We start from the raw sequence: 72,089 nt of genomic DNA on the forward strand, positions 1-72,089 counted from the left end.
CCTACGGAGACGACTCTTGTGCGCTTACCATTCAAATGGAATAACTCGCGTATTTCCGCTGTCTTGGTGACGTCATCAACTTCTCGTACAAACTTCGGCTTTTGTTCACGACGATCTTCCTGCATTTGTTCGTATGCTTGACGCTTTCTGCTGATTGATTTCGAATAGTGTTGTATAAACGGTTTCTTCATACCTGTGCAACAGCGCGCATAATGTCTCATTTTATTGCATCGGTTACAATGCGATCCACGAGCTGGACATTTTGAATCAGTAGGCAGGTGATTCCCCAAACAACGACTGCAGGACAGCCTGGGTTTCGCTTGTTTTATGGAATCGTCTATCACGTTTATCTCGGAATTGTCGGTTGGATTGATGCGAAATTCTTGAACCTTATAATTTTTTTTCTTAAAATCTGTGAAAAATAACAAAAGTATTAATATACCGTTGTGCGGGGTGATATTGGTCCATAAGGGTGACTTTGGGCCAAGATTTCTACAGCAAACTAAAACCAGAATAATGAAAACAATGTGGCAAGCTTCAAGAATACGTGATAAATAGCCACTGGATGGTTATGGATTAGTTTCTTGCCTCCCGTGCTAATCAAGAGATGCATCGAAAAGGGCGGTCAAAGTCATCCCCTAGGACCAATGTCACCCCGCACGGCGGTACCTGCTTATTGACGGTTTCATGCGTGCGACCAATTTTCAACATTTCGTCTAAAATGGATTTATTATTTATTATATTGGCCTTAAAGTTCACGCCACAGAGGCCTTAGACCACTTTCGACACCAATGATGGCCAATTGTTCTTAATATTTTCACGAAAATGATTTATCGTATTTCACATATAATATGGTTCATCTACCAAATTATCTTCAGGAATATAGTATTCCGTTTTGCAAACTGGATGACGTAAGCTATTTCTAACAATTAATAATTGTCAAAAACGTTGAAATATATCACTCAAAAACACAGCCGAAATTTTACACTAATATATGTGTCTTGCCTTGCTTGATCACAGGAATAATCAGAGCCAAGCATGTTAACGAGACAATAGGAAAATATATTCCAGTCTTACAAGACTTTTGTTCCATGTACTCGTTGTTGGATAAAATTGAAAAGACGTTGAGCTCAAAATTTGGTAGAAATATATGAGCCTGTAACGGATATATAAATGAGAATTAATGTTGTTTTTGTTTCGTTTGAGATTAGTATGATTCTGACAAATTAAGAAAAAAAAAATCATGCGGTTGTGAGATTTGCATAGTTTTTAATGCGTTTTTTTTTAATTTAATGCTTTTAAATATTGGATGTATATTGAAAAACCTGTGTTAAGTGTGAAAACCGCATTCGATGATGATTATTGTGCTACGCAGAATTATTTCAAACCAAGCTTTCTTCATTTATTGTGTGATTTTGACAAGGGTACATAGCCATGTCGTTAAGTTCTATTGATATACGAAACCATTCAGAGGATGTCGATTTAAATTTCCAATAGAATCATTCAAGTTTTTTGAGGAAACAGTTTTTAACTCGGCGTTTAGACATATGAACGTATCTGGTGAGTTTGTTCCGATAAGACCACATATATTAATGAAATCTGGGCTCTTTCTGTATCATGGGGGCGGGCCAATTTATTTTCTCGTTTCAGAGAGCGAGGAATGGCGCTCAAAACAAAGCTTTTTAGCTAAGGCACTAAGTGGAAATACCTGTGTCCCATCCCTGGAAGACGAACGCGCATGGAATGACATTAACTTTCTTAGCTGCGTCACTCCCAACGATGATGAAACCATTTCATTCACACTTACACCCAATTACAAATATATACTAAACTACACCTACACTAAACTTCAATCCGGTCGCATCACTCGCTTGTAGTGAATCCTAGACCACCACCATTCCCTTAATCCAACTCCTTGACATCTATGAGGGCGTCGATGAGTCGCTGGCCTCTCTTCAAGTAGGTGTCATATCACCATTTTCCTTTCCTTTCCTAGTAAAGCTAAGTATGCTGTTTCGCTTAAGAAAAGTAAAAAAATTCCTTGACTGAATGGGTCAAGAAATTCCCTACAGAGAGCCCCCTTTGAAGTGACATTTCTTCTCAACTGCGTACTGCGATCAGAAAAATGTGATTTTCTTGGAAGAAATTTTCCACGCATCGAAATAGGCGATTCCTTTTCTTGTCAGTAGCAAACCAGCCTTAACGGAGAAGATGGGCGTGGCCGGCAATGGACATTGTCATGTCTTTTCATTTCTGACTTCCGATTGGATACCTATTCCATCCAAAATAGTTCTCCATGAGCAATTGGAATAAGAGTGGTAAAGTAACTAACATGACAGTTTTCAGTATGCAATCTACGAAATACTCCGTTACCACGCAACGCAACGCAACGCTAAATGAAATAAATGTTGTTCACAAGGCTACGGGAGATCAATGGATACGTTGTAAATCTGTAACCATATACTTAGTTATTGGATAATCTCAAAAACACGTTGAATTCAAAACATGATAGAACATGACTATATGAGCCTGGGTGAGTATTATTCTTACCGCTTTGTTATAAAAGGTCACTAAACTTGTAGATCTGATAACTCCAAGTAGTTCGAGGATAACCTTCAAACAGTCAACGTACCAATTTCCTGGTAGAATATAATCAAATGAACCCGTATGGGTCAAATTCTTCTTTTTCTTGGCGTTATGTTCCAACTGGGACAGAGACTACTTCTCAGCTAAATGTTCTTATTCTTTCACACTTATTAACTGAGAGCTTTCTTTGCCGAGGTTGCCATTTTCATGTTCTTGTTTTAAAAGACAAAAGACACGGACACCTTCTTCAGCCATTCAGCTGCACAGACTGTAACTAAACACTAGACAGCGGTCAAGCATACTCCAGTGGCACAGCCGAGAAATGGCTGAAGCGGGAATCGTACCCGCACCCCATGACTCGATGTGCCTGACGACACTAACCACACGGCCACGAGGCCCACGTACGTGTTGTATGAACAATTTTAGTTATGCCAGGCTTGACAGAAACTCTTTTGCGATATAAAAATGAGGCGATTCAAGAGTTTTCTGAGCAGTAATATTTGAACCAGTGTCGTAAAAATTCAGCCGAATGATACCCGATCAATGCGAAAACGAACAAAAACAAACTCCGCTAGCAAGAAGCCAATCTGACTTCGAGTGCGAATGCGACGAGAAAGAGAGTGGGTGCGACACACGCACACATTCAGTTTCACCCACTGTTGGTGTCATTTCAAAATTCAGTTTCACCTAGAGGCACTGAAATTGAAAATTGAATATAAAAAATTACAAACGAATTTTATATTACTGGTGTAAGAAAACGACAATGTGATGCCCCCAGTTGATGAATCATGATTGTCTTTTAATAAAAAAAATACAACTTTTGCAAATTGCGGATGTTTTATGGGGTATTCTGACGGAAATGATTTTTTTCACTAGTGAAATTGAATTTGAATGTCAGTAGTGGATGAGAATTAGTGTAGCAAAAGTAATTGAAAAACTGAATGCACGTTCTACCAGATTCGTGCATGTATTGTCAAACAAACATTCACACAAAGAAGAATTCAACGATGACGCAGCCTACTGAGGATCGGCGTTGTTGACTGTATATTGAAATATGCAGACACTGATTTGAACATAAAATTCACAACACAAACCCTTAAACGATTCGAGCGAGAGTGCAACAAAATACGAGTATTATGTTTGGTAATCTTTCTCTCTCGTTCTGATATGCTCAGCTTCACTCACACTTAAAAATAAATCGTAAAGCTTATACTCAAACGTATTGAAGTTGTATAGTATTAACGGTCATTGGACTCAAAACTTAACAGAATATATTTTCATGGGCCTAAATTATTAAGCAATCTTCGAGAGATAAATAATTACGGTGGTAATTCAGAAGGCATGTTCCACAAGAAATTCGTAGCTGATCCAGAACAGCAAAGCAAATTAACATATACACTGATCCCGTGCATAAGTTTGAGTTCACCCCCTTAAAACAGACAATAGTGTTCAGTCCATATCTCAGTGATTACACGTTCAATTGAAACTCTCTAAGCCGCATTCGAAAGGCAAAGAGTTATTCTTACGTCGTATGTTTTTTCCCGAAAACATTTTTTGAATTTTGTATAGTTAATTTTTACCCAAAATTGTGACTTTTTTTCAAAAAACACACTGAAAAATCATACAGTCATCCCTCCATGAGTCGATGTTCCATTGCTCGATATCGACTCATGGAACCATACTAAAAACATAAAATCATGGTTACTATGATGGTCCCTTCAAACAGCTTTCCAAAGAATAGCTGTTCCATGACTCGATATTTCCGTGAGTCGATGGTCCCTTCAATATCGACTCATGGAGGTTTGACTGTATCTAATTTCCTCAGCATTGGATCGCTGACTAAGTTTTTTATACGCTTTATTACCCAAGTGTTACTAATTTTAGGTAGCGCAAATTCTAATTAAATAACACCTTTTTGCGTAAATATGCCATCCACGTAAAATTTACATACCTGCGACCCATTACGATAATCGAGGTTTCAGTGTACCAAGGTACCCGCAGAGACACCCAGTATTCGATGCGTCTATGTCTGAGACGGTTTCGCACACGTTTCAGCGGACGCAACCCACCGCGCTGATCTCCGACTGTCGCACCAGTTGCGATTGGGAGTCTATCGGTGAGAGATCCGAGAAGACGGAAACAAAAAGTCGTTTGGAATAGAGGTAACAACAGTTTCTGGTGCGGTTGCTGCAGCTGTTAGCGGAAAATATTGTGCAACATAATATTAGCAATTTGGCATCATCATTAGCTACGCAGTCGCAGCTAACTGCTGAGCTTTTGCCCTGGCTGCTGGCGTGGCCACTGGACTAAGATGATGGGTGCACGCAGGAAAGACAGCTGCTTTAGATAACGCCCCTGCTGCTGGTGCTATGCTGGCCAAGGAACTGCATCCTAATCAGCCGGGGGTCGCCGGTTGGACTGCAATTTATTATCGTGTCTTACATTTAATTAAACTCAGTTAGGAAAAAAGCCAAAGAGCGATCGCAACAGGTCTCTTAGATGTGGTTATGGGTTTGCAACGGATTAGATACTTTGGACAACAAAACCGAAAATTATATTGTTTGAATTTTCCTGCTTAGTATTTCATCAGCCTCCTATTTTTTTTTACTTTTTTCATTATTCTTTTTCTGGATTAAAACGGTGTCTCACAATTTGTATTTGTCCCATATGATAGATAAGGTAATTACGAATATCCATATTTTCCTGTTTCATCATGTGTTTGGCAGTGATTTTTATTTCGTCACCGGAGAGTTTGTGACGAAATTGAAAGTGACTTGTAGCTGCCCTGTGGATGATGGATTGTCAATTGGTGAGCTCGATTCATGCTTCTGTTCCAAAAAAGTGAAATATCTTTATCGTGACAATGGTATGAATGTTGAGCTTAAGTATTTATTCAAAAAAAAAAAAACAATCACTGGTTTGACACTCCATTACTGACAAACTATAATTCATTATTTACATAATACGCATAACTCAACTTCGGATTTCTTATCTACTTGTTGAAAGAGTTGGAAATGTAAGAAAATTCTCATGGGTTATTCTAGGTACGATCGGTGTAGATTCTTTAACAAAATGAAAACGTGTTTTTTCGGAAAATTTTAATCGGAAATCATTTTGATGACGATACTAACATATTTATTATTCCTTGTATTTAACTGGAGTTTTGCCATGGATTCCTAAAATAATATCAGAAATAGAATTCCCTATTTCACCATACGAGACAGTTTATTTGTTTTCAAATTTTGCTTCATTCTGTGTGTTTCAGTAGTTTGATATCAAATAAATTTTGATGCTAAAACACTCAAAAGTATTCAAAATTTTGAGATTTTCGAGCATTAAAATGCCTAAACTCTTTTAGGGAACCCTTCGAGATTTATTTCAAGGACAATTTTAAGCACAGGGGGGTCTGTAGCCTTGAGGTTACGCTTTCGCTTCATAAGCGGAAGGTCATGGGTTCGATTCCCAACCCCTCCACAAAAAAAACCCGTACAGCCACCAGAAGACGCCTCACGGAGGACCGTGCTTTGGGGAGCACATCCATCCTCCGTCAGTATGAGATGGTGACTGAGACAAACTGACCCTCTTTGCAGGCAGCTAGCCTCACTAATAGCAGAGCTCTCTCCTACCTGCTCGATGTGAGAGTAAAAGAGTAGGTGAGAGTGAAACTAGATGTAAATATAGATAAGTTGTAAATAGATCTGTATCGATAAAGAAGCTACAGATCAACTGAGTTCCGGCACAGTAGTGGTCACGAGCACGGAGAACCTATAAAAAAAACATTAAGCAGCTTCTCCTTGATTTAAGTTTTTAAGAATTTATTCTCACATTCTCTATGTACATATTAGTTTTCAAATCTGTCTTAACTAAGTAACAGAGCTCCTTACGGATTTTCTCCAAAGATTTCTTTAAAAACTCCTAATTATAACAACCTAACAGTAAATTTGATAGAAATCCCGCTTTGAGGCTTTTTTTTAGAGAATTTCAAAGACCATACTTTGCATACTGGAAACCATTTGAAGTGCGGTAGTAATTGAAAAAAACCTTACATTTTCTGAATATACAGCGTTGTTTCGGGTGAATCCTTTTGAAAGCCGCAAAAAACCAACTCGGAAAGATCTTGGACCTAACGAATATTACATACAATAGCATAGTCTTGTTCTAAAGATTTGCGTTTACTGCTACGGGTACTGGAGTCCATCTATAGTACCTTTATCCAGAAAAAAAATATCATAAATTCATCGTGGGTTTTCTCCATATAATCATGCAGGAATCTTAAAAAATTCTTGAAAAATTGTCAGAGATTCAGAATTTCTTCAAGAATGACACCGAAATGTTGTTAAAAGATTTTTTCATGAATTTCTCCATTTTTTTCACAAATGGAAATTCACCAAAATTGCCTCGTTAAAATAAACTGGGGCGAAAGTTTCATTTTGAGATGACCAGCTCAATTTATTATATTAAAATTATCATAATTAAAATCGATTGACATTTGGGAAAGTTATGGTTGACTGTTATGTTTTAAATATAAATGAATCTTGTTCCATGTTTTATATGCAGGCGTTAATACACTTATCGTAAAGATTCTTCAAAGTTCATAAGTTGTTGCATAAATGTGAGGCGAAAGTTCAATCTAGCATAGCGAAAGAACGATCACAAAAAAATGGCAATTCCAATGAATTTTTATTTATCTTTAATATCAAAATTCAAATGCGTTTCAAGAATAGTTACAGGGTACGGTCACTTTTGAAACTTTGGGTTCTTATTCAATTTCTAATAAGCTGAGAACTGGATACCCCTTAACAACCCAATTAGACTTATTATCCAGTCGAGAAACTCAAGTGGGTCATGTTTCAAGCTGTGATTTGTTGTTTGAGCAACACACGGGAAGTTAGTCTCCCTGTATGCTTATTTTTGCATGAGAATTTATGAATGGAACTCTATGAACTCAAGAGTACTTCATTTATTTATTAATAATAATGTCTTCCTTCTATAAAGCTGTTTCCAATAAGATTCAAACAATCAATGAACAGGCCTATCAAAAATTAAACGTTCCCATAAGAAGAAAGTAAGTCCAATAAGATTTTTTTCAAACACAACATTACCATGCAATGTTGACATCACCCACACAACACATACGTTCCTATAGTACCGTTTTGACTCATATTCCGAACACTTAAGGCCAACAGTGACTTCAAATGCATTTGGTTGGCATGAATTGGCTGATATTCGTGTAAATTTCAATTTCTTCGCAAAGTCTAACTGTTAGTTGTTGGATGTACCAATAATAAGCCATTTTATGAGACGTTCGAATGACGTTTTCTGGCGGGCCGCTCATTGTTGTTGTTCAAAAAACTAGCATGATATCTGAATGGGGCTGGTCACATTTTTGTTGGCTATTACGTCCCCGGCTCTTTCAGCGCATGTTTGTATCTGGTTTACATGAATTGCAGGTAACGTAGATGAAAAATATCTTCCCTGCCTAATGATTTAAATTTTACATGCGAAAATCAAAAACTTTGTTTCATCGCCACCAGCGCCATTGATAAATGTGCTCCTTCCAAATGTAGCGCTAGAAGAAACGTAAATAAATAGGCCCACCAGAAACTTTCAAAGCTGGTAAACAAAAGGAAACCATATGATTCGAAACGTCTCATAAAATGGCTTATAATGTTGATTCAATTAGTTTTAGTATTGTTTTTACGTAAAAGTATGGAACAACATTTTGATTCAAATGCCGAACACTATGATCATTCTGTCTCACCGAACACCTTGATTCAAATTCCGAACAGTACGAATGAAATGTATTCAAATGAATAATTTCGCAAATAAATTAACCTGAGCTTGTTCTACTGGTCTCAAACTAGAGAATCATCCTTACTCCCGCGGTATAAATTATATTGGAGACGTTAAAATTGAATTGCAATTGACTGTCATTTCCTTGTAATTTGGTGACATATTTCAGCGAAACATTTCAACAATCGCCATACAAAAACCGAGTGTTCGGAATATGAGTCTGTTCGGAATTTGAGACAAAACGGTATACAATTTAATCAGCCGGTTCCGTAGCTGCGAATGCACGTATTTTGTTTTCAGTTTACTGGTGACCATCAACAGTACAGGATATAGTAAAATAGTTTTAGAATAATTATTCTTTTTATGCATTGAGTGTCGAATGAATCTTGTCCAGTGAAATTTTCGGTTCAAATAGAGGAACTGATATCCTAATAAATCATCACTAATAATGACAACGACAATGTCGCATCCCGTCGTTGATAACAGGTAATTAGATATGTAGTTGAGATCTCAAGAAGACAGCTTACTGAGTTGATACAAATTCGAGTGCAGAAACTATCGCAACTTAAGTTAACGTCGAGTAATGAATCTCTCGCTATTTTTATTTTTTAGCAACCCGCGCTACATCGTGTGGAATGGGGTTCGTTACAGACGCCTTTGGACACATCCGGTAACCGCCGAATCACTTCCGGGAGAAGTAAGTTCAAAACCGGTGAAGCTTCCGTTTTGGATTATGGGTTGGAACTGAGTCACTGATAACGAATTTGGTTAATGGCATAAACAAATCAAAATCGGATTAAGAGTGTTTATGTGTGTCGTATCTCTTCAGTTTCACCTGTGGATCAAATACAAACAATGACTCATTCGGAAAGAGTTGCACGGATGTTGCATCATTCAAGATAAGCACACTCTGTCTAATTGACGCAATGAATATCGCAGTTACAACACTTTTCGTCCATTAGTGGACAAAATTAAAACATTTACACACACTTGACCTTTTACGATGGATACAAAAACAAATATAGATGAGCAAGATTGTTGTTTTCTTGTTTGTAACGAATTATCATATTTTCGTTGGAATCAAACTGTTTGTTCCACAACAATGATAGCATCTTTTGATCAAAATCCATGCTTAGGACTTCGATTAACTTATTCAAATCCTTCAATTCATGTAAACATGGAAATTTTTATTAACAAATTAAACTGTAACATGGATTACTTTCAAAAACAAGTGTGAGTTCCATTTTTTGAAGAAATTTAAATTGTAATTTACAAAATTCCGTATTAATATGATGATTTTTCTATGTTCTGTAACTAAAGATTGCATCTGTTCTCTTACACAGCGTAACAAAAATAACATTTTTGCGTGTCTCAAGGATCAAATTATGTATCTATAGTAGATTTGGGGTTGCTCAATCTGATGCCGTTCTCAGAAATGTTCCTACACATCACATTTTTAGCTACAGGCAGAGATGCATTTTGAACGCTCATGAGCTGTGAGTGTTCACAAATGTTCCTTTGATTGCACTCGTGTTCATGTTCAGAATTTTGAACAAACACACGGCAACTAGATTGATCACAAAGCTGTGATCTCCAACATGACAATTGCGTATTCTTATGCGAGGTTTGACCTTAGAGTTTCAACACAATCTGCTAACATTTGAGTACAACACCACAACATAGATGATTAATTCACTATCGTAGCCCAATAAGCGCTAGGTAGGTCAAGTGACAGCTGGGACATATGCTCAAGCAGGCTTGGGAACTGTGACCACTATTTACAACAGTTCATTGATTCTGCCAGTCAACCACAACACAAATCTATTGTCTTCAAAGCAGCAGCAGCATCAATACCATCAGGCGTTGCGCTGCCAACGGTTCACACACTGCTTGACGGTTTTTGGCTACTATGTGCACGAGTCATTTCGCATTCGAGTTTGAAAAAACGTAGCGAAGAAGAAGATTACAGTTTTCAAGAGCCGTGACATTTTTTTGTTTTGAACGGTCATGGTTTGGTTTGGATTTTGATGGTCGTGTAGAAAAATATGAATGTCGTGGTGGTAAATGTTTGCTACAGTACATTTCCCATCCCTGTGTTCAAGCATCACACATCTGAAGAGAAAATTATGATGAAAAACGCAGTCTATATATACACAGAATTTGCGCCGTTTGACGAAACTGCTGCCGAAAATCGGATGGCTGCCACAAGGTATACCTAATCAGGAACTTTACTCAAAACTGGGATGAAGACAATAGATTACGGGGCAAGCCATCATGGATGTGAATCATTTATAAAGTAATAAAAGTATAATGTTTTGAAAACTTTAATAATTTTTATTCGGAAATATTTATTGTATTTTGTGTTCTGCTGCAATGCGTTAAGCAACAGCCGATTTCATCATGCAAATGGAAAATTCAGAATATGGGTGTCGAAGGTATGGTATCTCGAATCTCGTAATTTTTCAGTCATTTTTATTTCGTAGCAGCTATTTTGACTTTAGAGATGTATGATCCTGAAACGGATATGACAATTAACAGAAGCAATTCATTGATTAGTTACCAAAAATGTTAACTTACCTCGAATCCTTAAAATTTTGATTATACACCTTTTGGCGAAAACAATAAACGACTGAAGGGTTGCCACGAGATAAACAGCGTACTGTGATCAAACAAAGTAAATTGTTTGAACTTGAACACGGCTCTCGTGAGCTCTAGCTCTGAACAGAACATGAACAGAACGCGTTCAAATGCATCTCTGGCTACAGGTTGCCAAAGTTGTATAAAACACTGGTTTTATTGATGTTTGCATTAAATTGAAGGTATGATTTATCAATCCTTTTTGTGATATAATGCGCCAGGCATGCATAATAAAACTTTAACTTTAATTTTTGATACAATGTGGTTGAAATTTCACGTTTAAATTTAAATTTCTCTTCTTCGTTTCTCTTAGGGTGCCGGTACCGTTAGTTGTAATGTATCAGTAGATTGGACTATGGAATAAAACGTACATTTTTCGATAAAAACGACATGAGTTATTTTTGGTAGATAGATCGCCTCTAGTTTAATCGACTTGCCAAATTTCAGCTTTTTAGTTTATCAAAAAGTCATATAAATAATTAAGTTTATGAAAAAAAATTTGCTCTTTTGCACCAATAGTTGCCGTTGAGTTCCAGTAGTGGATCATATAAAAATGGATGGATGTATAAAAATGAAGAAAAGTCCCAGAGATAATCTTTATGCTTCATTCGAAAGATATTAGTTGCTGTTTCGAGGGAAAAATGTTAAACCTGTGTAAAAACTTACCATTTTGTTCAAAATTCCTTGTATCATTGCCGAACGTCTATTACTGGAGCACTAGCGCAACTACTGGAACACGTGTACCAATAGTGGCTCAAGCGATTTTGTGTTCAAAAAATAGTTTTATCACTCTTTTTATATTTTTCTCATATATTAGAGGTTGAAATCATTCTGTTGACGCCAAAAGATATCTGTTGAGGCTTTTCGTTATTTTGTTATGATTTTTTATAGCTTAGGTAGTCCACTAATGGCACCGGCCTTTGAGCTTCGCAAAAATTATGAACTTTGTTGATAAGTATTGTTATACACATGAAATTTGAATTCTGCGGAAAATTTAGCAAATAAATGGTCATACAAGCTGACAAACTTGCATGGCGGAAATAGTCATATTTGGCAACCAATATCTAAAAAACTATACGTGCTATAATATTTTCGAAAATGGCAATGGATTCATTAACAATTTAAATAGCGGTATTTTGGTGCTTGAGACAAAAACGTGTTCCGCAGTGTTATTTGCATGGGTGAAAAATTTCCTAAGCTCCTCCACGCTCTCTCCTCATCGAATTTTATTTATTCATATTGTTCGGATGTAGAAGAACCTTGACAGACTTTTTATCTTACGAGGCTTAAAGCTAAAACGATAATCTTTATTAGGCAACTATAGTTGATTGATAGTCATTAACTTACGATAGTCTTCTCGTATTATTCCAATTTATGGCCTATACTGAACAATTCCGTACAAAGATTGATTGTCCCTTTTAGAGAAAAGTACGTTAATTGAGGGCTAATTCAATAAGATTCTAGGTTAATGTTATCGAGGTTATTTTATCGAGCTCTATTATTTCAGAGGACTACAGCTAACCCGAATACAATTGCACAGTATAATTCACAGTTTCTGGGCAAATAAATCAATTTAATTAAATTCATATCAGTGATATTAACACGGAACTTACTTTTACAAAGTTTCTTCTCTCGATCAGCAAACTAATCTTCTTCTCAAATTAATAATTCAACGTTAACATTCAGTGTTTCAGAAAATCATCTCACCATGTTTCATACTTCGCTACCTATAGGGTAAATCATGTATTTTGGACAGGCTAAGGATATGTCTGGAAACGGCGATCGATTAACTGCATTAGATACTAATATTTCATTATGTAATGTTACTTATATGCTTAATGTCCCATTGTACTTTTAGTTTCTGGGGAGAAAAAGCTTACAAACAGTAGTATTTGCTTGCAAAATAGCGTTTTTTGGCGGCCTGTCTGTTAAACATTTCGGCCACCAAATATACATTTTGGACACCCTCTTTTAAATATAATTTGGACAGGGGCATTATCTCAATATCCATACAATGGTTTCTTATAAAGACGATCATATATTGAAATTTGAAATGTTTACATGTGACTTATGGATTTTTTCGTTTATTGGATGTGTATATTAGCGATAATCAATAACTTCATTTAATGCAAACAAATATCATCAGATCCACGAAAAACGCCTGCAAGTATGCATGCATGCGACATTCCAGTGTGTTTCATCAGATGGCTAAATTATATCAACTGAACAAAAACCATAATTTATTTTGGACATCACCTAATTTATACCTTATATACTCATGTTAAGGTTTTAGATGAACTAAGCTTAAGCTTTAGACATATTTTATAATGTTGCCACTTTTAAACATTTTATGAATGCCAATTCTGAGCGTTATTATTGCATTTAATGTATGTTCTAGAAGTGCACATCCTCTTGCATTCGTAGGTTTCACAGATGTTCTGTTGATGCAATTTACATTTTTGATATTTTCGAAGCCAATTTGTAATTGTTATGAAAATGGTCATCATTAATAAGTAGCACAGTGTATTAATAATGCAATACATGATTTCCTGTTAATGTATTCCTCACCATCTCATTGGAAATGAGCATTGAACGACTAGTCTGTCCAAATTATATGCATGTCCAAGTTATATACCGTAAAACGGGGTAACTTTGATAGTTTTTTCGAAAAAAACTTGAATATTTATGCATGCTGTTTCAAAGAATTATAATTTATATTTTTAAAACAAGTACTGGCATCCTACCTATCGATTGCTGTTGATAGATTGCCAAAAGATTTAATTTGAATGGATTTATAATTTTTCATATAATCGAAAGTCGGTTTTCTGTTTTGGGGTAACTTTGATTATGGAGTATGCATCGAACAAAATTGAATGAATTACGAACATTTGTAGGGCATTGCATACCTAATAGTCGTTTAACGTTATATGGAAATTTCTGACTTAGATTACAAAAATGGTCCCAGTTTGTGAAAATGCTTTTCGCTAAGAGATTTGAGACCGTATTCAAGTTCTATGATAACTAGGCTGCCAAATATAAGTGGCCAACTATTCAAAAGTACATCAAATAGTGATCGTACAACAGATTGTTTCTAAGCGTTTCAAAAATGCTAAAATTGTGTCAATTTTTAATATTCGTGTAAAAAGCCTCAAATGGTCTCGATTCAAATGAAAACAGCTCTTATATGGAGTGTCATACTAATATTCTTCAGTTTTGCATTCGTTTTGCTTAACCGATTTACAGAAATTTTGATATTTCGTTTAGTATGTGGTGGGTTACGCACTATCAAAGTTACCCGCATTATCAAAGATACCCCGTTTTACGGTACTTCACCCTACGCTATGTCATGGTGGCTTGACAGCCAGTTCGCATTTATCGGTGAGTTCACTGCCTGCTCGTAGTAAAGTGGTGCCAGAACACATATATTCATATGAGAAGAAAGGTTTAATTATTGACAAAATTCCATGTTTTTATGTAGTTACTGCATTATAGCTCTAAATCCAGTACAAAACATAATGAAATATGAGGTAAGTTGTGGCAAAAATCGACCTTAGAGGTATAATCAATATTTTCAGAAAAAATACTATATAAGTTGAAAAGTAATATAGTATGCCACACAGTGGACCTTCAAAATATTAGCTATAATTTTGCTAAACAAAGTTGTGACAAAATATTTACCCATTTTTAGTTATAACATTTTTAAAATTGATTGTTTTGATCAAACTTTTGCCCTAACGGTGGGGCAAGAGTTCGAATCTACAAACTAAAATTATTTTTTTCGAATTCCAATGAAATCTACTAGCGATTGGAAACTCGGTACGTGGACGTGGAACTGCAAATCTCTCAACTTCATCGGATGTACTCTCATACTCTCCGATGTACTGAAGACCCGCGGTTTCGGCATCGTAGCGCTGCAGGAGATGGTACACAAATTATCTAACGCTAAATTTCAGATTTACATAACCAACTTCAGAACCTATCGTGGTGCTAACATTGACTCTGACCGCTATCTGGTGATGGTGAAACTGCGCACAAAACTATCCGTCATAAACGATGTACGGTACCGACGCCCGCCTCGGTATAATCTAGTGCGACTAAAACAACCGGATGTCGCCAATGCGTACGCGCAGCATCTTGCGGCAGCGTTGCCGGATGATGACGAGCTCGATAGGGCCCCTCTTGAGAACTGCTGGAGGATAGTCAAAGCAGCCATTAACGACGCAGTTGAAAGCACTGTCGGATATGTGGAACGGAGATCAACAAACGATTGGTTCGATGAGGAGTGCCGGGAGGTTTTGGAAGAGAAGAATGCAACGCGGGCTGCAATGTTGCAGCATAGTACGCGGTAGAACGTGGAACGACACAAACTGAAGCCTATTCCGGGACAAAAAGCGCCACATGGAAGAGGCGCAATGCCAAGAGATGGAGTTGCTGTAACGTTCTTGAGAAACGCGGAAGTTCTATCAGAAGCTCAGCACATCCCACAAAGGCTTCGTGCCGCGAGTTAAAGTGGTATCGGCTGAGGATGGTATCGGAGCCGAACAGGTTGGCCACTTGTCCGCATTGGCTGATAGTCAGAATCTTGGGAACGGAACAGCTACCGGAGGAGTGAAAGCAAAGCGTCAATGCTCTATCTACAAAAAGGGCGACAAACTAGAGTGTAAAAATTAACGTTCATAACTATCCTAAAAGCCGCCTTCAAAGCGCTATCCTAGATTCTCTTCCGTCGTCTATCACCTACAGCAAACATTCATCTCCAAAAATGCCGTGAGTACCAAGTCCCTACGTTCATCGATTTCAAGGCGGCATACGACAGTATTGACCGTGTATAGCTATGGAAGAACATGGACGAGAACTGCTTTTCCGGGTACCTCACAAAATTGATTAGAGCAATAATGGACGGTGTGCAAAACTGCGTGAATATCTCGGGCGAACACTCCAATTTGTAGGAGTCTCGGCGGGGACTACGACAGGGCGATGGACTTTCGTGCAACAACACTCACGCTTGAAGGTGTCTTGCGGAGAGCCGGACTTAACAATCAAGGCACGATTTTCACAAGATCTAGACAATTTGTTTGCTTCACGGACGACATGGATATTATTGGTAGAAAACTTGGTTCGGTGGCAGATTTGTTCGCCCGCCTGAAACGCGAAGCAACAAGAGTCGGACTGGTGGTGAATGTGTCGAAAGCAAGAAACATGCTGGTTGGCGGAACTGAGCGCGACAGGGCCCGCCTAGGGAGCAGTGTCACGATAGACGGGGATACGATCGAGATAGTGGACGAGTTCGTCTACCGCGGATCCTTGCTGACGGCTGACAACAATGTTAGTCGGGAAATACGAAGGCGCATCATCAGTGGAAGTCGTGCCTACTATGGGCTCTAAAAGCAACAGCTGTCAAGAAAGATTCAGCCCCAAATGCACGATGTATAAGCCGCTCATAAGACCGGTAGTCCTCTACGGCCTATGCTCGAGGAGGGGTTTCCGAACGCCGAGTACTAAGGACCAAGGACTGGATAGCGTGGGTCGCAATCAAGGATGGAGAGAAGCGGCCAAGAACCGAGTGAATTGGCGAAATATTGTTGGCGAGGTTCTATCAAGCTAGTTGATGTAGAACCAAATAAACAAATAATAACACTGGCCAAGTCCTTAGTGGGCTCCGTAGCCTTGCGATTAGTGTCACCAGGCATTTAGCCGCATCGTGCTAAGGAGTGTGGGTTCGATATCCGCTTCAAGCTGAAAAACTTTTCGTCAGGAATGTTTTCCGACTGTGCCACTGGGCGTTGCATGCTAGTCCGTTGTCTAGTGTGTGGTACTTCCTTCTAAGGACAAATGCCCACTGGAAGTATTAACGTGTCCGTATCATCTTCTTTTTTTAAGTCCTTGCAGTACTCAGGTAACCATAAGCCGTATATCGGGCCCTTTCAGCCATATAAGGTTAATATAGTGCTATTTAACGGCTTATTGGCATTATATCAGCCGTAAATCAACATTTTGGCCCAATATACGGCTTATTGGTTACCTGGGTAAGTTGGGAAGGTAGTGTGTAGTGATTGTTGCTTCTAGAGGTCGATAATATCTCTGCATCTCCGCAATCACCACAGAAAGTGTTCATTAGTGAGGGGGCGTGAAATAGATCTCGGAGTGATGCTAAAAGATGTCGGTCATGTGATCTATGGGTAAGGAGGAAAAATACGACTCTTACTTTAAACTAGTTCGGAATTGATATCTTCTTTAGCATTCCGCTTCGCACTATAAAAGCAGACCAATTCCTGCTTCTTCGCTTATTCTTGTTTTTGCCGTCAGACTGTGCACACGGGCCGGCGAGTCATTATTGTTTTGCGTTTGAACACGCTTCTCAGTTCTGTTTGGGACCAAAGTAATTGGCTCTCCAACGCATCCGCGTTAGTAATGAAATATTTTTATTTAGTCCGATATTTCTGCAAAATTTGCTCAGTTCAAATATTCTTTACATGTAAAAAATGATAATCTTGCGTTTGGAACTGGTTTGAAGTAAAAACCACCTCACGTGAAATTTATTTCAAACTTATTTTTATCCAGTTTTATAGTGTGGACAACGAAGAGAAAAATGTTATACTATATAACTATGCTAAACTACTTGTTTAAGGTCCAAATTTCTTGAAAATTAATTGAAGAAGTGATACTCCCGTACAATATGAAGCAAACTTCATTACTATTTTCTCAGTGATACATAAACATTTTCGGGAATGCGGTACCTTAATACCTATTTAGGTACTTTGGTTTGGGACAAGGTTCCGACTTTTCACTCACTCTCACGATAATGGATTTCTCCTTCTCAACGATTTTCAACGAAAAACAGCTATGTGAAATTATCCGTCAATAAAACAAAGCGAATAGTTAAAAGATCCATTTTAATCAATAAATAAATAAAAAAAATAGACGATCGCACATTTCCACAGCTGTGAGAAGTTTATTTTCTCTCTTTCCTATCCATGGAGAACTTTTCCTGTATCCATCGCTACGAGCAGCAGTCAGGCATTGCAGAATTCGCTCTCATTTGAGTTTGAAGCACGATCAAAGCAAGCAAAGAAAAACATCCCATCTGTTGTGGTCCACGACCGTCAATGTATCGCAAGTTGTAACAAATCTGATAAATATAAGCAGTAAACGAGAGCGCCAAAGAGAGAGCAATGATAAAATACATTTTTCTTACTTATTTACCGTTGGGGGTAGGTGTTTTTCTTTACTGACACGATAAACAATCAACAAACTTCCAATAGCAATAGTGTCCCCCAGGTTTGGAGCATGTTTAGAGGGGTTTTATCATCCACTACTATCCCTCCAATCTGATCAAAGTTGTAGCAGTATACGATAAACAGTCTCTCATAATGTGATGCATATTATGATAGTTACAGAGAGCGATATGCGAGAGATTCTCTCAATTTTCTCAGGAATCAATCCCTGGCAGCAGTTGATGTGGTATCATAGTTTGCGTGCACCGTGCACCGAGAGCACACTCTCGCAGTGCTGGACGGGATTGATATTATCACAAGTCTCTTTCCTCCGGAAAGTCAGCTTGAGCGATAGCCCTATGATTATCGCTGTGACCGATAATTTCACTCCCTGAAAAAGAGTAAGGGTTTATGTCGACACTTGTGGCGACGAACCATCCATAGTTTGTTTGAAAATTACATAAACGTAACGTTGTCAAATATGTTATCATAATCATGAAATGAGCTCACCAGTTGGCAATCCATCCTCAACTGAAAACGAATATCTATTCACGCTCGCACAACACGAATCGAACACGATTCCGTTACTCACCCCATAGGAGCATGTAATGGAATCGAAACACTCACACTACACACACACTACTCGGTTCAAATTTTTACATATAAGACTTAAGTTTGAAAATGAGCTGTAGCTGTTATTTAATCGGGAAAATTTGCCAAAGTAGTAGCAAGAAAATTCTCTATCGAGCTATTTAGTAAAAACCAAGGTTTCATTTTAGAACCCTATTGGCAAAAGAAATCTCAGTTAATACGCACATACCGGCGGTGAAGCAACCTGTGTCGTGTCCCAGTTCAGACGTACCGCCAAAAAGAAGGAGAAGGATAGAATGACGCTAGATATTGTCTGTTCAATTGAATACATGCCAAAACTTTCAAGATCGTGTTTAAAATTTAATTCGTTTAACCAAATTTTTATAATCATTTGAAAACATGGAGTTGTAAGATAAAATCAACCTTTTCTAAAACAAGGTGATATGAAAATTTTAAGGTTTTTAATTACAGATTTGAATTAAATAAATTCTAAGCATGGGTTTGTTAAGTATTATAAGATTTGAACAAATCACTTCTAAGCATATTTCGGCTGAATAAACTATTATTCAGCTATTAATGTTTGTTGGGTAGATTTATTCGATTGTTGTTTTAAATTGAGAAACGTCAAGTAGTTAAAATTTGTGAATAGTAAAACATAATTTTTCTCAACTGCTGTAACGAAAATTTTCGTTATCGAACCTGTTTCGAAGTCAGTGGACCAAAATCCATTCAATCCATTGCAAATGGTCGAAATGCTTTAACTAGTGTTGCCTAACCTTATTCGATGCCAAACAATAACTCACTATTCATTCTTTTCTCAGCTGCTTGAAAAAATCCTAAAACACCTAGACTGGACCGACTTGAAGTCGGCAATGCAAGTGAATAAATTCTGGGCCGATACAGTATTAGGTTATCAACGGTGGTGGGATGGAAAACCACTGACATCGCACTTGCATTTGACTGTTATGCCATGTGCAGAAGAAAATGGCTCAGATTACCAGCATTACAGATTGGAAGACTATCACCAGATACTTATAAAAAGTCGCCGGAGGTACAAACACATTACCATTTACTGGGGAAGTTGGGACAGATGCCAAAAAACCAATCAGGTCAAGGATCAGATGGTTTTGGACATAATCAAGCGCTTCAAAGAAAGACTGGTATTGTTAAAAATAATATCCGGAAAGTACGATATGCCTCCATGGATAATGAGTGATATACTGAGAACCTGCATTTATCTAAAACATCTCGACATCAATGGAATGCAGATTGTACCCGAAGCAAGAAATTACCAATATTGCAATACAGACACATTTCGAACCGGGATCAAATCGCTGTATGACAGTAATCAAATCTTCAGTCCTAATCCGTTGGCATCGAACTTGTTTGCCAATCTTACCACCTTGCAGGTGAAGATAACTCCAGCTAAAAAGCATAAGAATCTGTTCCGCAAGATAAGTCCACAGTTGGTCGAACTTATTTTGAGCTGGGAGCTCGACATGAACTCGCAAGTGCCATTTCCGAATGATGAATTTCCACTATTGGATACCTTGACCCTTGAGAGCGCAAGAACGGGACCGGATACTAAGCTTGGACAGTTCTTGCAACGGATGCCAAAACTGAGGAAGCTTGTTCTGTCTCCACATCAAGATGAACACGTTTCCGTACTGTCATGGATTAACTCGGAAAATCTGCACCATCTGGAAGTGACGCCTTATTCCTTGTGCCCGAAGAAGTTCGCGCTTATCGCGAAGTTTCCAAACCTGGAGGTAAGAACGTTTGGTACAAAAACTTTAAACAAATTTTAAATGATTTGATTTTTTTTCTTCCAGACTATTTGCATCAGGGGAGCTCATGCCATGCCAAATGGACCGAAAAAAGAGGGTATCGTGTTTGACAAGACCAAGCGTCTAGCGCTTTATGGCCATGAATGGCGACCGCATCTGACAAATTTCCTAACCTTTTTCCCTAACTTGGTTGAACTTGAGCTAGAAGCCAAAGCATGTTGGAGCCCTGCGGATGCACGTTGCATTAGTAATTTTGCTTCACTACAGCGGTTAATTATTAACGAGGTAAATAGTCATATAAAAAGGGAAGAAAAGAACGAGGCTTTATCAAAATTTCTTTCAACAGGGACTTGGAACTTTGGAATCTTTCATGGAATTTTGCGGAGGACTGAAGGTACCGGAGTTGACAATCAATACCCAAAATAACGCCTTTATCGTCAAAGCTAAATCTAAGCCATATACTAAAGCTCCGCACATTAGAAAGTTGTCCTTCAATGCTTACATGGTAGGTTGGAGAGCAATTTCGGTTGAATATCCATATAATTTCGTAATATTATGCTTTTTCACAGATTGAGCCCAGTATTTATAAACCAATGATGAGTGCAATGCCAAATTTGAGACGGCTGGAGCTGACATTACAGATTCCATGTGTTAATGAAATCTATCGGAGGATTTGCGCAAAATTCCCATTGTGTGTTACTGTACGGAAGAACTACGAAAAATATGAATCAGTATTCGATAATACTTAAGATTGAAAGTAATTTGAGAACTAGGAAACTTCTCAAACCTTTTGGGAAGTTTCCTAATATATGATGGAAAAAGGACCTCTGGAGCCGGGCTTCGAAAAGAGGTAGTCAAGCACAAACACATTAGTCATAATATAAGATAAACCAAAGAGTCTACATACTGAAAGTAATGTGCCTTTCCTAACTAGCTTTGATAATCTGAAATAGAATTTAATATTTGTTAGAGAAAAAAAACGGACACTAGATTTAAATATAGAACGACCCATTGGTCAAGCAGAAACAAAAGTTCTTTATTTTTCTACCACAGCATATTTGCATTGAAGCAGTTTACGTAAAAAGCCTTTTAAATATTCGGATTCCGAAGGTACAGCATACTCAGTATAACAGAAAATGCTTAGTCTTCTGGATGACGGCAGCATCAATTCCCACGACGACACCCTTTCCTACATCAGAAGCACTCCCGATTGTTGTTGATCTCTTCGAACAGCTTCTGTTCCAGTGTTGGTCGCACTATTCTATCGTTGGGCACGTTGGCACTCAGGTAGACCTGTTTCTTCAGCTTTTTGGACAACTTCTGGGCCAGTTCTTCCGATCCGGCCCCAACCGGCTCTCCCATGATGGTGGTCGATAGCATTTCGTTCGAGGTTGGCATCAGCATGGCCATCGACAGTTCGTCAAAGTTCTCTGCGTTGTGTTCACCGATGTAGATGAAGACCGAGTCCTTCATTTTGAGAATTCGAATGTTGTACCGCACTTCGCACACTTCAACGCTGCACAGATGGGAGGTGAAGTTTGGTTTAAGGGTAGCGGCCATTGCGAAGAGATCTGTAAAATAATAAGATAGGAGGATAGGATATTAGAAGTTCAATATCACGGGTCTAAACTTAGTTCATTGATATTGGAGGTGAAATGAAAAAAGAGCAATCATAATAAGAAAATAAACTGTAAATATTTAAGAAATCTCTGAGTCTGAATAATGAAGTTATTTCTGAGAACTTTTTAGAAAGTTTGTGTTTGGCAATTCACCAATTGATGAACGGTCTAACTTCTCGCCATATTTTGAACAGCCTGTGCTTTCATTATGTGGCGCGAAATCATACCGTTTAACAAATAATACTTATTATAATTTTTGACGTTCAATAAGGAATCAAAAATTTGTCTAAAATATAAGAGCATAGTTTTTGCAAATATGCCTTAAAGTCTTAGTAAAATAACCATGTTTGTTTCATTAGTTTATCAAAAACCTACAATTAATGAACATTCTTGTGTATCGTGGTTTAACCCTTTGTTTCCCATGGTAGCTCCAAAGCTCCATTGATTTTCTACACTTAAGCTAAGTAAGCTGTTTCGCTCAAGAAAAGTAAAAAAATTCCTTGACTGAATGGGTCAAGAAATTTCCTACAGAGAGCTCCATTTGAAATGACATTTCTTCTCAATTGCGTACTGCGATCAAAGAAAAATGATTTTCTTGATCATTTCTTGGAAGAAATTCCCCACGCATCGAAATAGGCTATTACTTTTCTTGTCAGCAGCAAATCGGCCTTTAAGCGAAGTATGCACTTCAACAGAAAAGTAAGCGCCTATCTCGATGCGTGCAAGAAATGGCCAAGAAAAGCATTTTTCTTTGATCGCAGTACGCAGTTGAAAATAAATGTCATTTCAAATGGAGCTCGCTGTAGAAAATTTCTTGACCATTTCTTCCGCAGAAATTTTTACTTTTCTTGAGCAGAACAGCATACTTAGCTTTAAGCGAAGTATGCACTTCAGCAGAAAAGTAATCGCCTATCTCGATGCGTGGGAAATTTCTTGCAAGAAATGCTCAAGAAAAGCATTTTTCTTTGATCGCAGTACGCAGGTGAAAAGAAATGTCATTTCAAATGGAGCTCACTGTAGACAATTTCTTGACCATTTCTTGAGCAGAAATTTTTACTTTTCTTGAGCGAAACAGCATACTTAGCTTTAGGCGAAAATACTGAGGTTTTCCATAAATCATGACTTATTAACCAGTCAAATTATGGTTTCATTAAACGCTTAACCATTTCGAAAATGGGATCATATGTTTCAAAAGTGAAATCTCTAAATTATTTAAGAACCATAACTCAAAATAAATTTTATAGCAATCGCTACAAGAACTGCTACGCTTTCAATGTTGAGTACAAGTTAATCGAAAATAAATCACATGTTATCGAAACAGAGTGCTTTGTGAAGCCCAAGCAGGACAGTTCGGTTTTGCGTCGTCCGATTGATTTTGCTGACGGATTCGCGCGTATTTTCATTGCCGGAGAATTTTTTCCCCTGTTTTGGAGCGCCTTGCTAGATAGTGCTTTGTGAAGCCCAAGCAGGACAGTTCGGTTTTGCGAGTTCTGTTTGATATTTTGACCTTGACGCTTGCTCCTGTGGGAGCGGGTGACGAGGGCAGGATCAAACATGTCGCGCGTCGGTCGAGTGAAGTGAAAAAGTTCCGCGATCGGTTAGTTCTGTTTGATCTTCGACCTTGGCAGTGCGTCAAGAAAGCCCGAGCAGTCATCAGCTGTTTTCCCTCTCGAGTCGTGCGCCTATTTTCTCTGAGTGCTTTTATATAGCCGAGCAAACGAGTTAAGCTGAAAGTGGATTGTTGCTGCTCAGTCAAGGATGACGGATCAATTGGTGAGCTCGTTTCATGCTACTATTTCTAATCTATAAAATATGTATGAATGCACATTTAACCGATACAACGGTAGGACGTAAATATGATTTTTCAACAAACTATGAATGGTTCGTCACTGTGAGTGTCGACATAAACTCTAATTCATGAAGTATTTATGTTTAACATTTTTTGTTTGCAAAACACTCATTTCTTTTTATCTTTATTTTTGTAATTAAAAAAAAACTTTGAATGGTTCGACACTACAAGTGTAGACTTGCGGAAGGTTCACTTTATTCAACAAACTTTGGATGGTTCGTCACTGTAAGTGTCGGTGTAGTAACGGTTCCCGAACCCAACTTCCTGAATCTCGATCACGGCAGGATCAAAGCGGCAACCAAGAATTCCGGATCCAAAATCCATCCGTCTGCTTACGTGGTCCTCTTCACTCTCCCCGTTCACGCGCCATCCTCCTTTTCTCCTCCGCTGTCATCACCTATCCAAAGTCATCGACTATAGGTGCGCCTGTTGAGTGTGTTTGATAGTATTGGTAAACCAAGACCCTACATCCCTCCTTTACTTTAAAAGAAGAAGCTGAATGTAGTAAATAAGTTCATGTGACATGTATTCATAACATTTACACATTATATGTAAACATATGATCTCGTAAATGATATTGAATCAATCCATATTTCATGCTTCTCTCAATGCTATTCTAAATCAGTCATAGAACGAAACAATATTGTCCTCATACTCATTCGTAATATACAATATACAATTTAGTTTAAATATAAATAACAGCACAATTTTAGTACACGTCCAGCCCTTCGTATTTTTTTTCTTTTTTTTTATAATAATTGACATATTTAGTGTATGTACAGTGTACATTGAAGGGAAGACTAGCAAAACATAATATAAATTGCTATTCAAGCAAAAATTGTGAATCAAAACTTACACCGTTAAGCACAGACACCTGAGTGAATCTATATTTGACATAGGATATTGCACATACAGCTACCAATAGTTTTTTAACAATCTCGGGGTAAACACCGTTTGATATGTGTAAAGACAAGTTAAGTATATTGTGGGGCTAATTTTAAATCCGCATCCCCCAGTGGCGGTAACGTGCACACTATATACGCGCAATTCAATCGTAACGTCGAAATTTAAGTAGGCTTGGACTGTTTTTCTTTTTCAAAGACGCAAATATTCTATATTTGCTAAATCTGCAACATTTGGTGTATGTTGGCAGTTTCAGACACACGTGATTTTTTAAGGGCATCTTGACATAATATGCACAATATGTTAAAATAAGTAAATCCATTAAACTTCAATAATGTGGGTCTAATCTGTGTGGTTCGTTCATGAATGGAAAATAGCACAAATACTGAAATCAAATCTACCTAACGAATTTCCAAATCGTCTACCGATCTGGTAGACCAACTAACACATAGGGGCTAATTCATACGAGAAAATAACAATTTAAATAAATCTCTTTTGAAAACTCTGTTTAACAACGTTGACCACAAAAGTTCAACCCATTGGACGCAGTGGCTTAACATAGGCTTCTGAACTGTGTCATAAAATATGGCATGAATCAGCACGCGAAAGGATGTTTCTTTATTTAAGAATAAGGAAAGTAAAGAAAGCTATGAAATTATCGGTTGAAACAAAATAGCTGCCTTCGAACTTAAAACAATTGTAGTACAACTGTACACAAAAGCTAACGCATTCTAGAGTTCCAGTACACTGATCAACTCAAATTAAATTGTGTATATCAATTGTCGTTTGCCAATTTGGATACTGCTGAATATTAAATGAATGCCATTATGACCCGAGTTTCAACAGAGCATAACAAAGCTAATCACCGATGATCAAACCATTTCCAAGTATCATTTGATTGAATTATACCGCAAAATCGAAACATGAATAAATACTGGGTGAACTGAATTATGATATAACACTTTTCAGAAAGAACAAATACCATAAACCCGAACATTAATAGTTGTAGAAATTAGTTGCTTGGATGATTCTTTTTTTTTCATATGTTATTAATACAACTATCTTTTGTAAATATCCTGCACGGTGATTCTCCGAATCAATTCAAAATATTTTGAATATGTCGTCTAAATTCGAACGCTTACCAAATCCACCATCAAAAACAGACAACTCAATTTCTAAGCTTTCAAGTGTATTTAGTGAAAAATGTCAAATAAAAACTCTTTTTTTATACAAATAACTACTATGATTTCAACAATCGATCAATTTCAAGATTAAATTCTCTTCTTAAATTTATAATCGAAATTGATCCAATGGTTTTGAACTTTACCAAACTCCTTCGTTTTTATAATAACGTATCTTTTTGATTTTCAAATCGAGATCATTCTATCGATTATTTTTTCAGAATTATTCTATCGATACTCAAGTCGACACAATACAACTGTATTATATTACAAGTTGGTATACCATCGATTGATTGATAACGCTGCGTTGATTCTCGAAACTATAACACTCCATTGATTTTCAAATCAATAGCACAATACCGATTCTCAAACCGATATGGCTGTGTCGATCCTCAAATCGACAACATTATTTAGATTTTCGAATTGTTATCACTGTGTTAACTCTCAAATCGATTTGTATGTCAATTCCCAAATCGATATATTTAAATCTAAAAACTTCATTGGTTTTCAAACTGATATGACAGCATCTATTCTCAAATAGACATCACTCTGTCGATTCTCAAATCAATATTCCTCCAACGATTCTCAAATCGATAATACTCCATCGATTCTCATATCGAGATAATCCATCGATTCTCAAGTCGACATCACTCCATTAGTTCACAAATTGGAATCACTCTATCGACTCCAAAATCAACATCACTCCAATGAGTTTCTCATTGATAGACTCCATCTATCAACATCAAGCTTTCGATTCTCAAATCGATATTATTCAATCGCTCCTCAATTCTATATTACTCCATCGATCCTCAAATCGATATAACCCAATCGATTCTCAAATCGATATCACTCCATCAATCCTCAAATTGATATTACTCCATCGATCCTCAAATCGATATTTCTCAATCGATTCTCAAATCGTTACCAATGGTAACTTACCATTTCATCGATCCTCAAATCGATATCACTTCATCGATCCTCAAATCGATATCACTCCATTGATTCTCAAATCTATATCACTCCATCAATCAATTGATATTTCTCAATCGATTCTCAAATCGATATTTCTCAATCGCTTCTCAAATCGATACCATTCCAACGATCCTCAGATCGGTATTACTTCATCGACCTTCAAATCGATAGTACTCCATCGATTCTCAAATCGATATCACTTCATCAATACTCAAACCGATTTCATTCCATCGATTCTCAAATCGATATTAATCCATCAATTCTCAAATCGATACCGCTTTATCAAATCGATACTTATACCTGAAAAACACCGATTTACAAATCGTATTAATCGGCCATCTGCACATCGACATTCTTTCTTCCACTATAAATATACTCAACCAAACCATTTTATTTATATAGATTGATAGATAGATTGATAAGGCTTTTAATCCCAAGCTAGCTCATCTCTGGACCAGCGGGTTTATTAAATCATAACTATGACCTTTAGATCATAAGTGACTATCTCGGGAATAAGATTTGATCCCAAATCTGCGTGAGAGGAATGTGATCTAACCACTACACCAAGCCCATTGAAGGTCAGGTTATTATTGTGTTTGCCTGTGTAAGTCATAAAAATGAATTAAACAAATCACACCTTAGACATGCCCAGAAGACAGGATGTCCGGTGCCCGATCCATCCATCGAGCCCTCTGTCACCGTAGAAGATGATGTCTCCATCTATATCGATAGACTGAAACAAATCAGATGACGTCATGTTTGTTAAAAACAAACTTCGGCAAATTCATTTACTTTTGGCTGGCCAAAGTTTGCATCGCACTAGGGAGCCGGATCCTATCCTTGGCACTTTTGATTCACTTGGGTTTTTTTTTTTTAACTACTGAGCTCATTTTTGGCTACAATATGCGTCCTATTGAAGTGCTTCTGCTTTGAATCATGAAAGTGCCCAAATGGTTCTGCACCCTATCACCTCATAACTGAAGTAATCACAAATACCATCTTCAGCCACACCTTATAATACCCCACATTGCACTAGGTTCGTACTCTTACCACCAACGTGCAGATTGAATGCGAAGAAATTCTTTAGTCGTACTTCTACAGCTCCTACATCGTTGCTCCCCATATTCCACACAAATACCAAAACACAACTGTTGGTTTTCCTTCACAACACTTACCTACCTTCCCAACAATATTAAAACAAAACGAAACCACTTCACTTTTTCACAATGTTTTCGGTTTCCAGGCTTCGGAAACACCTCCAAACACCACAAAAAAACGACACAATCGCAACGCGTCTTGCTTTCACCTCGTCGCCAGATGTAGTAACGGTTCCCGAACCCAACTTCCTGAATCTCGATCACGGCAGGATCAAAGCGGCAACCAAGAATTCCGGATCCAAAATCCATCCGTCTGCTTACGTGGTCCTCTTCACTCTCCCCGTTCACGCGCCATCCTCCTTTTCTCCTCCGCTGTCATCACCTATCCAAAGTCATCGACTATAGGTGCGCCTGTTGAGTGTGTTTGATAGTATTGGTAAACCAAGACCCTACAGTCGGCATAAGAATAAGAGTGTTCTATGATGTTCCAGACAATCGAGTTTTTGTTTCTTTTCAAATAAGTAAAATATAATAACACATGCTTTCGTCCTGACAGCTGTAGAAATGTTACATTTAGGTATTTGTTCAACAAACTTTGAATGGTTCGTCACCTCAAGTGTCGGCATAATTTTCCTCTACATACACACTTAGAATCAAATGCCGAAGCTCGGCTTTCGGAAACCGAGATCCGCACAGCCGAGCGCTCGGCATTGATCTCGGTTTACCATTTGTAACTGATAAACTCGGTTTGTTCAAGAACTGTCATCTGATGTGTTTAACTGAAATTCTCGGTTAATTAAAACTGAAATATCAGCAAAAAATCAAAACAATCATTTTAGACGATACCGAGTATTCGGTTTTTTTATGTGGTAAAGATATTTTCAAATTTGGTTTTTGTTGGCGAGCCAAAGAAACTTTTAACGCAATTTCGACGATTGTAATAAATAATGCTTAAATTCACATTTTTACTGTTCCAACCTAATTTATTTGAAAGTAATAAATTTCGGAATTCCGGATCACTTGATACAAAAAATTCCAGTCATACTTCAATTCTAAAGCTTCGATATATAGCATGTCCGTGGCAGTAAAACCACTATTGTCAATCTGCAAAATATCTCCTGATTTGGTCAAAGGGTACGATGTCCAATTTGGAGTTTGTCGTTCTACACGCGGTTGAAGGTATCAATTTTTTTGGAGTCTTTTACAAGTATTTCAGTGTAGTTCTCGACTCCGGTTGCTCAGTAGGAAGTGGACAATTGGACAATCCTTAAGGATGTCGTTTCGAAGGCTTGTCATGATTTTTCCTAAAGCCGAGTTTTGATACCGGATCGAAGTTCCTGTGGCGGATGTGAAGAAAGAAACAAGTTGTACTCAATATTAATCACTGAACGAAGAGAAAAACTGTAACATAATCACTGCTGACATTTTTTTTTTCGTTTCAGTAATTGTTTCATTTTAAAAACCTTACCAACAATATTATTTACACTTCTAACATAAGAACACACGACTAACGAATGTTCCACTTGTAAATGAAAACAGTATGGCGGATAGAACAAAATGCTGAAAATCTCGGCATCACTCAGTGATAAACCGATATGTCAGCATCTTAGACAACTGAAGTCGGCGAAAATATTGTAAACGTTGGTGCTCGGCAAACGGGTATGCCGAGTTTCGGGTAAAAAATAATGTTATCCGAGATTTCAGTTTAAAAATAAGCCGAGACTCAGTTATGATTATTATTTAACTGATTTATCAGCAAACAATCTGAATGCCGAGAGAGTTCAGCACTTTCAAATGCCGAGCTCGTGAATATATTTTAAGTGTGTAGAAATTGTTAATATCAAATGAAAATATTATATTTTCATAAAAGCATATTTATATTTGACAAATAACTATTTATCATGGTCTAATCGCTTATCAAAGTGAATCCTTTGACCCAACGATCCTCCCCATTAACAAACATCCCTCCCAGTAACCTTTGTGGAGATGCAGAGGTCTCCAAATAGCAAAGATTACACACTAGCATTCCTTCCCTCAATCCCACCGGACTGCAAGGACGTGGCCGGCGCCGTTATTGACCTTGTATAAATAGAGGCACTGAATTATGCACACTGAAGAAGATTATGGCCAATCCCAGCCGAACTTCTAGTTGATTCTTTGTGCATTTTCACTGACTTCGGTCAATCACGGAATAGCAACCATTGATATGTGTAGTCAGTCTAAGCTAAGCTAAGCTAAGCTAATAAATCACATGTTATCGAAACATGTCAATTTTTGAGCACGATTGAAATAAAAGGAAAACATTATGATTAATTGATAGTGTTGGTTAAGAAATAATCAAATTCGTCAGATTAATCCAAAAGTCAATAGTAAAACTACATAGACAATTATTGTACTAATGAAAACCAGCTAAAATAAATACACAACCCATTTGAAACATTGATTATTCGAGCACTTTCAATAAAATCGTCTTTTTCTAAAATTTGTAATTTGAACTTTATTAAAAACGATAACCTGTTAGTTGAACTTTTCATCGGGTCAAGGAAAAAGAAATAATCAAAGTCGTGGGAAAGAGAGGATTAAACTAATCGGCAGAGAACTGCTTTCCTCAGTGTCGACAAACGCTCAACTCTCAATTGGGTTCTAAACATATTAAAAGCTTATGTGATTTTTTTCAATATTCAATCAGTTTGTGTTAACGTTAAATACTGTGAAAACCTTATCATTAGGATTAAGGGATAAAATTTATTAATGTCCTCACTTTATATATTACTTACACTTTTGGCCATCGAAGCCCAAAAACAACAAAAGTAATCTTTTTGAGCTAAAGAGCATGCTTAATTGTGCTATAGGTATTTGAAGATTATTACATTAAGTTTTTGCTTACCTCTCGAATACAAAGTTTATTGTAAAAGCCAAAATGAATTGCAAGTAATTTTAGAGAACAAAATTCGACGTCTGTGGCCTTGAATGAATAAAATTATGAATCAAAAAGAAAAATAAATAAACAACTCAGCGTCAAAACAAGACGCCGCTCGCACGCCGGCTTGACAGAAGAGAGGTAGCGTTATAGGCGAAGCCATTACCCATGCGTTGCGATAGTATACAACAGGGCACACGCGGTTCAAATGATGACCGCTTCCATCTGGCTTGTCGCTGAAATCGGTGAAAAGAATAAATCAATTATTTGAGAAAAATAAATAAGAATTTCGAATTATTACAAAATTGCTCAATTACACGCAAACAAATTTTGTTGTATAATCTACCGAATCCATGGTAGAATTAAGAACTGCACCAACGATTTTCAACCGACTACAAAAATCTGTTAAATTTACTATAATCTGGTGAAAATCACTGAGCAGTACAGTAAATTTGACTATATCCATAGTAGCATCCACTACAAAGCATTGTATTTCAATCCATGACACCCACCGTACAACACAGTGTGGTCAAAAGTATGATGCTAAACTTCTCAAATCAAGAATGTTTCTAGTCAAAAATACTACAACTCTGGTTAAATCAACAGAAGAAATTTCCTTTTGTAGTGATGTTGACTATGTTTTGGTAGAGTTAACAGATTAATGTAGTCGGTTGAAAATCGTTGGTGCAGTTCTTAATTTTACCATGGATTCAGTAGTTTATACAATAAAATTCATTTCAGTGCACAACATGGCTTTGAACAAACCAACAACAATTTCAATTAAAAGTATAGGCCTATTCACATGACGTCTCAAATCAGCTGATCGGGAAGCACTTTGACATTTCCTTTATGAAAATGACAGGCCCGTGTTAGCACCGGTCCTCCACCGATGTAAACAAATGCATAGATGGATCTGTCACATGAAAAGGCCTATTAATGGAATAATTCATTTTTGCGACAACAGCACCACTAGCGTTCTACTACTTATATTTCTATTGCTACAACCAACCGTTCAGGCAAATAATGAGTGTCAAATAGAGCGTTCATTGTTTCTCATTCGGCGGATACTGTTGAATCAGCCATTTGCTTAATCAATACATCCATAATCTGGTACATATTGAATAAAAGTAAGATCAGGCAGCAAATATTCTTCTAACGCTTCTTTGTTAACAATTCTCAAGTGAAATTTCTTCATTGGCATGAAGCAACGACTACACAGTGAAGGATTTGCATACAAATCGATGCTCATCGGTAACATAAAAACAGTTTATTTCTATAGGCCTCCAAGCGCGAAATGCAACATACTGTTAGCCATCTATATTTAGGTAGCGCAACTAGTCAGATGATGAGAGATTTGATTTTTCACGCATCCATCCCATACCGCTGGGGGGAAAATGTTTTATTTTCCTGATATAAGACGGGTAACAGTGAAACAGTTAGGCGGAAAAGGTAGGAATATCCATTCTCTTTGTTCTACATACGTTCGTTTTTTTGTATTATTGCACTCCATTCATAAAAATTGAGATCCGGCTGGTAGGAGCACTAGTTTGAGGTTGGAAAACTAGGATATGTGAGGTTAGTTTCATTGGAACTTTCGCCTGCGCGATTTTTGCGCTTGAATAAAACACGTTTCGGAACATTCTCCGCTGCCTCTAAAAATACCATTGGATAGTGAAATGAGTTTTCTACCATTGGATTTCATTCAATTTCATACATTACTTCACTTAAGCAGTGAAAATAAATATATTCATCTGAATTTTTTGAAACCATGAATGGGTTTGACATTGCTTTCGGAAACCATCATCATGACGACAGCAGCACACCTCAGCGGACGAATTGTCGTCTTGGGAGCGAATTCCATAGATTTCCAAAACAAATGCTTATGTAATCCATTATATATTAAGGAATGATTGCTTCAATTCAAACACCTGGAATAATAGGAAAAAAAAAATAAAATTATGAAATAAATTTGGTCAAAACAATATAAAAACTACAGAATGAAAAACAAATGTGGTGAAAATTATTGACAGTTCAATCAACAAATACAAATCAGTGCCTACTAAGACTTAACTATAAAACCTGTAGACAAGATATATCAAAATTGAATCACCCCTGTTATTTTATAGCAAACATAAAATGCTGGATATTCTCATAAATTCACTCCTTCATGAAATCTTCAGATAAAATCATGGAGAAATTTCTTGAAGAATCCCTGGAGAATATCTGACTTTCTGAAATCAACTTCAAGTTGAAAAATTTCGGAATCCAAGGATGACCGTCACACAGGCTGACTTGCGTCACGATTTCATCGTGTTTAATCTTCTTATTGTAAGCTTTCTGCTAGTACACAGAGCTTGAGCTGGAGCTTGATTGGCCGCCAGTGGTTGCTACTCTAGTACCGCCAGATCAGCTGCACTTACACATGGAATCAACCAGATGACTGCTTGGGACTAAGAATGCAGACCAATGAAAAGAAGGGGTTCAGGCGATTGCTATGAACGAATTTTTAAAGTGTGATAGATTAAAACTATCAGTACACGTTTTGCCAAATGTTCAAAAATTTTGCTAGGCATAAATGAACAGACACATGTCGGATTCAATTCTAACAAAATCATTTTGGAGTCAAATATTTGTTTGACTACATGTATTTCAATCTCAACTGTAAGGCCGTCTTCAGTGTCGTGAAGTAGAATCAACTTCAGTTGAGTCTAATACACGTCACTAACGACGCACTTACTGCTGAGGTATACGTACGCTTTCTGCCAAAAGTAACAAACTTTAGTGGAATTAAATGGTATAGATTTAATATCAGTATATGTTTAAGTTCACTGAAGATGGTTCTTTCATCAAAACCTCATGAAAGATCTCCGGGAAACCGGAAAACAGATTCATATCAATGCTATTATAGGATTTCCAAATAATTTGATAATGGAAACCGAAGGCACGCATCACTCGACTCCCATTGCAGTGAATGAACAAAGACCATTCACTAAATTGAATCGCGTTTGACGGCTAACTTTCCACCACCAAACAACTCTTCAGCTTCATCATCTCCATTATGATCGTTTACCGATTGCAACGAACCAAATCGCGGAAAATGTTTCCTCCATCCATCCACACCGCCTAGGGTTATTCCACCCCCGCATCGAAAATCGCACAACCGAAACTCAGTAGAAGATAAATTTCTTCTGCTACTGGCTTCTTCGTATACACCACTTACTCCCCCTATCGGCGCAATATTCCAGCAAATCCGTTTGATTCCGCTTATCGGCCGTACTGCGAGGGAAGATGGAAGTTTTCCATTTCCGCCTAAAGAAAATGGCTTTCCTCGCAGGATTCAGTTTCCCGAAATAGGAGTAAAGTTTCTTCTTTTGTTATTGAAATCCCCGCAGTACAAAAACCGGTGAAGGTGAACGAATGGTTTGTCTATTGTCGAAGGAAAATTATACTCCGCGGGGGGTGCCTTTTTGAATGGAAGAACTCTTTCGCGACTCGCGAGCAATTTCCCTCGGATCAATGCGAAAGAGTTTTCACTCGTGGAATTCCAACCATTTCTGCTTTTTTGGTTGGAGATAATTTGGATGAAGATAAAGGTTTATAAATTTCTAAAGCGATCCATTGTTGACTCTGGTAAAAGGCTTTGTTTCATTCATCACTTGTGTAGCGAACTGTTAGGATCTAAATATGAGGGCGCATAGTACCTTCATGTGGTGCGTAAACGAATTCTCTCTGTTTTTGAAAGTTTTTAAAACTACCTAAAGCAATAGAACAGTACTTCGCAGTGTTAAAGAAACGGTACTATCAATACTATTTTTTCGACTATTGATCCCTTTTCGATCCTTTTTTGGACCCGCTCCTCAGATTTTTCGTTGGACCCGTTAGCGAAAGCTAGCGGTGGTAATCCTTCTTGGACACCGTCTTGGGAAAAACAAACTTCTTAGAAGGTCACGTCTTCTTTCATTTATTCACTAAACATGGTTGCAACTACAAACAAAAGAAAGGGTGAATCTCTCAATTCACAACTTCCTTCCGAAAAAGTATTCCAAGAGTGAAATGGTTAATGCTGATAATTGCATCGAAATGAGTTCAGTTAGATGCTCTAGGCAAATTTTCCAAACATCAAATCGAAGGCTCTTTGTTTCAAGTGAGGAAACAAACGTGGTCAGTTGTTCCGAATTTGGAGGATTTAGGCAGGACATCTTGAACTCTATTAGGGATCCTTTCAAAGGATCAAGGTTTCCTTCAAATCACTAAGAAAGGAGACTGTCGCGTATTGCCGGAAACTCTTAAAGATCGTGAAGTTCTTCTCAAACATCCTGAAAAGAAAAAGCAATATTTTTTTTACTTTTGACAATTTTTTTTTTTTAATATTTTTACAAAATAAAGTAAATGAAATTTTCCTTCACACGGTAGATTATTAAGAACAATAAATTTAATGTTGTCAATACCTGGAGCAGTATTTTTGGCAATTGATCCATGGTATTGATCTAGTTGAGAATTGGGTCCTAAAATGTTCAATGAATTCTCGTTTTTATTCAATAATACGAAAGAGCATGTTATTGCAACTACTCTACCAAGTTTTCCCGCTCAAATAACGGCTATATCATTTTTTAACTTCAATTTAAAAAATGGTTCGAAATATCAACCTTGACACTTGTGATCTTGTTTGTTATTCACTTTTTCGACAAAAATGCCACAGGGCATATAGTTTTAACACTGGGGTTGTTCCTATCTGACATTTCGGAAGGGACACGGAAAACAAAATATACCCAAAATTCGAGTTTAAACCAAGGGGTGTGACAAAATCTCAAAAATCATAAAAAAATGTTTTTTGTACTTAAACCAATGAAAATCATTTAAAAATTGAGTAAACATGTGTTTCTGCCCTAAACTTAAGCGTTTGGTAATAAAATTGAGACAGGGCTCTAGGACCCTATTGATCCATGCCAAACTTTGCTAATGCAACCGGATGACAAAGTTCAGGATAGTAAGTGATTGAATTAGTTTTGTAATAAATGAATGGAGAAACAACATCAGGACAAATATTCGGAGAAAAATCATCCATCCATTTCTCTGAATATTCTAAAATAGAAGGTGGAGAAGAGTTATAATTTCTCAAGTTATGTGCTACGGGCCATAAAGTTGAAAATGAAGTGTCTCTTTCCAAATTTTCACCAATTTTTTACAATTATTTCTATTTTTAAATTTAGTAAGTTTGGTAAACTGTGCTTCAGCTTTGAAATATAAAAAGTAATAATTTCTGGAGCCTGATCTGCTAAATAGTTTGAAAGCTTCCGATTTGTTTCTTAAACAAATGGAACACTTATTATCCCACCAGAATGGCCGATTTTTTTATGTATTTAAAGTTGATTTATTTTGTTGAGATTTTGGCAAACAATCAATTAACAATTTGGTAAAGTTATTGTAATTGCGATATTGGTGAATGAAATAGAAACAAGATCAGAAAATTTAACTCAATTAGAGTGTCCATTTCCCGGCCATTTTGCTCGTCCCGGGATTCAGGACAGAAATCTTAGCTTATCCCGGGAAATCACGGGATCTCGGTATTTCTCCAATTTTCAATAAAACTAGTATTTTGGTTGAAATAAAAGTAAAAATTCGACAATAAAAACTTGTTTCAATGTTAGAAAAAAAAAAATTAACTTTCCAAGATAATATGTTAATTATAACAAATCACATTTCATGTATTTTGATGAAGCAACTTGACAAAAATCAAAACTTAGCTTGACAAGTTTCGGGTTTGCAAGGGATTTTTCAAATTTTCTACAACACTTATACATGGAAGTATGGTATAAATTGTAGTCATAATATTAAATCAATTTGCTTCGGATATTTGATGGCTTTCGAAATGTTTGAAACTCATTGATTTAATATTAAATAATTAATTAATTAATAATAAATAAATAGAGAAAGAATAAAGGAACGATTACAGATCGTTGAAGATATTGTAGAAGATTATGCAAAAAGTTAATTACTGGAAATTATTTAATGAAGTTTTGGTGTACTTTCAAATTAACCCCGGCTAATGTTGAAAAGAAAAGCATTGAAACTTTGCAACTAGACAATCAAAAATATGTGTTTCTTACTAGGTAAATGGGTCTTTTCATGAAAATAATAACTCGCTTATTCTCTTTTTCATGATATTTTTATATTTTATCAAATAAAGCTTGATAGTAAGGAAAAATTTCATTGTTTTTCATTAAAATTTCGTGGTTTTCATCAAACTCTACGTACATTTCGGGAATCCCGCGATTCCCGGGATGTCAGAACAAAAAATCCCGGGAAACGAGAAATCCCGGATTTGCCCGGGATGTACACTCTAAACCCAATAAACATTTTTACAGAGATCGGGAGAAGAACCTTCATAAAACATTTCAGTGTCTGAAGAAGTTTGCATTTCAATCAAAATTGGTAAATGATCACTACCATTTGGGTGGTCAATTGTTTCCCAAGATGATTGCATTGATAAACTATATGATCATAAAGATAAATCAACACAGGAATGATTATTAGGAGGTACAGCAATCCCAGTGATCGATTCAGCATTAAGAATATTTAAACAAACAAATACCATCAGTTTTTTCACTACCCCAAGCAAAACTAGGCACATTGAAATCACCTTATGTATAAAATGGTGGTGGAATTTCATTTGAGATACTTTTAAAGTCTGATACACTAAAACTTGCATTTGGAGGGATACAAAAACATTTAATTAAAAACTCCTTGTTTTCCTTTCTAACCGTAACAGCAATATATTCTATTTGCGTTTGAAAGGATACATTTAAATAATTAAATTCAATATTTTCTCTGCCAAATGATGTATATCTATCTTTTCAAATAAATTATATTTAGGGATACGAAAAAAAAACTGTACCTAACCACCTTTCATTCAAAAATAATTAATCTATATCGAAACTACGTAATTAAACTTTTAATCTATTAATTTTGGGAATAATACTTCGACAATTCCATTGTAAAATGTGTAATTTCTTGGAATTGAACGAAGCCATTAGGACGAAAATAGAGAAGAAATATGGGGAACAAATGAAATCAATTTATCTAAAAAGGAAGCAAATAATGGTAAAATGAATTAGATATATTTTTTTTTTTCAAAAAATCACTCAATTCCAAAAAAATTACACCTACCTTGATGGCTACAGCGTAGCGTCATGCCATTTCCGGGAGTATTGTAGACAGTGCTGTTAAATGTCAAAATTTTAGATAATTTAAAATGCTTATAGCACCCTTCCATGTGAAATATCGTATCGGAAATCACTGCACACCTCTACCTGGTTTCCTGCTGAATATTATTTTCGCAATTCTTTCTTCCGACATTCGCACTAAGTGACCAGCCCACTGAATTTAATAATTCAATAATTTCTTCTAAAATATTTCAAATTGTTTCATAAGAATTTTCATTGTTTTTGTAACTAGATATATTGGTTGAATTTTAATCATTTTTGTGAGTTGATTGTTTAGAATCAATTGTTTGAAATCCAGGAATAATATTAGAGGGACAAAGGGGATGGAAACTTGTATCAAAGGAAGTAGATGGTTGAGGTTCAGAAAATAAATTATGGTTGTTTAGAGATTTGTTAGAAATTCTTTACCTTTTACTAGAAGGCTTGTAAACATAATTATTTGAATTTTGTGATGATTCAATCCAAACATCATCATTGCAAATATCAAATAAATTGGAAGATGAAAAATTTTCAGTGGATTTTGTTATTTCAGTGTAGGACAATAGATTTTCATTCCAATTTTTTCAAATTGAATTTGGAATTTGGATCAATATAAACAACACATTCTTTCAAAGAAGTGCTATTGTGTACAATAAAAACATAGATCCGAAATTTTATTATGAGGTTCTCCACATTTTGAACACTTCTGTTTGTTTGAACAAAAAAATTTAAGTATGTCCGAAAAGAAGACATTTATCACAATGCAAAAGCTTTGGATAATAAAGTCCCACTCAAAATTTTACATTAAAAATCATAACGTAATCCGGATGAAGTGAACCGAAGAACATTATTTATTTTTTTTATTTTTTTTTACTTTTTTTTGCTTAACTTACTAATACTGTCTAGTTGAAATGGTTTTGAATAATTTGTCATATAAGTGCTATTCTGATTAATCCTGTCTTTTACGTAAGATTAGAGTCTTAAATGACAATTGTCGTCAAGTCTTAACAAAATTAGGCTATTAAGTAGTAGTTAATTTCGTTTTTGTTGTTAAGAGTATTTATTGGTCATTACATTCATATATTCTTAAAGAAAAAAGTCATTTTCCTTGTCTGTTCAACAATTTCTTGAAACTAGCAAATTAACCCTAATGATCGATCTCAGCGTCCGTTTCCATAGTCATTATTATAGTGAATATTTAAGAGTAAAGTTACCTTAATAATTTAAAAGAAGCCTACAGTCTCCTACAAGATTCACTTTTCGGTGGCAAATGCAATGCTTCACTACGCCTACTTTCTACTTGTAAATTTTGCGAAAATGAATCTGGAATTATATACCATTGTTACAAAAGAAGTATTTGTTATTATGGCAATGTAAAAACCATATTAAAATAAGATCGTCGCCACTTATTTCTACTCAGTGAATCTACTAGTCATTTTCCTCAGAGTAATATTCCCTACGTCGTATATGATAACGATGTATCTAGCTAGCTAATAGTAAGAGTGGCTATGGATCATTCAGGTTAGCAAAAGGCAAACTGATCGTCACCAATAGTATTAATGTCCACTTCGAATACATTAATTATTTGAAATCGACATCAATTCTATCACCGACGCAGAATGTCCGTTGGATCACATCCGAGATATTATTGCGTCTATGCCATATGAATTATGACGCGGCTTTAAGCAAAAAATACCAAAATGTGACACCACCACTACAGGTTACGCCTTTGGTTTTCATCATATGGGCTAATGGATTCCCAAGCAGCACATATTGTTACAAGTAGCTTACAGCAACGGCTACTTGACATATTCAATAGTTACAATATGATACATTTGCAACATGGAAAAATACTGCTATGTAACCGAAAAAGCGCAAAAAGTCGAGCCTTATGTAACTTGTTTGTTCGTTACAAAAGAAGTTAACAAGCGACTGCTATGTAATTTGTTGATTACGCATGGGTTTTCCTGCGACAAAATAAATGAAACGGCGTTGAAGTTGTTGTTACTTTCCGACAATGTTTAAACCAAACAACCATTTTAGAATTGAATGTCAATAAAAGAAATACGAATGATTTTAGAACGCGTAATTATTCACAAGTACATAATAGATTTAACATACCGATTTGAATTTGTGGTGAAATCAATCATTTTACTTGCTCAAAATTGACGCGCTCATAAAATAGATAATAATTTTATATTGAATAACTCATGATACCTGGATTGTTCAGATATTATTCCATTAGAACTGACGCAAAAAAATGGAAATTGACACTGTTACTCAAATCAGCAGTGTTTTTGATTTTAATTTAATTGTTTGTGTAGATTGTGATTTCAAAATCACGTTGTTTTGTGTCCCGCAGTTGGATTTTCTGGGTTGCCTATCATAAATCGCCATTTAATTTCATCTTGCTGTAGATACACTTCCGAATAACTGTTTGAGGACAGCCAATCTAAAATGATGACATCTATTAAAAAGCTGTTAGAGAGGCTGCAAATTGTAAATTCAACAATTTTAATTAATCACTGGAAAAATATCTATGAAAACAATAACTAGCCATAAAATAGTAAAGTTCTTATATCAAAATTAACAATACGTATGAAAACTTTTGACATGTAGTGTTAACCACTGTCAGCAAGTTACTCGTTTGTTACACATTAGTCACCCAGAAATCTTATGTTATTTTGAAACTGGTGTGTAACTATACTGAAACTGCCTATAAATTACACTGCTGTCAATAGGGGAAGGGGTATTAAAATGAACACCTAAATGATTTCGTCTTGCTTTTAATGGGAAAATCGAAGAATTTGCGAAAAATCATCAAATAATGTGCAAAAATCCCCTAAGCCAATTGACTGGAACCTTACAAAAGTATGAAAATTAAATGCTCCGTCCAAGAAAGCACATGGTTTGTGACGTGCTCAAATGGCTCAAATAGCTCGAAAGAAGGCAAATTCAAGCGTGTGCTATAATAAGAGCGCAAGTCGCAAGATCGATTTCTCTTCATCGATCCTCTCTTCTGTGAATAAAGGTGACAAGATGCGAGTTTGTTAACATTTTTTCACTAAAAGACGCTAGGAAATAATGCAATCTTGCGTCCTGAGGTGAAACAACGAATTGAATTTAGAAATTGATCAATTTGTGCCAATATTAAGGACTGAGGGTAATATGGCCATGATAAGGAAAATAGCGATTTAGATGTGAAATATATGTTTTTTTTTTATTATAATCGAATGTACAAATATGTTCTCTATCAAATAGTAGAAACAACATCCATCCATTTGAGTATTTCTAGGGTTAATAAATCAATTAAAAAAATGCGTGCTTATGGGTCATCCATAAACCACGTAGTCGTTTATTGGGGGAAGGGAGAGATTCTGCCCAATGACCATGGTCCATACAAATTGTAAATTTTGTGTATGGACAAATGACTACTAGGGGGAAGGTGGATCTAAAATTGGGAAAAAATAACCGCGTTGCTAATGGTAGCCCCTTGTGCATTTCTGTGCTGTCACTTCAATAGGGCCTAACTAACATGAGTGATTTCTCTTCATCGATTCTGCATATATGATGCATACCTACAGGCGTTTGTTCTGATATTATTGTTCAAGAATAGATACATGCTGATGCGAAATATTTACATTTGTAAGGTTCTAATTTGCGCGTTACTTTCGCGTGGCATTAGGTTTGGTAGAATTTGAATTCAACAGCTGTTTGGGTGTTATGAAATAGGGGGTGGGGTTTTGCCCCCACGAGTTGATTAAAGTTTAGGTCCTTCGATAAGTTTTTCAAGGACAAATTTAACATATTTATTGCACGTAATACAAACTATGACAGTGCATTAGTGGACCCTGTGGGAGTTGGAATCCCAGAACAAATTTCAACAAAGAAGACAGCCACTGACTGCTTTCGTCTTAAAAGTAATTAAGCTTAACAAAACACAATCATTTACGGGATTGACTGTTTAACGAGAAACTTGCGACGATCGACGCGCCACAATAATTCGTGGACGGAGGGTATTAGAACTAAGTTGGAGATGTTGATTTCGAAATTTTGAAGTAAACATCACCTCCAAACACTAGCGATTCTCCGGTGGAATGTTGAAGTTTGATTACAAATTGTCTAGAGGACCCAAACACTTTAACGTTCGAGGATCCGTCATCGTAATCATCCAAACTTCAACAGCCATTTTTCTGTTCAAAACTGACATTCAAAAATGTGTTCACTGTGTTTCGGTTGGTGAATAAAATACAGTGAACACATGAATATATTCATGATTTTGAACGAAAAAACTGCTTTTGAAAATTATTGAGTTGATGACGGATCCTGGCTCCTTAAACGAATTCTCGTCATTCCGTGTCATCGGCTCAAAGATTGGCGTTCCCCACAAAAGTAGTAAAGAGAACATTACAAATGTAACTCGATGTTCTTTGATATGTCTACTCGCAGAAATTGTCCCTCATATATTAATTTGTTTATTAATTATAACTAGTTCTATCGCACAACATCAAAAATGATGATTTTAATTAACGCAGCGACACGAATAGGCCAGGGGAAGTGGTTCACCCAGAGTGAAAGTAGATTTTGTATGAAAATTGACAGGAAAATGAATGACAAGTTCATCCACTTCTCCTGGCCTATTAAGACTAAGACAGCTAAATTTTCACATACTTTCATCGTCGTTTAAATATTATGGAAATGTTCATTTTATGTTGGTGGTAAAACACACGAGCAAAACAAACATTTTTGATTTTTTTTATCACAGTCCAAAAAAAACATATATAAATGATTACAATCCCTTCGAAAACAGTTCTAAAGGTTTCTGCTTCGACATCATATCATTACGATATTCACCTCATTGAAAAACCTCATCCGTGCCTAAAATTACATCAGTTTTAATTACTGAACGTGGTTCTGACTTCAATTTATCTCCGTATCAACAAAAACACTCCTATTTATGCTCTAAATCATCCGTGCGTAATTAAAATTATTGAAATTTATTGTTCATGTGTAACAAGTTCGGTGTTCATTTTATCATCCTGTTCATTTTTTCACCCCTTCCCCTATGACAAATGGTAAACAAACTTCATGCTGTTACATACATGTGACTTAGCAATCTGTATGTAACCTAGCGTGTTATTTGTTTCGTTGCAACCACAGATTCAATTTCAATGTAACTTATTCATTTTGACAGCTCTAGGTTAAGTTACATGCAAGTAAAAATGCAACACCTATGTAATGTAAACAAAGCGTAAGTTACAATGTAATAGTTTAGTAACCAAAATTTAAAATCATCAATAAGATATGCTACAAATTATCTGAAATGCAACGGCAATGTAATTTGTTTTATTTTTCTAAAATATTGCATTTGTTACCAGTGCTACTTGGGTTATGCCCTCCCATCGCGGCAAGGTCGCATAACCAAGGGGAGGGATCTTTCTCATCATTCTTATCATGAAAATAGATTTCTATGAAGTTTTCAGCTTTCTAGGTGGTGATTTGTAGGTGGCCCAAAGTCAATGTGGGTTTATATGGAAATTTCTGCACAGAAATTTAGTAAAATGTTCCAAACACGTTAGTATAGAAATTAAGGTACAAAATTTGTGAAAACTAATTATATGAGGCCTTCTTTAGCCTAGTGGTTAGAGTCCACGGCTACAAAGCAAATCCATGCTGAAGGTGTCTGGGTTCAATTCCCGGTCGGTCCAGGATCTTTTCGTGAAGGAAATTTCCTTGACTTCCCTGAGCATACAGTATAATCGTACCTGCCACACGATATACGAATGCAAAAATGGCAACTTTGGCAAAGAAAGCTCTCAGTTAATAACTGCGGAAGTGCTCATAAGAACACTAAGCTGAGAAGCAGGCTCTGCCCCAGTGAAGACGTTAATGCCAAGAAGAAGAAGAATTTCCACATAAACTTAAATTGTATTTGGGCCACCTTTAAATCACCACTGAAAGAGCTGAAAATTTCACAGAACTCTATTTTCATGGTAAGGATGGTAACAAGTATATGGGATTTCGAAACGCTTTTAATTTCTGGATCGCCCTAGTGCTACATCAATAATCCTTTTCTTATCACAATTATGGTAAAGTTGAGCGTGGCCAGGAAGAGCAATATTCATGCTCTTGGTAATATTGTTCAAAATTGGTCTAAGTCTTACTCCCCAGCCTTGTTCCTGAAAGCAATCTGAATGAGGTTATCAAATGACACATCCAATTAGTAGTATCCAATCTACAAAATATACCGTAGATTACGTTCTATTTCAATTTTATAAATTGACTAACAACAAAAAGGCCGCCAAAAAAAATTTATGTGGAATATCGGTCCCCCACGGAACATCGGAATGTCTCCAAAGCCAAATAGCCAATGATCAACATCGATGCTGAAAATAGAAGAGTTTTTTTAGAACTTGTGAAAAAATGATGCAACATTATCGAGAAACAGGAAAGTTATGGCGATTTGATTTTTTTTTTTGTGGTAAAAACATACCGTTTTGTCTCAAATTCCGAACACTCGGTTCTTGTATGGTGGTTTGGTTGAAATATTTCGCTGAAATACCGTCGTTGGGGGTGAGAATTGGTCAAAAAGGGATATGTACGATTTATTTATTGAATAACAATCGCAATTTAACTCCAATAAACTTCAAATTTGATCTGTATGTATTTTGATGGTACATTTACAAACGTTCAAAAAATTAAAGAAAAACATTTATTCACATCGGCCCCACAAGTTAATGAAAAATGACCCAATCTGAAAACTATTGATTGCTTAGGAATATTATCAAAGTAATCCAGGCTACTATGTTCTACAGCAAAAAAGCAGTGTTGCTCTGAAAGTATTGCAATTTTAGAGATAACTTTCCGTTCTACGGTTGAACAGAAAGCTACCGCAGCAGTCACATTACTGATTTTCACAAAACATCATCGATCGGTTGCGATGATGCCTTGGAAACCAGACTGATGATTGTTGTTTTCGGCTGTTTTTCAAAGCTTTGGACTCTACTAGCATACTTTGATTAGATGGTTTGGTTCAATGATAAAATGATTCTCAAGGCTGCGGTAGAACTTTGACAGCTGCGGGAGAACTTGGCGGTTACCGCAGAACGGAAAATTTTCAAAAGAACCGTAATAATTGAATGATCATCTCAGCATGGTTTTGACTTTGTTATCAATAATAACAAATTATCCTTACGTCCCATCAAAATGTAGTCTTCGGTAAAGTTGTAGCTGGGAGAATGTCACATGGGATGTGTGTGTTCACTTTGCCATACATTATTATGACGAGCAGTTAGAGGACTGAACTCAAAAGGTTTGACTTTTCCTTAGTAATTTCCATATAAACTTCAAATAGCGTGTGCACAACCAAATTTCTTCCGAATCACTTCAAATTTTGGGAGGATCATTTTCATCATAATTGACATCGTTTAAGCATAGGGGAGCAAAAACTTCAAAATTTGCATCAGTCTAGTGCTACATTCCATGACGAGTATTTATTAGCAATACTTCTTTATCAATTTCCTATAAAATTTCCACTTTGACAATGAACTCTCAATAAGCAATATTTCATTCGCTTAATTATTTTAATTACTGCATTGAAATCCATCTCTCGGATATTCATTTGGTTCATTTGCACAAAGTGCATTTGCAGCATCGCATATTAATTAAAATACATTTAAAAACACTAACTCATTCATATGAAGCATCCACTTCGCTCAGCAAAGGGGAAGCTTAAAACTGCCTGGCCGTATTCTGTGTCGCCATATTGTTCCCGTCGCATTGCATCATTCAGCGCCATCATTGCTCTGGTGCAGCAAAAGGCGACAACCACTTTACCGCTCGAATAAAACAATTAAATGCAAATTGAGCGGTTAGTATTGTTCTGTGAAAAAGTTATCGATTTTTAAACACACTCATCTATCATCCGAACACGGTGAACATTCCTTCCCAAGCCAGGCAAAAGTCCGAGGAGAGAAAGAGACACGCAACGCAAAGGATCATTTAATGGCCTCCCAAAAGAAAACTTTTCGCTTTGGGGCCCTTTGGTCGCCTGATCGAAGTTTATCCCAATGGCAATGGAACAGGAAAAGACCCGAAACGGGAAGAAACAATCAAAAGAATATGCCGAGAAATCGACGGTCAGCAAAAAGTGAATATAAAAATGCCCCAAACAACTTCTCATAAATTTTTTCGCTTCGCTCCTCGCTTCCAATATTGCGCCCGCTCGGCAGTTGTAGCTGGCTGTGTTAACATTTCCCGGTAGTAGTTTTCAACCTTTACGTTCCCGACCATCGACAGGACGTTTTCAGTTGACTGTTGAAAAAGCAAAAAAAAATATTCTAAATTTTATCGTGCAATATACACTAAAATATATCATCTATAATAGGTTTTATTAAAACTTTCCCAGAGCACGAGCCACCTAACTGTCAAGTTCATTTTTTGCGGCTCACAAGAGAAAATTAAAAAAAAATGGTCTTGTGTTTCCTGGTTTCAAGTTTTCTGGACTTTCAATGCTTGACAATTAGGAGAAGAGCGCGCATTTTCGATCCTTACTTAATAACTTACGATCAATTCATAAGAATTAGGTCTATTCTGACGACGATTTAGGCCTACAAAAATGAAAATGTCCCCAAAGAGGCCCTAGCAGAAAATATGTTCGAAAACAAATTGATAAAATGGCAGTTATTTGATAACGCCGTGTCAATGGTCGGGAACGTAAAGGTTAAACACGGCGTCGAACGGTTCCCTAGACGTAATCGAAAAATAATTTATTTGCTCACCGCCCAACCTTGAGAACTTTGATCGCAGATCTGCAAGTTGGACACCCGTTGGCAAATCTCGTAGCGGTGGCGATTCTGGAGATGTTCCAATGGCTTGAAAGGAATACAACACGGGGCTTCCGAATAACCTGCAAAGCGGTAAACTGTAGAAGGCTTTTCGGTAGAACGGAGCAAAAAAGTGCAATAACCAGGGTCCTCGTCGTTGCCGATGCTGGCCATTGCGGGAACTTCTTCTGCCGAAACCGGGTTTCGGGCTGCGATGCTGGCAGAGATGAATCAAAAGAGAACTGGGAAGAAGGCCGAGCTTCTACTATACTAAACGATTGTTTGTTTGCTGCAGATATTGGCGGCCTGTTCTTTGATTGTGCCGCAAAATGGCGTCCATAAATAAGTATTACATTTGCAATTGCATTCCGGAAGGGTTCAATTTCTCGTTTTCGGTCGGTTTCCATGCTTCTTACTCTGGAGGAGAATCTGCCATATTGGATTTAGGAGCATCGGGTAACACTGGCAGAAGTTTGCATTTGGTTGCTATATCAAATTATGAACTTTATTATAATTGATATGGAACATGTTTTTATTAATTTCTTCGGAATTACCTTTTCACTGGATTGTTTCTCAGATTATTATTATGTGAGCATTCCTTGCGAAAAAGCGTAGAATTAGCTGTTAACATGTACTGAAACAAAATTGAAAAAAATGCGATAGTTGGCGTTTATGAAATTGAATATCTAACGGTACTTTATGCTCAAGAAAGTCAAGGAATCTATATCGAAAAAATCCTAAGCCGTCGGTGATACAAACTTATATTCCCTAAGCATAAGTTACCTTTAAAGCCATGGATGTTAATTCTAGGTATCTAGGCTGATACCATGGAATATTACAATTGGTAACATGTACTAGTTTATGTTGAATGCACAGAAGTATGATAAATGGCTTCTGTCAGAATTTATGAAGCCTTATGGACCGTGGGAATTCTGAACATATTTTTTAACTGCACTACTTGGCCTACAAGGATTTTGTTCCAAACTTCAGAAATTGCGTTCAGAGTTTCGTAATGATGAAGCGTTGCATAATGAGTAACAACGCAACTGTAAACCGTTATGTAATGTATCTTACAACACTGCATAATTCAGTTCAAGAAACAAAGCGGCGTGACGAAAAGGGCATATTACACATTTCGAAAAATAGCAGTCGATTTGAATGCACAGAGAAGTTTTTAGAATATTTGTGTAAACCCCAGGATGTTTTTTTTTCAGTTAAACTTGAACATTAAAAATTCGTAACTGCTACGGTAAATGAAATGTAAAATGTTGTTAAAGAAATGTTAATTAATGCTTAATTTAGTTTTAATAAATTAGGATGATAGGGTTTTCTAGCACAGAACACCTAAACATAAGAAACGAATCTAATTTTAGGAATAATACTGATGAAGAGTAAAAAAAATAACCCATGAGCGGTTGCGCTGTTGTACTTTGTACAACACTTGTGATCAGGGATGGTTAATGTACTGACGCAAACATTTACCACCTCGACATTCACATGTTTCTACACGGCCATCAAAATCCAAAGCAAACCATGACCGTTCAAAACAAAAAAAATGTCACGGCTCTTCAAAACTGTAATCTTCTTCTTCGCAACGTTTTTTCAAACCCGAATGCGAAATGACTCGAGCACAGTGGTGACACGATTTTTCCGTGTTTCGGGGTTTTGCATTTTTGCTCGATAAAGGCAGTATAAAATTGAACTTGTTTATATGTATCGCAACGGAATGATTGTGCTCTTGCTATTAGCGCTAATAAATTTCAATTAGTTGAAAACACAAGTGAAATATTAGCGATTGACTTATTTAACATTTTTTTTCGATCATTTACCTCGGGATGGCTGCCCGAAAACAGTCAGAGTAGAGAGACAAAAACATTCAAGCATTGTGTAAACCGTTGACAGCGCAACCCCTGATTGTATTGATGCTGCTGCTGCTTTGTGTTTTGGTTGACTGGCAGAATTGATGAACTGTTATAAATAGTGGTCACAGTTCCCAAGCCTGCTTGTGATTTATTTGCTATAATTATGCAACCAAAATATATTCCTCAAGAATCTTCTAAAGAATAGTACTCGACAGCAGGGCTGGCATCTCCTCAGTGAAAACAGAAAAACACAAAGAGCGCGCACTTTGTGTTGATCATGAATTTGAGTGCAGTGCGACAGCTACACTTTCTCACTGGTTCTTCCCTCTTTGACGCCTCTTTGTGTTTCTGCTCTCGCTGCAATGCATCCTTCGACACAAAGTGTTGATGGAAAATGGTGAACACACACTCTTTGTGTGGCTCATTGAGTACCTACCGAATGCTTCTATAGGAGCTTCTATTGGAACATATGGGAGTATTGTTGGAACGGGACCGACGAGTAGGTAAAGGAAATCGATGTCTGATGTCATTTTGGAATCCAAGATGGCGACTTCCGGTTTGCAAAAATCCCTTCAAACCCATGCAATATGGGTATTTTTGGAACGGGGCCGACGAGTAAATGCCGGAAATCGATGTCCGTTGTCGTTTTGGAATCCAAGATGGCGACTTCCGGTTTGTGAAAATCACTTTAAACCCATGCAATATGGGAAATCGATGTCCGTTGTCGTTTTGGAATCCAAGATGGCGACTTCCGGTTTGTGAAAATCACTTTAAACCCATGCAATATGGGTATTTTTGGAACGGGACCGACGAGTAGATGACGGAAATCGATGTCCGTTGTCGTTTTAGAATCCAAACCCCATGCAATATGGGTATTTTTGGAACGGGACCGACGAGTAGATGCCGGAAATCGATGTCCGTTGTCATTTTGGAATCCAAGATGGCGACTTCCGGTTTGTGAAAAGCGCTTCAAACCCATGCAATATGGGTATTTTTGGAACGGGGCCGACGAGTAGATGACGGAAATCGATGTCCGTTGTCGTTTTGGAATGCAAGATGGCGACTTCCGGTTTGTGAAATTCACTTCAAACCCATGCGATATGGGTATTTTTGGAACGGGACCGACGAGTAGATGCCGGAAATCGATGTCCGTTGTCATTTTGGAATCCAAGATGGCGACTTCCGGTTTGTGAAAAGCGCTTCAGCAATATGGGTATTTTTGGAACGGGGCCGACGAGTAGATGACGGAAATCGATGTCCGTTGTCGTTTTGGAATGCAAGATGGCGACTTCCGGTTTGTGAAATTCACTTCAAACCCATGCGATATGGGTATTTTTGGAACGGGACCAACGAGTAGATGGCGGAAATCAATGTCTGCCACCATTTTGAAATCCAAGATGGCGAAATCCGGTTTAAAGTGATTTTCACAAATCTTGGATTCCAAAATGGCGTCAGACATCGATTTCCGTCATCTACTCATCGGTCCCGTTCCAAAAATACCCATATTGCATGGGTTCAAAGTGATTTTCACAAACCGGAAGTCGCCATCTTGGATTCCAAAACGACAACGGATATCGATTTTCGTCATCTACTCGTCGGCCCCGTTCCAAAAATACCCATATTGCATGGGTTTGAAGCGCTTTTCACAAACCGGAAGTCGCCATCTTGGATTCCAAAACGGCGTCAGACATCGATTTCCGTCATCTACTTGTGGCGGTACCACGAATAATTGAATTTAAAATGAATATTAGTTGTACAGAATAATTTCCGTATGTTGAATTATACCATTGAATTACCCCCTGTATATAGACCACTCACTTTGAGTGAAATACTGAATTCGAGTTCATTTGTTCATTTGCTCCACTCCGCATACCATTTGTAGAATGAGTTCCCTGTTCGATTCTGGCTCTGAGCGTAAATCGACAGCCAAGCGATCCTGTTGCAGAAGACCGTGATCTCGGTTCGAGGCTCGGGCATCGACCTGGGTTCAAGTTTCGTTGACCCCTTAAGTCTTTTATAAAACTTCGGGTGGGCAGCGAGTTGGATGATCGTGCCCACTTAGGGAAATTGAATGCTTTCTCCCGACGGGTAGAGAAAGTAGTATGCGTGAAGGCGATTTTTGACCTTCGCGAAATTCTACTTCGTAGATTTCGCGTAATTTCCGGCGACGAAGATTTGCAAATCTCGCGCCTATTCTGAGGATCCTTGAACTTGACTCTTTCACTTCGTTCTGGTCTGCGGAAGAGGCGAGAGCGGTCCAAGTTTAGTTTAACCGCGCCGTGGTGTGATAGTTCAGGTGAACTAAAAGTGAACGTGAAAAGCCTTTGAATTTTACTAATTTAGATTTCTTCCATATCCCTCAAGTAGCTTAGAAAGGCAAAGTCAAGTGCGTTAGTAGCGATTTGTGCGAGTTGGCGGTTTTAGTGCGAGTAGTTGATGCGACAGGTAATTTTGGTGCTTAATAGTGTGCTTAGGGGGCAATTGCTAAAACTCACTCGTCGTGTGACCGTATTCTTAATACAGATTTGTGGCAAGTTGCAAGGTCCGTCACACCACACCCCCAAGTTAGCGACCGTTTTCGACCCCGCTTTCCAGCTTCGGAGTTTTCCCGGCGGTACACGTGGGCCGGAGAGGGCAAGCGTCCCGAACCGGTTTCGAACCGGTAACCCCCGCGTGAGAGTCACGTACGCTACCGTCTGAGCCATCGTTGGTGACGACCACCGATGTGACGGCTGTACCCCGTCGAGCAAGTCCACGAATCCCGTGTGAGGCGCCGTTGGGAACGGCAACCTGATGAGCAAGTAGAAGAAGCGAAGTCCGGAGGAGATCCGCGTGTCGGCCACGTGAGGTGCCGCAGCAACAGAAGCAACCGCCGATGCCTCCACGCAAGTAACCGTTCAAACCGTGAGTACTCATTTTTCTATCCCATGCGCATGGTGAATTTCGCCCCTAGCCCGAGTTAAACCGCTAGCGTGGCCACACCGTTCATTTCGGCCCTACCGTTCGTTCCGTATATGCGTCGGTAGTCGGCAACATAAAAGTTAACCCCCGAATGAACACCATCCGTCGCACCGCACACAGATGAATTCACCACACACAGATGAATTTACCGCACACGAGAGAAAGAGAGTAGCTAGAGTAAAGAGGGAATGCAGTAGTAGAATAGGCCTAGAGTTTAAGATTGTACATATGAAGAGAAACTGAATTGTCGATAAAGTAGAAGTAAGAAATGAATTTAATATAGCATGAAACGACAGGGAGGAAGTTTGAATTTGAAGAGGCGGTGTTTTAATAAATGAGTACACTATAGTCCAAAAGTGTTTGAATAGCTTTTTCTTGGGAGAAGTCTAGAAAGGTAAATGTAGAGGGATTTTCACGTTTCGGGTAGTTTTGTGTTTGGTCATTTTTTTGGATATTTTACTGGAGAGGTTGACTCCGAATTCAACCAAGGGACAGCTCTTTAATCGAACGAAGATTCGTTCGAGGTGTTTGAGTCTTGTTTTCCCGTGATGATAACCATCGCGAGCACTACTTTGTCGTCGGCGAAAATCACCTTTACGCACTCTAATTTCTTTATTTGCACGACTTCGGTCGTGAAGCATTTCGTTTCCCTGATCAGCCAGCTTGTTTCCCGCCCATTTATTTGGGAAAAACCAGAACCCTCCCCTGAAGGGTCTCAGTTCGGTCGGGCAACCTTTCAATCTCGGTAAGTGGTCTCCCTCGGGAGTGGCGCGTAAGCCATTTTTACTTGTTTCCGGGAAACTCGCAAGGCTGTCGGGTTACATTTGGCGCCCAACAGAATTGGCAAAACACAACTCATTTTGGTAGCGGTTTTTTTTTTGTCTGAGCAAAATTTCTATGATATTTCTTTTTTTTTCTGTACAATATTTAGGTTTAATTAGCAATAAATTCCCATTGAATTCGAACTAATTTTAAGTTTTTTGGAATCGTAAACTGCTAAAGCAGCATTCCTCTATTTTGTTTAACTTTGATTTTAAATTTCCACTCACAGTCAAAATAAAAAGTTCTAAAATGGACAAATTTCCGTACGCCGAACATTTGATTTTAGAAGAAGTCGACTATGAGCTTCTCATAAGAGGCGTCTTAGATGATAAAGTTGCAGCTCTTGATCTGGCAGCTAAACAAAGGTATCTGCGGACTTTGTTTAAAGCAGATGTAAAAAAATTGAAAAATTATTCCTCTCCGTATAGCGTTTCGGACGAATATGACCATATCGATGGTAGAATAACGGATCTGCAACACGCGTTTCAGCGCTATGGTGTGGAACAACGGTACATTTCTCGGTTGTTGCATTACTATTACCGTGCAAAAAGGTGTTTGGCTGATCAAGAGGATGAAACGCAACTTAAGCGAAAGCTTGTTCGTCGCATCGAAGAATGTATGCAAGAGTACAAAGTAGGGCCCCCAGCGTTTCAGTACGTAGAGCAAATCAGCGACATGCTTAACGAGGCAGCTAAAAGTAGTTCCGGTCATACCGAACAGCGACTACAGAACAGCAGCACCCCTAAGGCAACCGGTGCCATACCGAAGGCACCGGGGATGACTCTAGACGACCCGATTCCGAACAGCGCAGCAAAGTCGAGTGGGCAAGAGGATGAGATGCACGAACGTATGAACCACTTGGAGAGGATGCTCGAAAGTGTGACGAAAATGTTGACGGAGCGAGAGCCACCGATGACGCGGACGAATGCGACATTGCCGCCGAGAGAGGCAACAACGCGACCACCGAAAGTGGTAAGCGCCACAGCGACACCACAACAAACGATTCCAACCAGCCCAGCAGAAGACGAGCTTTTTGATTTGCTGAAAAACGTCAGTAGATTATTGAGCGAACGGCAGGCACAGGTAATGCAACAGAGGAGAGAACCGGAAGCAGAGCGTGTGACGATTCGGCCTAGGCTTTCCGGATTGTTTGCTCCTGTAGAACCGGAGGAAACGGACGAAGAGAGCGTAAGAGGTATGAGGCCTAGCAGCCGGCATTACGAAACGGCTCGAGGTCAGCAGAGGACCAGGAGAAATCTAAGAGCGCGAGACGAGCAGGACGATTCGGAGGTTTCAGACGGAAGTAGCTTTACCTCACGCAGGAATGAAGGTTTTTGGAGGCGAGATCGAGGACGTGACCAGGGTATGAGAGACCACCTGAACCGAGTGGAGAAATGGAAACTCAGATTCAGCGGTGACTCGAGGTCCGTTAGCGTAGAGAACTTCCTCTATAAACTGAACAAAATCGCGGAGTTGGAGGGAGTTCCGGAGCGACAGCTGCTGAGGGACATCCATCTTCTTTTAGAAGGCCCCGCATCTGACTGGTTCTTCACCTTTGTGGACGAGTTCGAGGATTGGTCGACATTCGAGAGGCTCATCAAGTTCCGATTCTGGAACCCTAATCAGGATCAGGGAATCCGCCAGAAAATCCAGGAAAGGAAACAGCAACGAGGAGAGTCATTCATAGCATTCGTCACCGAGATCGAGAAGCTTAATCGAATGCTCTCTAAGCCGTTGTCGAAGACGAGGAAATTCGAAGTCATCTGGGACAACATGAGGCAGCACTACCGGTCGAAGATATCCATTGTTGACGTGAATGACTTACAGCAATTGGTCAAGCTGAACCATCGGATCGATGCAGCAGATCCAGGCCTGCACCAGACCGGTGAACCACGGCGTATGGTTCACAACGTAGAGGTTGAGGATGGATCGGACTACAACAGCGATGAGTCAACAACGATAAACGCAATGCGACCGCGTCCAACCAGAGAGAGCAGGCAACCAACCCAGAGTGTACCGAAGCTACTGCAGAACAACAACCCCGGACAATCGGTGTCCAATACTGTGGCCCAACCTCCACAACGAGCTTGCTGGAATTGCCAGCAGAACGGTCATGGATGGAGGGACTGTCCGAGACCCAAGGTAATATTCTGCTACGGCTGTGGAAATCTTGGGAGGACGATCCGTTGTTGCGAACGGTGTTCAGGAACATCGAACCAGGGAAACTAAGTTCGAGAAGTGGAGAAGGGAATCGAACCGCTTCTCAAATCAAAGAGGTTCCCAATCCGAACGAGACTAATTTTGACCCTATGAAACAAATCCACCACATTCGTGTGAGTGTGACGAAATGTCCTCACATTAGAGTGCAGGTTTACGAGACAGAGATTGAGGCACTTTTAGATTCCGGTGCCGGCATCAGTGTCATCAACTCTTCAAGTTTGGCAGAACAGTACGGCTTGAAAGTTCAACCGGCAGCCGTACGTGTTAGTACAGCGGACGGGACGGAGTACCGATGTTTGGGGTACCTGAACATACCGTTCACGTACAAAGGAATGACTAAGGTTGTTCCTACGATAATCGTTCCCCAAATCTCCAGATCGCTGATTCTCGGAGCTGATTTTTGGGAGAGTTTCGGAATCCAACCGATGATTGACGTAGGGAACGGGCCAGAGAGGATCGAAACCCTCAACGAGGTAGCAGGACCGTACCTCTGCTTTAATATAGAGCCATCCGGTGAACTGCCAAAAGTGGAGGAGAAAGTACCGGATGAAACCCTGGACTTGCCGACTTTTGAGGTGCCAGCAGAGCCGGTACCAGAGAACATCGAGACAGAACATGAATTGACGAAGAGAGAAAGAACGAGGCTGATTGAAACCATCAAAAAGTTCGAGTTCACAGCACCAGGTAAGCTGGGACGAACCGACCAAATCCAGCACGAGATCGTACTCAAGGACGATGCGAGGCCAAGGAATCAGCCGATCTATAAGTGTTCTCCTTTCATACAGAAGGAGATAGACGCGGAAATTGAACGGTTCAAGGAGCTTGGCGTGATTGAAGAATGCTACAGCGAGTGGACTAATCCGCTGGTCCCGGTGAGAAAGTCAAACGGGAAGATTCGGGTTTGCCTTGACTCCCGTAGGATCAATGCGATGACCGTTAAGGACGCGTATCCGATGCAGAACATGCAGGACATCTTTCACAGGCTGGGCCGCGCAAAATATTACTCCATTATAGATTTGAAGGATGCCTATTTCCAAATCCCTTTAAAGGAGGAAAGCCGGAATTACACTGCATTCCGAACGTCAAAAGGGCTGTTCCGGTTCAAGGTGTGTCCGTTTGGCCTGACCAACGCACCCTTCACTATGTGTCGCTTGATGAACAAGGTCATTGGCTTTGATCTTCAGCCCTTCGTTTTTGTTTATTTAGACGACATCGTGATCGCCACGGAAACTCTGGAGGAACATCTTCGACTCCTAGAGATAGTGGCAGAACGATTGAGGAGGGCAAAGCTAACCATTTCACTAGAAAAATCTAGGTTCTGTAGGAAACAGGTGATGTATTTAGGATACCTGCTGACAGAGCGTGGCGTGTCCATCGATCGTTCCAGGATTCAGCCGATTCTGGACTACGCTCGGCCCAAATCAGTCAAGGACATCCGGAGGTTAATGGGCCTAGCTGGATTTTACCAGAAATTTATCCGGAATTACAGCAGAGTGACTGCGCCTATCACGGATCTTTTGAGGAAAGACAAGAAGAAATTCACCTGGTCGGAAGAAGCGGAAGCAGCGTTCAATGAGTTGAAATCTGTCTTGATATCCGCTCCGATTCTGGCAAATCCGGATTTCTCCAAGCCATTTTCCATCGAGTCTGATGCTTCAGAGAATGCGGTAGGAGCTGCGTTAGTCCAGGAGCAGGAAGGACAGACGAGAGTAATCGGATATTTCAGCAAGAAGCTCAGTTGCACCCAGCGGAAGTACTCGGCAGTAGAGAAAGAGTGTCTCGGAGTCCTACTGGCAATAGACAACTTCAGGCACTACGTGGAAGGCACTCGATTCAAGGTGGTGACGGATGCGAGAAGTCTGTTGTGGCTCTTCAAAATCGGAGCAGAATCAGGGAATTCGAAACTCCTCCGGTGGGCCCTTCGAATCCAATCCTACGACATCGAACTCGAGTACCGCAAAGGGAAGAACAACATAACCGCCGACTGCTTGTCCAGATCGATCGAGACAGTTATGGTGATCCAGCCGAATCCAGACTACGAAGAGCTAGCTGCGGACATTATAGCCAACCCGGTGAAATACGGCGAATACCGGGTAATAGACGGGAAGATCTGGAAGTACACGAAAGGTACAAACCGTCGAAACGATCCACGGTTTTCGTGGAAGAAGTTGCCAGATGAAGCAGAGAGGCTCGCCATTATTCGAGAGGAGCATGATAAAGCACATTTCGGGTTTGATAAAACCTTATCTGCTATCAAGGAACGCTACGTTTGGCCAAAGATGAACCAGCAAATCCGCAAGTTCTGCAAAGAATGTTTGAGTTGCCAAACAAGCAAAGCAGGGAACAAGAATGTGACACCGCCAATGGGGTCACAGAAGCCGGTGGAGTACCCGTGGCAATTCGTCACACTGGACTACATTGGGCCTTTACCAGCATCTGGCAAAAATCGTTGCACCTGTTTGCTAGTTGCTACTGACGTTTTCAGCAAATTTGTGCTCGTGCAACCTTTTCGAGAGGCTAAGGCAGAACCGTTAGCAGAATTTGTGGAAAATATGATTTTCCGGCTGTTTGGTGTTCCGGAGATAATTCTTACGGACAATGGGACACAGTTTGTGTCCAAGGTTTTCAAAAACCTCTTAAAGGCGTATGGCGTCAACCATTGGCTAACTCCCGCTTATCATCCCCAAGTCAACAACACTGAGCGTGTCAACAGGGTGATAACGACGGCAATAAGAGCGACCTTGAAAAAGGATCATAAAAATTGGGCAGAAGGAATCCAGGGAATCGCTAATGCGATCCGGACTGCCGTCCATGATTCCACAAAATACAGCCCCTACTTTGTTGTGTTCGGGAGGAATCAGGTGTCAGACGGACGAGAGTATGCTCAAATACGAGACAACTACAAACCGAGCGAGACGAATGAGACGGAGGAAGCGGAAGAAAGGAAGAAGCTGTTCGCAGAGGTAAAAGCGAACCTCTCAGCCGCCTACAAAAAGCATGAGAAGACCTACAATCTGCGCTCTAACGTAAGCTGTCCTAAATATGTTGCTGGGGAAAGGGTATTGAAAAAGACCTTTGACCTCTCGGACAAAGGGAAAGGGTTTTGTAAAAAACTTGCTCCTAAGTTCGAGCCTTGTGTTGTAAGGAAGGTTCTTGGATCCCACACCTATGAGCTGGAGGACAACTCAGGCAAAAGGATTGGTGTTTTCTTTGCGGATCAGCTGAAAAAGCTGAACGCAGCCTCGTCTCATCTAAACTAAAAACAGAAGATCAAGCTATGTGCCTCTTTAAGAGCAACTACCGATTACGATGAGTACGAATCGAAAATAAAACACCAAAAGGGAAAAATTTTACTTCGATCAGGTCGAACCACGACGAGGAAATCGGAGAGGTGTCAAAACCAAACCGAAAGTACTTCGAGTGATGGTCAAATCACGACAAATTTTCGAAATTTTATCAAAAGCTATGAAAAATCTCATATGAGTGACAACGAGAAACAAATTTCCCCTAAAAAGACCAACTACGGGTAGAAAATTCGTCTTTAGCGACTGACAAGACGAGAAACAGAACGTTTCAATGTAAATATTATTGTAAATAGTAGATTAGATTAGTTTGTTAGTGATTGAAGTCCTACGCTTCGTCCTACATTAAAACTAAGATTAGTACTTAGGCTAGATTAGTAATAGATATTTGAATTCACTCACGATTTTCCTTGAATTTTCCCATTTTTCGTTTTCGAATTTATTCCATAGTTGTAGTTGAATTATTCATAACGTCCATTGAACTTGTTGAGTAATTACCTAAAAGTCGAAATCAAGCATTAGTTTTTAAGAAATTTATGGTAAAATATGTTAATTAGAACTTTTATTTACCTTTTTTATAGTTGGCAGTTTCCAACGTTGCACTCTTTTCCGATTTGGCTCGCCGTCCAATAGTCCTCCAGACTCTATTTTCCCGTTCCATCCAGTTACCCTCATTATTTTCGTCCCAGTTTTATCCTTTTCCGTTTAGTTCAATCCATCCACACGTAGCTAGTCCTCTTTCATCGATCCATAAACATCAAGTCCTTCTCCTGTAGTCAGCCCTCCTTATTCGATCCTTCTTCAGTTTGTTTTGATCCATCCATTTCTCCTTTGCCGATACATCAAACTCCCGTCTATTTTTAGGCACTCCATCGAGTCCTTCTTTATCGATCACTTGTTGTGGTTGATTTTGGTCGATTCATTGCTCTTCCCCCAGCAACGAACACCTCCGTCGAGAGCTGGTGTGGCTTGCCTGCGAACGAAAGAAACACAAAAATTACTCTTTATACTTACATCTTCGATGGAACGACGATGATAAAACTCTCCTTCCATGTTCCATCGGCCCAGCTACTCATATTTGCGGCAATTTCACACCGATATGCACTTATTTTCACAACATTTTTCACACCGAGACTGTTTTCCACACTAATTTTTTCACCGATCCGTCAAACTTTGTTTTGGTTCATCGGCAGTGTTGGCAGAATGCGTGAAATGAATGAATGAGATTAATGTTTGGGTGAATGTATGTTGCACGCGAGGGGTGCATAGATGGTAAATTATGTGTTTTTGTCTTTTTCGGGTTATTTTCGTAGTCGGTCGAATTCTGACGGTTAGAAAGTTCCCAGTTTATGTTTTGAGTTTCAATTTTATGATCAACGCTTTCTGGGAAAAGTTCTGGGTAGTTGATCGTAAGTTGAAACAGACCCCCCATTTAAGGTGAGTTTTTGTGAATCCGTTCGTTCTCGGGTAGAGACCTGGGGTTAGGATTGCATTAAAATTCACCAGTTAGATAACGTTTTTCACTGAGGTGATAGTTTTTCGGGAGAAATCACACCGTGTTCTTAGTTGTTAAACCGAGGTTGGTGTTGAATTCTCGTTTTTAGTTTTTTTGTTTGTGATGTAAGATTTTTGAGATTTTCTCGTTGATGTGGATTATTAAATGTTTAATTTATTTTATAAATGTATGATTGAGTTGCCAACAGCCTGATGAGTAGTTTCAGTTTAATTGTTTGATCAAGATAGTTGTTTCTTTTTGCTTTGAGAGTTGCTTTTGTATATATTTGTTTTTAATTTCCTTGTAAATATTAAAATTAGAAATTAGTTTAAGGTTTTGATTTGCTTTTGAATTTATTTGGAGATTTCTGCTGGAGACCGGAGTTGTAAAACGTTGATGGTCAGTGATGCCTGCATGACTGCATGAGTGATGTCTTTCATGACTTGTAAATAGAGGTTGAGTCAAATTTCTGACGATGAACACATATGACCCCGGAGGTCCTAAGTAACTACAAAAGCAGTATCAAATGACCTTCGAAAATTTGATTGGTTTTTGAACCTTTTTATTCAACTCCAATCAAATTTTCGAAAATTTAGTGAGGAATGATGTGGCGGTACCACGAATAATTGAATTTAAAATGAATATTAGTTGTACAGAATAATTTCCGTATGTTGAATTATACCATTGAATTACCCCCTGTATATAGACCACTCACTTTGAGTGAAATACTGAATTCGAGTTCATTTGTTCATTTGCTCCACTCCGCATACCATTTGTAGAATGAGTTCCCTGTTCGATTCTGGCTCTGAGCGTAAATCGACAGCCAAGCGATCCTGTTGCAGAAGACCGTGATCTCGGTTCGAGGCTCGGGCATCGACCTGGGTTCAAGTTTCGTTGACCCCTTAAGTCTTTTATAAAACTTCGGGTGGGCAGCGAGTTGGATGATCGTGCCCACTTAGGGAAATTGAATGCTTTCTCCCGACGGGTAGAGAAAGTAGTATGCGTGAAGGCGATTTTTGACCTTCGCGAAATTCTACTTCGTAGATTTCGCGTAATTTCCGGCGACGAAGATTTGCAAATCTCGCGCCTATTCTGAGGATCCTTGAACTTGACTCTTTCACTTCGTTCTGGTCTGCGGAAGAGGCGAGAGCGGTCCAAGTTTAGTTTAACCGCGCCGTGGTGTGATAGTTCAGGTGAACTAAAAGTGAACGTGAAAAGCCTTTGAATTTTACTAATTTAGATTTCTTCCATATCCCTCAAGTAGCTTAGAAAGGCAAAGTCAAGTGCGTTAGTAGCGATTTGTGCGAGTTGGCGGTTTTAGTGCGAGTAGTTGATGCGACAGGTAATTTTGGTGCTTAATAGTGTGCTTAGGGGGCAATTGCTAAAACTCACTCGTCGTGTGACCGTATTCTTAATACAGATTTGTGGCAAGTTGCAAGGTCCGTCACACCACACCCCCAAGTTAGCGACCGTTTTCGACCCCGCTTTCCAGCTTCGGAGTTTTCCCGGCGGTACACGTGGGCCGGAGAGGGCAAGCGTCCCGAACCAGTTTCGAACCGGTAACCCCCGCGTGAGAGTCACGTACGCTACCGTCTGAGCCATCGTTGGTGACGACCACCGATGTGACGGCTGTACCCCGTCGAGCAAGTCCACGAATCCCGTGTGAGGCGCCGTTGGGAACGGCAACCTGATGAGCAAGTAGAAGAAGCGAAGTCCGGAGGAGATCCGCGTGTCGGCCACGTGAGGTGCCGCAGCAACAGAAGCAACCGCCGATGCCTCCACGCAAGTAACCGTTCAAACCGTGAGTACTCATTTTTCTATCCCATGCGCATGGTGAATTTCGCCCCTAGCCCGAGTTAAACCGCTAGCGTGGCCACACCGTTCATTTCGGCCCTACCGTTCGTTCCGTATATGCGTCGGTAGTCGGCAACATAAAAGTTAACCCCCGAATGAACACCATCCGTCGCACCGCACACAGATGAATTCACCACACACAGATGAATTTACCGCACACGAGAGAAAGAGAGTAGCTAGAGTAAAGAGGGAATGCAGTAGTAGAATAGGCCTAGAGTTTAAGATTGTACATATGAAGAGAAACTGAATTGTCGATAAAGTAGAAGTAAGAAATGAATTTAATATAGCATGAAACGACAGGGAGGAAGTTTGAATTTGAAGAGGCGGTGTTTTAATAAATGAGTACACTATAGTCCAAAAGTGTTTGAATAGCTTTTTCTTGGGAGAAGTCTAGAAAGGTAAATGTAGAGGGATTTTCACGTTTCGGGTAGTTTTGTGTTTGGTCATTTTTTTTGGATATTTTACTGGAGAGGTTGACTCCGAATTCAACCAAGGGACAGCTCTTTAATCGAACGAAGATTCGTTCGAGGTGTTTGAGTCTTGTTTTCCCGTGATGATAACCATCGCGAGCACTACTTTGTCGTCGGCGAAAATCACCTTTACGCACTCTAATTTCTTTATTTGCACGACTTCGGTCGTGAAGCATTTCGTTTCCCTGATCAGCCAGCTTGTTTCCCGCCCATTTATTTGGGAAAAACCAGAACCCTCCCCTGAAGGGTCTCAGTTCGGTCGGGCAACCTTTCAATCTCGGTAAGTGGTCTCCCTCGGGAGTGGCGCGTAAGCCATTTTTACTTGTTTCCGGGAAACTCGCAAGGCTGTCGGGTTACATACTCGTCGGCCCCGTTCCAAAAATACCCATATTGCATGGGCTTGAAGCGCTTTTCACAAACCGGAAGTCGCCATCTTGGATTCTAAAATGGCGTCAGACATCGATTTCCGTCATCTACTTATCGGCCCCGTTCCAAAAATACCCATATTGCATGGGCTTGAAGCACTTTTCACAAACCGGAAGTCGCCATCTTGGATTCCAAAATGGCGTCAGACATCGATTTCCGTCATCTACTTATCGGCCCCGTTCCAAAAATACCCATATCGCATGGGTTCAAAGTAATTTTCACAAACCGGAAGTCGCCATCTTGGATTCCAAAACGACAACGGACATCGATTTCCGGCATCTACTCGTCGGCCCCGTTCCAAAAATACCCATATTGCATGGGCTTGAAGCTCTTTTCACAAACCGGAAGTCGCCATCTTGGATTCCAAAACGGCGTCAGACATCGATTTCCGTCATCTACTCGTCGGCCCCGTTCCAAAAATACCCATATTGCATGGGCTTGAAGCGCTTTTCACAAACCGGAAGTCGCCATCTTGGATTCTAAAATGGCGTCAGACATCGATTTCCGTCATCTACTTATCGGCCCCGTTCCAAAAATACCCATATTGCATGGGCTTGAAGCACTTTTCACAAACCGGAAGTCGCCATCTTGGATTCCAAAATGGCGTCAGACATCGATTTCCGTCATCTACTTATCGGCCCCGTTCCAAAAATACCCATATTGCATGGGTTTGAAACGCTTTTCACAAACCGGAAGTCGCCATCTTGAATTCCAAAACAACTACGGACATCGATATCCGACATCTATTCGTTGGTCTCGTTTTAAAAATACCCATGTTATAAGGCAAAAAGAGCCAAATTGTGTACACTTTGAGCATGTTTTGCCAACACACTCCGTCAGCATAACTCTTTGCGTAATCGCTTACACTCTCTTTCCGACTGCGTGCCCTCATTGTGTTCGTGTTGTTACACTTTGCGCGCGTCTGTCTCCTCTTTGTGCAGTGGCTAAATTCTGCTCTTTGCGCGCATTGTGCGAGTTGATGCCAGCCCTGCTCGACAGTTGTTGTTTACAGTATGGCTCTTTATAATGTTGCAAAATCAATAGATCTACATAGAAGCCGCATAATAGTGAACGGTATATCTCAAAATCCAGATGGCTTCGTAACTTGGGGTCTTCAGTAAAGTTGTTCTAAGGTACATCACTATCTGATGCCACCTCATTTAGTTCTGAATTTGACTGACAGGTAGCGCTAGTGGGCATGAAACTTTTACTTTTGTTTTGTAGGTATCACAGGAGCCTGTTCATTTAGAAAGAAAATTGTTCAGTAGCGTGCCACCATGTGGCAAAATCTCGAATCTGTTGGCTAGAATAATTGTTACGGTGGATAGCACCGTCCCTTTGGATACCTTTCGGTTGGACACGAACATAGAGCGCTAGCTTTTGACATCTATTATTACCTCATGAATCTAGATAAAAATTGTGGATTCTACCCCATTACCCCGAATGCCATTTCCCCGAGTCCCAACACCCCGAATTCCATTACCCCGAATGTACCATTACCCCGAATTCCATCACCCCGAATGCTTTTTCCCCGAATTCACAATTATCTTGACATGATGATATTGATAACCTCTTCCCATTATTTTGGAATTCGGGGTAATATCATTCGGGGTGATGGGTCGTTCGGGGTTTTGGAATTCGGGGTAATGGCGTTCGGGTTAATGGCATTCGGGGTGCTGGGATTCGGGGTAATGGGGTAGAATCCCCAATGGTGATAGTTTTTATTCGATTTTTAGTCATAAAACGGAATGGATATTCGTATATTCAAAATTCATGTGGGCTCAACAAGGGTGTACGGAATCGAATTGCGACACACACAAATACTTACTTACTTGAAACTTGGTGGGCAACAATTCCTTGCTACTGCGTTGAATCTACGCCGAATGAAGAAGCCTTCTCCATTGGACCCGGTCCTGGGCCAATCGCTTCCAGTCGCCCTGAACGTTAAGCGACCTTAAAACCTCCTCAACTGCAAAAAGCCATCTGGTACGCGGCCTTCCACGGCAGCGACGGCGTCTCCCTAGTTCTCTGCTGAATATAAGTTTAGCTTGACGTTCCTCCAACATGCGAGCTACATGCCCAGCCCACCACAGCCTGCCGTGATTTATACGCTTAACAATATCCTTTTCACTATAGACTTGGTATAACTCGTGATTCATGCGACGCCGCCAGATGCCATTGTCCAATTAACCGCCGAGTATTGTTCGCAGGGCTTAACGTTCAAAGACCCCAAAAGCTCTCCGGCCAACCTCTTTCAACGTCCAAGATTCGTGGCCGTACATAGCTACCGGAAGAATTAGAGTCTTGTTCAACGCGAGTTTGGTCTTCGTCTGTAAGCTGCTGGACTTTAGCTGGTTACGAAGTCCGAAAAAAGCCCGACTCGCAGCTGCAATACGCCTTTTTACCTCGCGGGTAACATCATTATGGCAAGTCACTAGAGTTCCAAGGTACACAAATTCTTCAACTACTTCAAAAATATCTATCACCACCTCACTACCAACATCACCTATGGGCCTACGATGTCTTCCAGCGACCATGTACTTTGTCTTTGTGGTATTAATAATGAGCCCAATTCGCGTTGTCTCCCTTTTAGAAGGCACGTATGCTTCTTCCACGGCTCGGCGATCAATCCCGATTATGGCGATATCGTCCGCAAAACCAAGGAGCATATACGAACGTGTGATAATAGTGCCATTCTTATGCACGCAACCTCTCCTTATTGCTCCTTCTAGCGCTATGTTGAGCAATAGCTTTGAAAGTGCATCGCCCTGCTTCAATCCGTCTAAGGTTACGAAGGATGTTGAAATCTCATCCGCAACCCGTATAGGGGCTGTCCATTAATTATGTAAGGGTTTATGGGGGGAGGGGAGGTTTGGGATTTCTTGCGCGCCATACAATTTATTTTTAATTTTCATACAAAAAATCTTACCATGGGGGGAGGGGGGTTTGAAAAACCCTGAAAATTGTCTTACGTAATTAATGGATCGCCCCATACTTGATTTCGATCCTTCCAACGTTGCACGAATCAGTCTAATCAGCTTTGTCGGACAACCATGTTCCATCATTATTTCCGACAACTCATTTCTTTTGACTGAATCGAACGCCGCCTTGAAATCAATGAACAGATAATGAGTCAGCAAGTTGAACCGTTTTGACTCATATTCCGAACACTTAAGGCCAGCAGTGACTTCAAATGCATGTGATTGGCATAAATTAGTTGATACTTGTGTAAATTTTAATTTCTTCGCAAAGCCTAACTGTTAGCTGGTGGATGTACCGATAATAATGTTGATTTAATTAGTTTTAGTATTGTTTTTACGTGAAAGTTTGGAATAACATTTTGATTCAAATGCCGAACACTGTGTTCATTCTGTCTCATATTCCGAACACCTTGATTCAAATTCCGAACAGCACGAATAAATCGTATTCAAATGAATAATTTCGCAAATAAATTTATCTTAGCTGATTCTACTGGTCTAAAACTAAAGAATCATCACTACTCCCGCGGTATAAATTATATTGGAGACGTTAAAATTGAATTGCAATTGACTGCCATTTTCTTGTAATTTGGTGACATATTTTCAGCGAAACATTTCAACCAAACCACCATACAAAATCCGAGTGTTCGGAATATGAGTCTGTTCGGAATTTGAGACAAAAAGGTACTCCCGGAATTTATCGAGGATCTGTCGCAGGGTAAACATTTGATCCGACGTCGATCTAGGCTGACCATACGTACCGTATTTAACGGGACAGTACCGTTTTCATCCCTTCGACGGACTGTCCCGTCGTTTTACGGGAAATGCTCGAATTGTCCCGTATTTTAGGAAATGGAGAATTGGCAAATAATTTTCAACACCAGTAAAAAAATTAAAATAACAACATAACAAACAGTTTTAAGATATATTTCAGAGTTTATTGTCTTACTCATCTATTTTCCAAGCAATTATTAGTTTCTCAAACAGAGTTAAACTTGATCCGTGCATGCTACGTTTCTTCACTCATATTTATGCCAAATTTTGGTGGATTTCCAAAATACGGATCTTCATAAGATAATTATTCATATAATGCCTAAAATGAAAAAGAACAACTATGTGTTTACTTCTGATACGCAATTGATTGGATTTACTGTTTAAAAAGTGGATATTTAAATAAAGTAATGAAATGTTAGACACATTTTCGTTTGAATTTGAAAAATTGAAAAGTGTAACGATGTTTTTTAGGAAATTCTTAAAAAACGCTGCTTTTTGGAAATCAAAGAATGAGTTTCAAGGTTCTTAAGTGATTTTTATTGAATTATACAGCCATGTCGATTGGGATTGCATAATCTGGTTCTGCTACTTTCCCTGGAATGGCGGTTTCCCGAATGTCGTTCTCCCAACGCTAGTTCTCAGAATGCTAGTTTCCCGAAAACCCCGTTTCCCCGAAATGATCAAATATCTCCTTCTTTGGTAGCTTATCGATCTTTCTAATTCAACACTGTCTCACTACCCGAGCAGAAGCAAAGTTCTGACCATAAATCGAGATATTGTTTGACATAATAGATAAAGATCTGAAGATAATATCAAAATTTTATTCCTGGAACTTATGAGCCATAGCTAAATTTGATGTTGGAAGATCTAAGGAATAGCTCGCTGATATTGGTGAGATCTTAGAAAAGCTAAATATGATATGCTAATAGTATTCCAGGAGTAAATTTTAGATATTATTTACGGATCTTTCATCTCTTATATCTTTCAAGTTAATATAAAATTTGTATGTCCATATCAAAATTTGTTATTACTTAGCTTTTTTCGCCTGCTCGGGTAAAGACTATTATTGCATTACATATCGAGCTGTATTACTTTATAAGGGAACAGGTCATTCGCGGAAATGGCTTCGGAGAAACGGGCCATTCGGGGAACTGGAATTCGATGAAAAGTAGCACAATCGCATAATCTGTGCCTTTTAAAATTGTCCCGTATTGTTTTTTATTTGTCCCGTTTTTCTCTGGTTGGCTTATGGTCAGCCTACGTCGATCGGCCCTCACGAAAACCAGCTTGGTATTCGCCGACGAAGGTCTCTTCAAGCGGGCTCAATCTGTTGAACAGATATTATTATTTATTTATTATTTAGTTGGTGTTACATCAATGAATTTGATAAAACCTCGTTAACGATTTTACGCCAATTTACTCGGTCCATGGCTGTGTCTCTCCAACTTCGATTTTGGCCCACGTTCTCCAGATCTTGTTGCACCTGATCAAGCCACCTCGCTCGCTGTGCTCCTCGCCTTCTTGTGCCAACCGGATTTGACGCGAACACCATCTTTGCAGGATTGTTGTCCGGTAGTCTTGCAACATGCCCTGCCCAGCGCACCCTTCCGGCTTTTGCAACCTTCTAGATACTGGGTTCGCCGTAGAGCCTAGCGAGCTCGTGGTTCATTCTCCGCCGCCACACAACGTTTTCCTATACTCCGCCAAAGATCGTCCTAAGCACCCTTCGTTCGAACACTCCAGGTGCTTGCAGGTCCTCTTCCAGCATGGTCCATGCTTTATGTCCATAGAGGACCACCGGTCTTATAAGCGTTTTGTACATGATACATTTGGTGCGAGGTTGAATCTTTCTCGACCGCAGCTTCTTCTGGAGCCCATAGTAGGCGCGACTTCCACTGATGATGCGTCTCCGTATATCACGACTAACGTTGTTATCAGCCGTTAACAAGGATCCGAGGTAGACGAAAACTCATCAACCACCACAAAAGTATCCCCGTCTATCGTAACACTGCTTCCCAGGCGGGCTCTGTCGCGCTCGGTTCCGCCTATCAGCATGTACTTTGTTTTTGACGCATTCACCACCAGGCCGACTTTTGTCGCTTCACGTTTCAGGCGGGTGTACAGGTCTGCCACCGTTCCAAATGTTCTGCCGACAATGTCCATATCATCCGCGAAGCAAACAAATTGGCTGGATCTTGTAAAAATCGTACCTCGGTTATTGAACCCGGCTCTACACATGACACCTTCTAGCGCGATGTTGAACAGCAGGCACGAAAGTCCATCACCCTGTCGAAGTCCCCGGTGGGATTCGAACGAACTGGAATGTTCGCCCGAAATCTTCACGCTATTCTGCACACCGTCTATCGTTGCTCTTATTAGTCTTGTGAGCTTCCCGGGAAAGCTGTACTCGTCCATGATTTTCCATAGCTCTTCGCGGTCGATACTATCATAAGCCGCTTTGAAATCGATGAACAAGTGATGCGTTGGGATTTGGTATTCACGGCATTTTTGGAGGATTTGCCGTACAGTGAAGATTTGGTCCGTTGTCGAGCGGCCGTTGATGAAACCAGCTTGATAACTTCCCACAAATTCATTTGTTATTTGTGATAGACGACGGAAGATAATCTGGGATAGCACTTTGTAGGCGGCATTCAGGATAGTGATCGCACGATAGTTTTCACATTCCAGTTTGTCGCCCTTTTTGTAGATGGGGCATATGACCCCTTGCTTCCACTCCTCCGGCAGATGTTCCGTTTCCCAGATTCTGACAATCAGCCGGTGCAGACAGGCTGCCAACCTCTTCGGGCCCATTTTGATGAGTTCAGCTCCAATACCATCCTTACCAGCGGCCTTGTTATTCTTGCTGGTTGATGGCATCCTTAACTTCCCTCAATGTGGGGGCAGGTTGGTTTCCTTCATCCGCCGTGCTGACGTAGCTACTTCCTCCGCTGTCGTGACCCTCGTCGCCTGTGTTCTCCGTGCCATTCAGGTGTTCATCGTAGTGCTGCTTCCACCTTTCAATCGCCTCACGTCCGTCCGTCAAGATGCTTCCGTCCTTATCCCTACACATTTCGGCATGCACTTTCAAAACTATTGCTCAACATAGCGGTAAAAGGAGCAATAAGGAGAGGTTGCGTGCATAGAAATGGTACTATTATCACACGTTCGTATATGCTCCTTGGTTTTGCGGACGATATCGACATAATCGGGATCGAAGCCTTTTCGGGATGCGTTAAGCTTCTCGTAGAACTCTCGCGTTTTTTGTGAACGATGCAGCTGTTCCATTTCTTCACATTCCGCTTCTTCCAGGCGGCGCTTTTTGTCCCGGAATAGGCGGGTTTGCTGCTTTCGTTTTTTTTATATCGCTCCACGTTTTGTCGCGTTCCTTGCTGCAGCATTGCAGCCCGCGCTGCATCCTTCTCCTTCAAAACCTGCCTGCATTCTTCGTCAAACCAATCGTCACATGTCCTCCTTTCCACGTACCCGACGATGCTCTCGGCTGCGTTGTTGATGGCTGCTTTTATGTTGCTCCAGCAGTCCTCAAGAGGGGCTTCGTCAAGCTCGCCCTCTCTCGGCAACGCTACCTCGAATGCTGCGCGTATGCGGCAGCGACGTTCGGTTGGGCCAGTCGCGCTAGGTTATACCGAGGCGGGCGTCGATACCGTACATTGTTGATGACGGATAGTTTTTGGCGCAGTTTCATCATCACTAGATAGTGATCAGAGTCGATGTTAGCGCCACGATAGGTTCTGACGTCGGTAATATCGGAGAAGTGCCGTCCATCGATCAAAACGTGGTCGATTTGTGATTCCGTCTGCAGTGGTGATCTCCAGGTGTATCGATACGGGAGGCTGTGCTGGAAGTAGGTGCTGCGAATGGCCATGTTCTTGGAGGCGGCAAAATCTATCAGTCGTAGGCCGTTCTCGTTCGTCAGCCGGTGGGCGCTGAACTTTCCAATCGTCGGCCTGAACTACTCCTCCAGGCCAACCTGAGCGTTTAAGTCTCCTATGATGATCTTGACGTCGTTGCTTGGGCAGCGGTCGTACTCGCGTTCGAGCTGCGCGTAAAATGCGTCCTTGTCATCATCAGTGCTTCCGGAGTGAGGGCTATGCACGTTTATGATGCTGAAGTTGAAGAACCGGCCTTTGAGCCTCAACTTGCACATTCTTTCGTTGATCGGCCACCACTCGATCACGCGCCTCTGCATATCACCCATCACTATAAAAGCTGTTCCCAGCTCACGTGTGTTGCCTCAGCTCTGGTAGATGGTATGGTATCTGTTGAACAGAATACATGACATTGTTTTGTACGCCGATTTTCGACACACACAAATATTTGGCAAAATTCGCACGTTCAACTAATCATCTTCAAACTTTCAGGGAGTAAAATTTAATATGTTATGATGAATTTACCATGTTTGTTTTATCAAATTTTAATTCCAATTGCAATTCTTCACACTACTCATAAGGTCCTGTACAACACTTGGACCAACTTTGCGTGGCGGTCCATTTTTTCTTCATATCTTCCTCAGATTTCACTTCCTAAGGATGCTTCCGAACCTCCAAACCCTCTTTCAACTAATGGCATGGGGCCAAATCTAGCCAGAAAATCGTAGGACCATCGTGTAACCTCAGAAAAGGAGGAAGTAGACGCTTTTGGAGGCATTCCTTCACACCTGCCCATTGACCGTTCCAGTTGTCATGAATGGGGTGCTCCGCTTTTGATACGAATTTCTTTGGTCCCACAAAATCTTCTTACTGACGTCACAATTATACTCATTAGCACCACGTACTCACTCGGCATTGATTGCACGTAATGGCCAATGTTGCCTAACTCGACCAGCACTGAGTTTGCACGTCTTTGAGGTGCACTTTACAGATCGTCCGTGATGCGGCACAATACCGACTCGTACATTTTTACTTTTTACGTTATTTACGGCATTATCGCTGTTGGGCTTGTATGGTAGCGGGCAAAACCGGACAGTCACTTCCAACATTTCTCCGGACCAAACTTAAAAAAGACAATTTACACCGTCTTCAGCCATAGGCTGCACAGACTGAACATAACTATCTTTAGACAACGGACGCATGGAACGACCAGTGAAGAATTTTTCTTTTTACGAAAGGTTTTCTCCGACTGGGGCGGGAATCAAACCCACACTCCGTAGCACAATACTTGTGGTACAAAATACTTATTGCTTGTGGTACAAAATGGTATATCTTCCCGTTGAACACGGAAGTTTTGGATTCAGTTTCTTCGGCGCATCTCGACTGAACTTTTGGGATTCCTCTTCAAAGCTTGAACTACCCGTTTGTGATCCTTAACACTATAGGAGATACATCTTCGCCATTTTTTTTTTCTTTTCGATCAATGGTCAAACGTTCGTGATACAGATTTGAAATACGAGACACCGTATAATGTACCATTTTCAGTTTTCTGCTGGTGGCATGATGAGATAGATGTGGATTTTCGAGGTACGTGTTCAAAATTTCTTTACGCCGCTGCTGTTATTCTGACTCCATCTTCTCATCGATTGAACATTTGCTAGTTAAACTTACACAGAGTAAACAAATACACATTGAACTAATTACACCCAAAATTTCATTAGAAAATACTCAACCAGCAAAAAGTTACAGCCGTATAACACTGGTGCAATTTGATTTCGTGCACCCTTCACATCTGAGTGACTTTTGGGCATTTTTTTTTAATTATCGGACAATTTGGGCCGGAGGTGGATTTGTATGAAATT

General features: G+C 39.3%; 2 protein-coding genes across 5 annotated transcripts; one reads left to right on the forward strand and one right to left on the reverse strand.

Moving 5' to 3' along the window:
• The first annotated feature begins 8,655 nt into the window (after nucleotides 1-8,655).
• Nucleotides 8,656-21,634, forward strand: LOC5577615. Its single transcript, XM_001656559.2, has 6 exons — nucleotides 8,656-8,865; nucleotides 8,992-9,076; nucleotides 19,643-20,590; nucleotides 20,654-20,893; nucleotides 20,955-21,113; nucleotides 21,178-21,634. Exons 1-6 carry the CDS (start codon nucleotides 8,828-8,830, stop codon nucleotides 21,355-21,357), a joined length of 1,650 nt encoding a protein of 549 aa, XP_001656609.2. The 5' UTR covers nucleotides 8,656-8,827; the 3' UTR covers nucleotides 21,358-21,634.
• On the reverse strand, nucleotides 21,603-31,252 carry LOC5577616 (proteasome assembly chaperone 4). Of its 4 annotated transcripts, none has more exons than XM_021846550.1 (2): nucleotides 31,117-31,252; nucleotides 21,603-22,179 (listed from the first exon to the last, which is right to left on the reverse strand). In XM_021846550.1, exon 2 carries the CDS (start codon nucleotides 22,166-22,168, stop codon nucleotides 21,803-21,805), a length of 366 nt encoding a protein of 121 aa, XP_021702242.1. In that variant the 5' UTR covers nucleotides 22,169-22,179; nucleotides 31,117-31,252; the 3' UTR covers nucleotides 21,603-21,802. The 4 variants fall into 4 exon arrangements, with proteins under 4 accessions (XP_021702242.1, XP_021702241.1, XP_021702244.1 ...); XM_021846549.1 differs by lacking the exon at nucleotides 31,117-31,252 and adding an exon at nucleotides 31,007-31,079; XM_021846552.1 differs by lacking the exon at nucleotides 31,117-31,252 and adding an exon at nucleotides 28,312-28,558.
• Between the last annotated feature and the right edge of the window lie 40,837 nt (nucleotides 31,253-72,089).

Source organism: Aedes aegypti, chromosome 2 (genome assembly GCF_002204515.2).
Source record: "Aedes aegypti strain LVP_AGWG chromosome 2, AaegL5.0 Primary Assembly, whole genome shotgun sequence".
NCBI classification, from domain to species: domain Eukaryota; kingdom Metazoa; phylum Arthropoda; class Insecta; order Diptera; family Culicidae; genus Aedes; species Aedes aegypti.

What these genes read in the sequence shown, in the direction of transcription:
- LOC5577616 (XM_021846549.1), bottom strand. Translation starts at nt 31,064, where the DNA reads ATGCTCTTTAGCTCAAAAAGATTACTTTTGTTGTTTTTGGGCTTCGAT. An exon ending in GGGCTTCGATGGCCAAAAGT is followed by an intron (nt 22,180 to 31,006) that starts GTAAGTAATATA and finishes ATTATTTTACAG; the next exon opens with ATCTCTTCGCAATGGCCGCT.
- LOC5577615 (XM_001656559.2), top strand. Translation starts at nt 8,828, where the DNA reads ATGACAACGACAATGTCGCATCCCGTCGTTGATAACAG. An exon ending in CATCCCGTCGTTGATAACAG is followed by an intron (nt 8,866 to 8,991) that starts GTAATTAGATAT and finishes TTTATTTTTTAG; the next exon opens with CAACCCGCGCTACATCGTGT. An exon ending in AGCGGTTAATTATTAACGAG is followed by an intron (nt 20,894 to 20,954) that starts GTAAATAGTCAT and finishes TTCTTTCAACAG; the next exon opens with GGACTTGGAACTTTGGAATC.